Source organism: Argopecten irradians, chromosome 14, assembly GCF_041381155.1.
Source record: "Argopecten irradians isolate NY chromosome 14, Ai_NY, whole genome shotgun sequence".
Classification (NCBI taxonomy): domain Eukaryota; kingdom Metazoa; phylum Mollusca; class Bivalvia; order Pectinida; family Pectinidae; genus Argopecten; species Argopecten irradians.
The window spans coordinates 13708513-13780601 of record NC_091147.1 but is presented as its reverse complement, the minus strand read 5'-3'; the positions used below and the strand labels follow the sequence as shown (position 1 = coordinate 13780601).

Genomic DNA, 72089 nt, shown 5'->3' with positions numbered 1-72089 from the left:
ATAAGCACAGTGGGAGGAAACTTTGCAGCATTTAGACCATGGCAGGAGCGCAAAGGTGAATTTTAATGTTACAAATTGCCATTGATATAAACTTAGAATTATCATTGCATTTATTGCTTATCTTTAGTATTGTGTCCCAGTGAAATTTTGACGTAATTAAAAGATGGACTTACAGTTTTTCGAAACCACTTAACAATGGCGTTACTTTCCATAACGCCACTTGTTATTGGCTGAATCAAAACATAAGATTTTAAGATTCAAGACCGCTTCATGGTTCAGGAACAGCGATTTTAATTAATAAAATAATCAAAGATAGAAATTCTTAAATATCTTTTTTCAATTTCAATATATTGATCCTACATATTACCTATTTTAAGTTGATGTGAATCCTGGGGTACATAATGTATGACCTGGTATAATATTCGATATTTCGACCATAGCAATAATCATGATCTGTGATATTGTTAATACGAATACTTCCATTACTCATCTCATTTTGATTTTGAAAAACCTTAAATGCCTTTTAATTTGTTTTCAATTGACCTTAGACATTTTTGGTTCCGATAGATTTATAATGATAAGATATGTGATTTGACAGCTGTATAATTACAGTATGTGCTTAAAGCGATCCTAAGTAGACATAAATACCGCCTAACCCCCTTCATAGAATAGTTTCTGATAGCCAATGTATCTCAAGACACGCTTTCATGCGAAACAGGTGTTTCTTTAATTTCCCGAGCCGGTATTTACTTAACAACGAAAGGGACATCCCACTTTCTTTTGTAAGCAGAGTCATTCTAACCTCAAGTACCGAGCAAGTAGTCTGATGAGACAAGGCATACTTTCAATTATTGTAATAAAAAGTCTTTTTTTCTTCCCACTTTCTATCAAATTTAGTCGTGTACATAACAATACAAATTTTCAATTATAACAAGAACGGATTTGCTTTTTCACCATCACTTGCAATCAAACCCAGTCTGGTGTACAGATTGAGTGGACAATGCTACCTTTCAATTACAATGTAAACAAAATGCTATATTTGTTTACTTCGGGCACATTTAATATGCCATGCCTAAGGATTGTTCGCTCTTCTACAGTAATACAACAACACTTTCGCCCAATCAAATTCATAGGCTAGAGTCCAGATATCTATGGCCATTTGTCCAGTGGATTATATTGATATATTTTGATACTTTCTTCTTATTATTATTATTTATGATTTACACTTTTTCTGTTTCATATTTCTTTTTTCTCCCACCACAACCAGTCACATTCATATGTAAGAATCGCATACCATTAAACTTATTCATTAGACTTTCATGGACGGCAAAATCAATGTGCTATTAAATTTTTCACCGTAAGTGTTTAGGAGGTTAAAGCAATTAGGGAACACAAGCAAACCAAATGACTAAAATCGCCTGTTCGTGATTTGTTCGTTACCACCGTTACATGAATATAAATTTTTCAGGTTTATAGTTCTTAGTTTGCCTTTGTAAAACCGTCAAAGCTATAATGTATTAGTAATAGTAAACGAACCCATTTACGTAAATGCTGGCTTTAATCAGGTTTGAAGTTTTCATAACATTTCACTATTTTAATCATGTTTTCATAACTATGGGACTATGTCAAAATATCATTTTTATTGCATGTAGAGTTGCTAAATGAGGAAATTAACACCCACTTTGATTTCAACACATTTTTCTTCAAAATAAAAAAAGTACATTTTATAAATAAATTTTACATTTCATCTTAATGGCATGTTCATGATTTTGATATTATGTTTAGATGTTAGGACGTCTGTATAAGGCTTTGTCAATTGACAAACTATCACGTAAGCCGTGATAGTCAACACATTTTCTACTAAGATAAGTCAGTATCAATTAGCAGGTAGTATACATTTCACAGTTTAAATAATGTCGACATAACTATCATGTCATGCCTATCATGTCATACCATACCTAAATGTCAAGAATATTGCACTTGTATCGGTTTGACATAATATTACACTCACGCGGAGAATCTCGCGGTCGCGATATTTGGAGATTTAGCATTAAGATTTAATGTTACAATTGGGCGAGTTAAAATTTGACGATTAGTCCCAAACCGCGGTGTTTTAATTTGGTGACTTAAAACCACACCCATGTCTTAAGTTATGCTAATGAATATGAATGTATCATTATTCTTAACAACCCTTGATCATGAATAAATATATCCGCCAATTTATTGAAATAAATGAAGACGCGAAATATAGTATACGCGACAATAAAGTCATTTACAGTATTATGATGAAAATATTTTTGAGTCTATATACACGTAAACGGTATCAAACCATGTCATTATCAGGAACAAAGTCTTTGCTTAATAAAATAGTCTTTTCACTGGTTTAAACATCCTAGTAAGTTTTTATTACACAATTAGCAAGACATATATGGTTCATTTTAAAATAACCATCAGGTTTGAGTTATCGTCCAAATAAAGCGCAATAACTGTTTCGAGAGCCATTCTCTGTAAGCATCAAAATATCATGGAAAGTCATAGTCATAGATTTTGATAAGACTTTTACATAATAAAATGTCACGATGAAATAAATATTTTACTCGCGTTTATCACGATGAATCTGAAAAACAAATATGAGAATATGAATAGGATATTTTTTCAGTAAAAACAAATCGGCCTGTTTGTAGATGACATATCATTTTATAAACATTAGGATTTGTTTGTTAGGAAATATGGAAATTAAAGAAAATTGAAAATGATAAAGAGTTTTTGAATGAAAGTTGAAAAATGAAAACGAACGTCTTCCTGTTAAACTGAAAAGCAAGGTTTGTTCACACATTTGCCACAATTTTAAACGTTATTTTCATGGAAAGGTACTTCCAGGTGTTGAAATTGACATCATTGTATCATGGATACCTCATCTTTTAGATCATTTACAGTAATTGGAGCATTTACATATCATTGCGATGAAAATCATTATGGCATTATTTTGAAGATATAAAATGAAATTGATAATACAATGTATCCTCATTATATTTTCTGCAATACAATAGCACTTGAAAGACTTGTAAGACTTTGTTGATACAGTGAATGCTATTAGGTCTCCAAAAGAACAATGAATAACATTACTTGATAATTAGATGTTCAATATGTTGATTCCAATATGTAAATATACAATATTTAAGCAAAGAAATAATATCTAAAATGATGTTTTGTTAGGAAATATTATGACGGATTGATTTTCCATTTAAAATCACATTAAATCTTAGTTAAAAAATCGATAGTGTATTGAATTCTGGTCGTAGATATATTTTTTCATCAATCTTGTTCACTCTCTTGCACACACCTAATATCAAATCTAAATTTATAAACTAGCTATTGTTTCGAGACGTTGAAAAATAAGTTATGTCTTTCTCTTTGTAGAATCCTCCGAATTCATGCCGATGCACCTGTTACCTTTCATGTATGGCGGTTGGACTGGGAGCCTTGGAATGGACACACGGTATCTTCTACAGAACTTCTTGTTATCGTACAACTATTTTGGTGGATACCCTTTTCGTTACCCGTATCTTCCGGATAACGCTCGCGAAAAGGAGACTTGCAATGAAGACCAAGAGAGCATACAGGAAGAGCTGTCACCGAGAATGTGCGAAAGCACATACGAATGCGCCAAATGCAACAAACTTTTCAGTACGTCACATGGCCTTGAGGTGCACGTGCGGCGTTCTCACAGCGGCACAAGACCTTACGCCTGTGAAATATGCAACAAGACTTTTGGTCACGCGGTCAGTCTTGACCAGCACAAGCTTGTCCACACTCACGAGAGGACATTTGAGTGTAAACAATGTGGAAAGGGATTCAAGCGTTCCTCAACACTGTCCACACACTTACTCATCCACAGTGATACTAGACCGTACCCCTGTCCCTACTGCGGCAAGCGATTTCACCAGAAATCTGATATGAAGAAACATACCTACATTCACACAGGTATGTCTCATCTCGAACAGAATGCGTCTGATTTTCTGTTGATCTTCTTCTTCTGTTCATCTTCCTCTTCCTCTTTTTCCTCTTCCTTTTTAACTTCTTCTTCTTCTTCTTCTTTCTCTTCTTCTTTTTTATCTTCTTTTTCTTTCTTCAGCCTCTTCTTCTTCTCTGCTCTCCTTGACGTTCACATTTAGATCAACTGTCAAATATAACGGAACATTTTAAAATAATATTTGTAAACCAAAGCAAGGTTATATCAGTTTAACCTTAAACTAAAAGTCAAAATGATTTATGTAGTTTTTATCCAACAATTATTTAAAGACTGACAACTTTGTTTTAACTAGTTGATATCAGATGTTGGGTTTTTTGGGGTTTTTTTATTTTTATTTATCATAGCGACCTTCTACATTTTCCGTCATTGTATCATAATGGTATTGACCTCGAGGTCAACTGTATGCTAAATTCAATTGTATGAGGGTTTAGGGCTAAGAGGACATGTCTGTGCTCTCTTAATATTTTTTAATTTCTTTTATTTCTATTTTTAGTTATCGTTTTGTTGTATTGTTATGTAATCATCACATCAAACACCTATTCATCAAAAAAGGACATTTCAAAAATAAATATCCCATATTATGATAGCTTAATACTGCGGAAATACACTTTGGGCACGTTCGGTGTATCGGATATATGTACCGAAAATTTCCATCAAATCTATTTTACATAAAGCTGTTCGGCACATGACGTCCTGTGGGGGCCCTTGCAGTCACACTAATTGATTGGAGTACTTTGCATGCAATCTCGCACAAACGCTTGTAAAGGTCAAAATCATCAGCACATGATTTGGTACAGAGATCGACGGAACTCTACACTACACATCATATTACTAGTTAGATCAATGTATAGTGTACAATATATCAGAAGCATTTAATCTTGCATGTAACGAACATTTTGATTGGCTTATAAAATCCCTTTATCATCCCATATCGTAAATAATGACACGTCGTTTATAATATTATTCCATACATTGGTGAGCGTAACGCTTTCTTCTACATATGGATTAATTGAAATACTATATTTTTTATATTATGAATCCTAACAAAAACAAAGCAAGATAATTTTTTAATCCTAATAGACTCTATATCAACCTATATTTACATTCTGAGTGTTTCGTCACTATATGAATCAACCAACTGACGAAAACAAACATTTGCCTATGAAAACACTAAGAATACGCTACATGAATACAACGATTCTCGTGCATCGATTAGCTGATTTCAAACAATGCGCCAGTTTCATATCAATAAAAATAGTCCCCTACAATATGTTAATGTATAATATCTAATGCGTTATTTCTTTATATAGAATCAACTTGGGTTTACTGTAATAAGTCAATCAAATCTTATTTTAACTATATTTCTTGTTTATCGTTTGCCATTTGCAACAACAAAAAATTCGACCGGAAGGCGGAAGCTTGAAAACGCGACGTTGCAGAACGACTTCGTCATCTAGCTGTTCCATTAATCTCATTTCTCGTCGTATATGGGTGTCATAATTTTAAATATAATATAAAAACCTTTCAATAATTTTATTTTCATAAATTATTCTAATGTAAATATATGGATTGAATGTATTTTTTTTTAATTTTCATAGCGGCTATGAATAGCAGAAGCTATCTACATATCTTCCGTGGAGCGCGTTATGTAGATAGCTTCTGCTATTCATAGCCGCTATGATAATTAGTAAAATACATTCAATCCCTATATATCTTTTTTATCGATAGAATGTGTTGATACGTTTTTTCTACTCTTTTACATTGAATATTATGATTTTTGTCATTTTATTCGTTTTGTTTTCATGTCATACCAATTAGCAATTTGAAGGTTATTTTTAAAGTTGCTATGCAAAATGTTGTACCTTTACTTACTAATGTCAGTAGAATGACTGATACACCTAATGTCAGTATAATGTGATCGTGCTGGTATGTTTCATTGAGATAGCGCTATGAAATAGGCAATAATTTCCATTATTTAAACAAACTGACACAACTCCAGTATACCGCAGCCTCCCAAAACATACAGATAAGTACACTGCAACGCACTGCATACAGTATATGTGGTTTATTATGTCCCTGGTCGAGGACGTAAAGGCCGACTAACCAAAGTTTTCTTACTTTGTATTATAAGATTGTATGGTTAAGAGATTGGTCTCGATTTATCATTTCTGCAGCGTTCAGACAATACAAAATCATTAATTTATAATGACATGGCTAGGACTGGTCCGAAATTGAGCTTAAGCTTCTAAATGTCAGTATTACTATCATGCCAGCATTTATCTAAAAATCACGCGAAGTTAGCACCGTCCAAATCCGCAAGGACAATCACTCCCTGACCTTAAAGCCACGTGACCTTTCCCGCCATTACCGCGGGGGACGTCATCAATATCAGTGCTGCAGACTAGATGACGAGTTTGAAATCAGGGAAATGAATTTCCTTTTCTCATATTACCATTGACCTTTAGGTGTCACGTGCTTTGTCGTGTGTGACGTCATACAGACAATCAGTTAGTGTTTCAAAAGCAAGATCATAATATCACAAAATTGTTTCAGTCGTCTGGGTGTTTGAAGAGGGAAACGGTGGTATTTCATCGCTTTTGATTTTGCGTTGTGAACAATAGAATAGGCCAGGGTTGAATGAATGGAATAAATTATTAATTCATCAGATGCATAATACTTGATTTGATGTGGTCTTTCCTGAAACAAATTACGCGTAGCATGGGATTGCATACTCGTTTAGACACACATGTATTAGATTATGTTTAGGTCTTGGTAGTTTTTAATCAAAGCTCAATTATACAAATGGAAAATTTTGCACTTTTGAGGTCGTTGTGAGTATAAAGTATACGGACCTGATGATCTGTGTAGGAAAATAGTTCCACTTCAGTTACTAAGATTTTAAAAATAAGCATCCAAAGCAATAAGCATCCATTTATTAACATCCAAACTGAACAAATTAAAATGCAGGTGATACTGACATTATTTCCATAGAATATTACCTCTTTTTTTAAATGTTATTCCTTTCATACAGATTTATGCATTTATGCAAATGATTTTGATTTCTTCGATGTATAAAATAATTGTATTGAAGTTGGATATTTTTTGTTTATGGTTTTATTTATTTGCTAAGGTTTATCAAGAAATTGATAATGCAAATTTGTGTTTTCAGGTGAGAAGCCTCACAAATGTCTGCAGTGTGGTAAAGCATTCAGCCAATCGTCTAACCTTATCACACATAGTCGGAAACACACAGGATTCAAACCTTTCGCGTGCGACAAATGTGGTCGAGCCTTTCAGAGGAAAGTCGACCTTCGACGTCACATTGAAACCCAACACAGCATGACAATGGACAATGGTCTACGGCAGTCTCTGATGCTGCCATTTCATATCCAGGGGCGACAGTAGGCGTCATAGTCGAGGACTTTAAACAGTCGATGTTTACGGTGTGACGTCATACCCTGTATTCCGGGATGTAGTAGGCGGCACAATCCGCGCAAGCCTTGTCAAGGTAGTTTTTTAATTCGAATTGCGGGTGACATAAGTTTTCATTCCACATTTTTCAGCTATAGTCGGCGTGGCATTTCATACCTAAGTTTTCAAAATGGCGTCAAAATCTACACAGACGCAACAATGGCGGGCGTCAAATCTGAAAGCGAAAGGCGTCCTACTTTACATTCCTGTACAACAGAAGACGTCATAGTTTACATTCCTGGGAGATTGAAGGTGTCGTAACAATATAGATTGGTGTCATCAATACCAAATGTAAGAAATACATTCTATTTAACACACTTTGATGTGCAGTAGACGCCATATTCTACATATTCCATGACATTCCAAGGTGTAGTTCTAAGTCTTCACATTTTACAATATTGTACAGACATTATGATCTACAACAGGCACACAAATCTTATTTTACATTACGTGCTATTCCATTGGGAGATAATGTTTCAATAATGTGTAAATCTTACTTAGGTTGCACTGTCAGCCAAAATCTATATTTATTGACACAGATCAACATGTTTGCCTTTTGACTTTGTGATATTAATAACATAATATTTGTGACCATGGAATGAACACTTTATATATTTATCTCATTTAACCAAACAAACTGCTTAGCGTGTTATAGTAGCAAGCAAAAAATAGCTCATTCTTTAAGATGTCTTCATGTTTAAAGCGTCAAAAAATATTAATCTTGCATCATCACTGTCATTACATTCCAACTAAATTATTTATTATGTATCAAGCTTCGTGAGTTATGATTCTAACACTATCATCACCATTACAGTTTGGTAGATAAACACTGTACTTAGATGATATTTATTAAATTAAAAATATTGATGTTTTCAATTATATCTTGATCTTAATTTGTTTTACATGAAGTGACATATTTTTATGTGTTTAATATTGTTTGTTTATTTAATGTTGAATTATGAAAATGAATAAATTACCTTCATTGTGCATCTTCTTTGTTTATATATCATCAGTTGAAAATAATACTAGTATGGAATAGATGTAGCATCGTCGACATTTCAGATGCTCGACAGTGATAGTAAACCCTGCCAGGATATCTAGGGTGGTGAATAGGTATGAATAGAAGCTCGGTATTGCTTAAGAATCCGAAATCATTAGGCCTATGCAAAATTATTTTCAAGTTGAAGCGTATCACATGGATCCAAGATGGCGGGCTCGAGATATTTTATATGTCAACGGAATGTGTTCTTTGTTAAAAACAAGACCGAGAATATTTTTATCTTATGAAATTACATGGGTTATTTATTTCAATGTATATCGAAACTATAAAGGTAAAGCGTTTCAGTCCATTTCTTGTTAACAAATATTTTGTACTCGAAGCGTGTCTTTCATATGAGTGCCGCCATCCAACTTCACTAGCCAAGGGTATTATTCCGATCCTCTCTCTACTTCTAGAGAGAGGATCGGACTAACTCTCTCTCTAGGGATCTCTCTCTACTACTAGAGAGAGGATCGGACTAATACCCTTGGCTAGCTAAGTTAGTCGCTATCCAAAAGCGTTCCATTAGGCGATGCCGTATTACTTTTAGTAAAACTGGTATGAATTCGCAAATGGAACACACGACTAGTCACACAGTAAACGTGTAAACAAACCTAAAGTATTATAAAGAAATATTGACGACCTCGTTATCGGAACATTGTTGATCTATGTAATTTTGCGAGCGCTTCAGAGTATTCGATATTGTTTTGTTTTCACCCTGATTATATGAAAGAATTTTACTTTGAGTTCAGCAGAGTTCGGGATTACGAAATCTGAAAATATGTTGATGGATTTTTTTTTTTTAAGGTTTTAGCGGATATAAACGACAGAATATAGTGTTTACTTACCCAGGGCCATCCTCGATACTCCAGGGGTTACAATAACTGACGTTATATCCACCCCTGGACTATCTCATAGTAAATCTGAAGGCAGTTCAGTAGAAAATATCTGACCAATCACAGGCCTGCAAGGATTTCCTTTGAAGACTACAGAGAAAGCGACGCCCAACTTCAAAGCCACACAGTCAACCACAGTGTACCGTTATACAGCTCTTTTGATGTATATCAAAAGGCTGAATTATCTGTTCTATTATGTTGCCTCCAGTTTTACTATGAGATAGTCCAGGGGTGTAGAGATCGTATGTGATCGTAACCCCTGGAGTATCGAGGATGACCCAGGACAGGGATATACGCAGTATTATCGGTGTGACATTTTTCTTTCTCCCATACTTGACAGGGTATCCCGTGGTTGCTAGGTAAAATATAACCTTGTCTTTTATCGGTGTAGGGAAAAGACAGCTCACGTGCGCTTGACAATCACGCCATCGAAACATGCGGAGATTATTGTCGGGGAAATACCATTGGAGAAAAATATTTCAAAAATTTGGCCGTCAGCCTTCGACAAGCCTCGGGTTAACAAGCCAAAATCTTTCACTCGGGTTGAGATATCCCTGTCCACTTGACAGACCCATATCTCACTCAATGGTAAAGATAAGCTTTGCATCTTCTCAGCAACACATGTGCATGGCAGCGATGTTATTAGAGACAAGTTGCGTACAGTGTAAGAGAAAAAGAATCATTCATCCCCTTCGGGATGAGACAGGAGAATACTCGGGATAAGATTCTTTAGCTATCAAACAATTTAATAATCGTACCCCTTGTATTGAGATTCTCCTGTCGCATCCCAAATAAGGAAAATAATTCCGTTAAGGCCTGGAATATCGAGGATGGTGGAGGACTTTGGGATTCTGTTCTAAGGGAAGGGGCATCGTCGGTGCGTTTACCCTGAATGAGCATTGATTCCACAGTGGTTTGTAGTGAGTGTGTGATTACCTGTGTATTGTGTTGAGATTGTTTACTTTGACCCGCCATAATGAATTCATTCCCTATTGGGTTAGGGCTGTGAACGGACAGGTGTTAGGGCCTCACAAGTAAGTGCAGGGGAGTTCCTCGATCAAAAGGGAAAGTCTCGACTCGATGATGTGGATTGTAACACAGGGACCTGGGTTGTTTAGTTTATTTACAAAACACAGGGACCTGGGTTGTTTTAGTTTATTTACATAACACAGGGACCTGAAAATTAGATATGTCAGTCATTGTATATAATTTCCAATCTGACTTCTCTGTCTCTTATTTATGGACATCGGGACGACATCGTTATTTTTTTTTATTACTTAGCGCCTAAAACACCTAAAATATATGCTTAAATATACACATCGTGCATAAATATGTAGGTGATTTTAAGTTTCTAAATTGATTAGTGAAAATCGATTATCGTTCGCTTCGTTATGTATTTGTATACGGAGAAGAGTATAATTAGATGCTGTAAAATTTAATTAGCGTTTTATGATAATTCAGTACTTTTATGAGAATTTTTTTTTTAATTTCAAAAACATCTCAAAATATTACCGGATTAGGCAAAATGGCCCAAGTCCCTGCGCATTGTGTAATTAACAAAATCATGCAATAAGATGGAAAACTGCATCATCTGATGTCTATCCGCAGTGTCTGTAACAGTCAGTGAGTTCCCATTGGAAAAAAACGTCAACGGAAAGTCTCATTGTTTCCAAGTTCTCAAGTTCTATTGTTTCAGCTCCTCAAACGGATCTGATCCGTCAATAAACCTAATGAAATCGGATTCTTTTTGAAAAATCAAAGCAAGCATTAATTATTAATGATATATGAAAGCGGAATAGTTTACTTAATGGAACCCTTAGGTCCGGTTTTGATTTGAGATATATTCGCAAATCTATAGAATCAATATGAACACACGACGATTTTAATTAGTCTTTAATTGGAGCGAAAAGGTCATAGTTACGTCGATATAGGTACAGCGGAACTTCAGATAGCCGCACCGGGTTGGGGGTATATATCGATAAAGTGTATTGTCGGCTGGCAATCAAAGACACATATAGGGTTTGATTTATTTGGTAGAATGTTGTATTATCGGTTGAGATTATTGAAAGTACACATATCGGGATTTTGTATGCTTAATTGGCTACACAAATCCCAGTAATTACACGTAGGGTATTTAATCTGAATCTGAAACACGAGTAAATATATAACTTCCTTCAATTAACTCATCCCTATACGGCCGTGTTTGTTTTATTATACTGGCAAATAATGCCTCAAATTCCTAAACAAAATGCTAATGAGTGCAACAACATATACTAGATATATAACCGCTGTTTGGAAATTCGAATAAAGTCCCTGTGGACTCTTGATATCTGCAAATGATTTCGCACAAAATGTTTCGATATATGCTTTACTAATAAATCACTTATTTACATATCTAAAGTCATCCACAGGGACTTGGTACAAATTTTCAAACAACGGTTATATATTTAGTATTAGTTTAGTTTAAACTAATTTTATTTGAACAAAGTCAAAAGGTATTGGGCACAAGTTATACAACTTAGGGTTGCCCTCTCCAATACAAATGTATATGATGTTACATAATGAAATATACAATAGCAGCATTAATGATTGTATATCAAATTATATGTGAAAGAAAGAAAGAAACAAAAAATATTAGCAATTTTTGGTTGTCACATTTACTACATTGTACATAACGGTTATATATTTAGTTTTATAGTATAATATAACAAAACCTACATGCACAAGTATTAGCTTCCCAAAAAGCTAAGTGGGCTACGCGGAAGCTTAATCCTGTGGTAGGAAATAATATGGAAATTAAACAATGATATGATAATATTGCTTAGCAATTCTCAAATGTTTGAAATGAAACCACGATTCGCGGGGGATTTTCCCCATAATGGTACAAAACACGCGTTCTTTGTAGTAAAACGTAGTAAAAAAAAGTCACGTGCTTACGATTTCTCTGACCTGGTGTTTAGTATATAATTTGGCCTTTTGACGGGGATCTTATTTTCTTAGTGTTATATTTATCTGTTCTGAAACCTAAAGCATGTAAATATATATATAAATTTAGAATTCTACCAATTTAGCCGGGAGTAGCCGATCTTCGCTGATCCTAGATTAGACAGTTAGACCGATTGAATATGTCAATTCGCATTGTATAATTTATAGTTAAACATGGAAATAGCAGCTTTATAAATCATTTCAGTCCATTACTTATAGTAAAACAGTACATATGTACAAGTCAAAGTGAAATGCATGCAATACATAATTACATTTTGGAGTCTAAATATTTTCAAATAAATCATTTTTTCCGAAAAAATGGCAAGCAAACTATCACTATATTTGGAAGTAAACACACGATCACGCGATAACTAGTTACCCATAATACAATTCTACATTTCGGCCATGCAGTATGCGGTCAAGCGATAGTTAAAACTCGATATAGACGAAGAAAGATAACTCTTAATCACAACACAGGTACATGTGAATTAGTCTATATGTACCACATCTTGCTCGATACTCCAGGGGTTACTATCACTGACATTATATCCAAATCTGTAATCTCATAGTAAATTGATGGCACCAGAGGGCAGTAAAGACACATGTGATTTTATTCTTAGATGTACAGTACATAAAAAAATCGTATAACGGAACGCTGTTATTGAAGTTTTGTTTCGAAGTTGGGCACCACACTCTATGTAATCTTCAAAGGAAGTTTCTACAGACCTGTGATTGGTCAGTTATTTTCTCCTGAACTGCCTTTAGTTTTGCAATGAGATTTTCCAGAGGTTGATATAACGTCAGTGACACTAACCCCTAGAGTATCATGGATGGTACCACATAGAGGTATAACTTTACTGAATTTTAATCAAGGCACTTAAAACATCTGGCAATATTTTACATACACAAAGATAAGTTTAATGTATGTAGACAATTTAATCAAAATGTTTCTGTGTATAACTGGGTAACAAATGAAAAAGTGTTCAGTAACGTTCTGGTCTGGTGTAATTCTGGGGATTTTCTATAATTAGGATTGCAACAAGGCCATGTCTTAAAATCACAATGCCTTTTATGGTGATTTTCAGCAAGTTAATAGTTGTTTGTTCCTCATCCTCAATGCTTCATGGGTTACTATCACTGACATTATATCCACCCCTGGACAATCTCATATTAAAACTGGGGGCAGCAGGAGACACAGTAAATTTGATCCTTTGATGTATGTCTATGGAATTGTATAATGGTATACGGTGAAGTCACCAAGACCTATTATTTTGATGTAATGTTGGTTTTTAAATATTGTAATTCAGCAGATTAGTCATTATCTTGATGGTAAAGATGCTCCACCACTGACAAATGGCATTTTTTTGCTATCAAAAACAGGGGCAGACGAATTAGTATTTTTCAACAGTTACAAAAGTTACTAACTTCCTTACTTTACACCATTACCACCATCGTAAAGTTTGAGCTTCTAACCTTATTTCAAGATGAAAATATAGAAAATAATGAATTACATCCTGAAAAAAAACTGTGGCACTATGTCCTATATGGAATGAAGTGTTAATTGCGCATGCACCAAAAGCAAAATAAATTATTTCATATTATTTTTTTGTGTTAATTATACATTCATGTGTATATATACATGATAAAACGTCAATTATTGTTAAATTAACCAATATCGTTTATGATCTGTCAACAGTGGAGCATCTTTAATTAAATACCAAAGCCAATATACGTCATATTAACTAATGTTAAATAGAAACACGACATCACAACATTAGGTTAGCCAAGTAAAAGAAGAACAAATGAATCCATTACATTTATCATGTTTATTTTATCTGATACTGTGGTACAGACTATCTCCTGGGCCCAGTTTCATTGACATTTCTCAACTGAAAAATTAGAAAAAACATTACAGAAGTTTAAGGAATGCTTCTTTACTTAAGAATATTTCTTTCACTTCTGTAATGCTTTTCTGTGAACTTTTTTTTAAATATTGTAACTGCAGCTTTTCTGAGAATTTTTTTAAAATATTGTAACTGCAGCTAGGTAGGTATACAGATAAATTCTCTCACTCTCTCTCTCTCTCTCTCTGTCTATCCAACTTTTCTCCCTCATCTTTTCTCTCCATATAAACATTTATTCCATCTTAGTATATCATAGAGTTATATGCTTCCGAGTGAAATCTCTGAAACGTTTTTTACAGTGATATTACTAATATCTGATACCATCCAAAAGATAGAATACACATTTATTATTGCACTCCTTTCATCTCTAAAACTATATCATATTAGTCTTCTCCATCAAGAAGTTTGCCGACTCTTACCAGATCTAGAACTTAAACCTACTAATTTTGGTGCAATCATATTTTAGGCAATCTTGAAAGTGGCTAATCTAATGATGTATTTGTGCAAACATCGTGGTAGCTATATGATATACAGAAAATACAATTGGCACAGTCTTGTTTTTGTGCAGCATTGCAAATGCAGTATATGAGTACCACGAAAATATGTATGTTTGTAGAATCTCCCCTTCTCGCTCATTTCTATTTAGTTATCCCATACTGTAAACATGAAATTATTCATGAGGTTAGATTTTAGCTGAAAAAAAAGCATAAATTGTATCCCATATTCATTTGAGATTTCATTGGTATTGGGGTTTTTTTTTTGGTTTTTTTTAGCACAATAATTGGAACTACCTCTTGTACAAATAATTGATGAGCGATCAAGTATACCACAGGGGTATTAATATCAAATTGTAATGAACAAAATAAAGCATGTTTACAGCAGCTGTTCATGTTTATTTAAACAATTCACCCCTGAAATTTCATAATGGACTGGTCTAGTCTTTGATTTAGAACAGCCTAAATATGTCTTCAGGGGTGAACAAATTAAAATCACAATGGCGCCTAAGTACAAATTTATTTAAAATTATCTGTTTACTATTATAAAAATAAATGCATCTATGTAACAACAACAACAAAGTTTTATCACAACAATTTGTTTAGAAGATTTATCTCGCATGCAAGGAAAAATTTTTTAAGTTGTCCTTACCAAAAGCTAGATATATATGTAAGTTATTTGTGAAATAAATAATGGCACAAGAAAGTCATTTACTATACATAATATCCTGATTTCGTGTTAACTGTTACTTCTTTTATATACATGTAATAATTATAAGTCATTCACATTGGCTTTTGATGACCTCTGGTTTTATTAATGAAGTCAATTTATCTGGTATATATTCAGCCAAAATGACATACCAACCAATAGTCAAATTTTATCACAAATGGTTTGAATACCATTCATTGATGGTTAAGTTTACAATAGTGTGTTATAAAATTAAGTTTATAAATTAAGTTATAAAATAATTAAGATAAACATATATGGTAGGGTCTACTATAAGTAGATTTGCTTTGTGAACAAAAAACACCTTCCCTATAGCTTGAAAATTGAAAGCTCAATGACATCAACTTTACGTATACCTTTAAAAGTTTCAAAGACAAGGAGCCAAGGCATGAAGTGAAGTGCATCATCTATTGATCATCCAGGTTTACTACAATTTTCATTAATGTTAAAAAAAAACTTCATATGAACAAAACGTATAGAAAAATTCAAACTTTCTCTTCTGTATACAAATTGACGCTTGAGGTCAAGGTCACGGAACATAACAGTAATCATAGACAATAAAAAATGCAGTAATTGTCATAAAGATCAGAGTACAAAAAGCAAATGCAATATGCACATGTTTGATGTCATACTACCCAAAGACTGTTAAAAAGCATGTTTTTGTTAAATGATTAATTGTGACATCACATAAGTCTGAAACATATTTGCCTATATTTATGTATCACATGACTTTTCTCTACCAATCCCAATTTGTCAAATATGTGTGTCCTCCTATTACCTTATTTCATACATATTAAGATATTATATTTGAAACTTCTTGTAAAATAGTCCCACGTCATCCCAACACCAAAAGCTATTTACTAAGGGCAATGATAAGTATTATAAGATATAATCTTTCACAACTTCTGCAAAACAATATAAAGAAAATAGCAGGCATGTAATCCGGACAATTCTTAGAACTAATTATGAATTATCTCCCCTTAGTGAGGCCCTTGATTCTAATGAAAGTAACCCTTGCCCTATAGTTTACGAATTTATATGTGGAATGTATTTAGATACACGAAATGAAGATGATTACATATATATACATACACTGCACAGAGCAGTCCAAACTTTCAACTATACAACGTCCATGTTTTGTCCATTTCTTGTAACAAAGTAGTTAATTGATGCATGTATTGTTTCAGAAAGATTTGAATACATTACCCTTGATATCATTAAATTTCAATAAATATCACAAATCATCATTCATGCAAATATAAATTGAAGTCATTAAATGAGAGTGTTCAAAATTTTTTTACATGCAAAACTGTTGATCAGAAATTGATGTTTGTTCATTGTTCAAACTCTCAAAGAAGATTTCTAATAATCCCATTACAATGTAATATCTATAATTCATTAAAATGTATTCCTGTCATAAGTGCCCGTCTTAATTAACTTTATTAGCAACATATCGTTAACATGTATGGTGTTTGCACTGGGTGTTTGGTCCAAATGCACAACATGCAAGGGGAGGCAACTCTTTCAGAAACGAGCCTTACTGATTTGCATTCTACTTCTAAAATATAACTTCCAGGCACTTGAATTATAGTTCTTCTGCAAGATCTTCCATCCATGAAGTGGAAGATCTTCCAAGAAGACTTCTCTTCCCAGAAAAGTACAAATCGAGTTGAGCTCTGGTCATAATTGTTTGGATTTTTCTAATATCACAATGATGATCCTAAAATCTGCATTAAATAAAATCTATTAAAAGAATACATATCAAAGGTTTTTCGTAGCCAAACTGAATTTTCTAATAAAAATTTGCTATGAAAAAGTTGATATGTATGAACATTAAAATGTCAAATGTAAATTTAACTTGCTTTGTTGTTTGCCTCTGTCCATCCATGATCTTCAGGGGTTACTATCACTTTCCTAATATCTACCCTGACTCTGTCACAGCAAACCTGAACGCTCTGTGTGCAGTAGACCAGTAGTTTGGTCCATTGATGTAATCAGAAGAATAGAATGTTGGGCTTCACTCTCTGATCTCTTATCTTCAAAGCAAGTCTCTGTGGTCATTTTTATCTCCTGAAATGCCTTCAATTTGGCTGTGGCATAGTCAAGGGTTGGATATAAGGAGAGTGATAGTAACCCATGGAGTATTAAGGATGAGTATTGCTATGAAGTCCCGACTAAGAGCTACTGTTGACATTGAATGCTCAACATTCAAATATCACTGGTGCATATCACATAGGACCTGTAACACAATCCTCACAACTCTCCTCCTAAAGGCCGAGCCTTAAACAGCGAACATCTCTCCCTGACACTTAACACAACAATTCAGAGTCAGGTTATCAAAGCGAGTAAAAGGGTGGAATCTGTCGATAACGTTGATGGATGGATCACGGAGTGTGATTGCAACCTGACCATCTTCTGGGTCAAATTTCTTGGACAATAACTGAAATAATAATGATTTAAAGTAAATATCTAAGTAAGGATATAGTTATTTCAGTATTAATTATCAGCAATCATCTACATAGTTTTGTTAGATTGCTGAAAAGTAAGTAGAAAATTACGCAAAATACTGTAATTATACCTTTAATGGCCTAAAGTAATCTTGAATAGGTTTACACAACAATGAATGCACACATAAAAGCTATCTAAAACATACACAGAAAATACAAATACCATTAGTATAACGACGTAATATTAGCAAATGTAAGATTACTGCTAAAATCTGTATGTTTATAGTATGTAATAATATCAGAAAAGAAGGACTGACATAGGAATATAGAAGAGCCAGGACAAGATAATGAAGGAGGGGACACTAAAATATGAACTACAGTCCCCTTCAATCCTGAGAATCAATAAACAAATCTAAACAACATTTCAGTGTAATACATACTTCGTTTGCACGTGACTCTGCCAGTGTCAGACTATCTGTCCAATGGTCCATGTTAACAACGGTGTCCAGGGTCACATGGCTGGGGAGAAGTCGATACCGAATGGCCTCTGTCAATCGCTGGTTTGTCCGAGCCAGATCTAAACTGTTGTTTGATGCCACACACATTGACTTCTGGGAGTTCAAGGGGTCAAATGCTGACCGGACCTGCTGTAGAGTCCTGATAAACGATAACATTACATATATATTTTCAGTGAACAATACATAATTGGATCTGTAATGAAACCAATGTATGTTATGTCTATATATAAACAAGTTTTCTTATAATTCTCTATCATGTACTCATTGAGTGAGACACAAGTCAAGTGGAATAGATTAAGAATCATTAGTAAAGACTGTTAAACGATATTTATCTCTTTATTGCTAATTGAATCATAAAACAAGTGCTCTTAACTTTCTTAGGCGATTTGATAACTACATACTTGTACGTTTCCAGGAGGTTTGAGCGTATTTCATGACGTTCATTCAGCATCTGTTGGAGAGCACTTTGTGATTCCTGACTCAGCATAGACAAGTAGGCTTTAGACGAAGCTAACTCATCAATCATCACCCTGGCAACAAAAGGTCATAAGTTAAACAACTGATATTCAGACTCAGAGTTCAAATTAAAATCTTATTATCACTGTGAATATGTGAACAAAACTTAAGTCAGTGAGCAAACCAATAAAGGTTATAGGTTAAAATGATCAAAGTATGCAAATCCAATCAAGGTTAATGGTCAAATGTCAAAGGTTACAATTCTGTGAACCAATCAAGTCAGAGCAAATGTAGCGTGATCACCATTAACATTCAGTGAACAACTAAAAGGCAGAGGTTATAAGTCTATGAATAAATCAAGTGAGAGCAAGGTCAGGGTAATCATTATTCAGATTCAAGGCATGTGTGAAGGTCCGAGCTTAAAGTATGTTTCGCTCAGAGTCTACATCCGATAAATCTCAAATCATTAGTTCAGTGATATGTTAGTATATCTAAATAAACATCTACAGGGGTTTCAATATCAGGCGGTAACCAGTACTTTTTGCCTGTTAAACCAATCAGATTTGGTCTCGATTACATTAGATAGCATACAGATAGTACAGAAAACTACCCCCTGAATTTGCAATTGCAACGCCTCCCCTGAAAGATAATGAAACCCCTGCATTTATATAAGTAAATATATGTTAATTACCTGCTTGCAAGGAACTTGCTCCTCCACATGTCAGCTTGGATGGAAACTTTGTCTATATGTTCATAGTCTTCTGTTCGTCTTTTAGCAAACGTACCTATCTCTGTTGAAAGCTGGGCTCTGTCTCTGCACCATATATCACAAATTAATATAGGTATTATTTGTTAGAGCCTTTTGAATCGGGATTTCTAAGTCATATTTCTAAGCCATTATTGTAGAAATCAGGGCCAAATACAAGCAAACAATAACGGAAGAGAAAGTGCAGATTTGTTTAATCCTGCTGAAGCAGGGCTGTCGTGATGCTCTGTAGTGATTAGCACACACAGGATTCTTAGGTTAGGTTAATACAATTTAGGTCTTATTCATAAAATTAGTTTCTCTTAAGAGCAGATATTGATTGGTGTGACATTTGTATATCATTTTCTAATAAAGCAAGATCTTCTGCAAATAATACAACAATAGGTACTTGTATCAAGTACCAGGTACCAAAAGCAGATGACTGCATTATAGAAAAAATAATACTGCTGTCATACCTGGCAAGGTTCTCTACTCTAAACTGTAAGTCATCCCCGACTGAGGCTACCAGTAGTTTCTTCAGCTCAGTATTTACCTGAAAAATCAACAAAAAAAGTCTTACAGCATTTTAAAATAGTAATCATAATGTCTAACTTAAGTATTAATTAAATGTATTTCATATGACCAATTCTAACATTGAAAAAGCAAATAACACAGACATTATACACCGTTAGATTTAACACTTAACTTACCTTTGTAAAGCTTAATTGTATTTTGAACAAGCTATATATCAGTACAGCCAAACCTGTCTATAAAAACCACTCAAGCGACAGAGGAAAATGGTCTTTATATCAAGGTGGTGTTTATATACTAGTATATATACAGTTTGAATTGTGTTGGAATTGGTCTTGCGAGACCCTAGAAAAGTAATCTTATTAACCAGATGGTCATTATATAGAGGTGGTCGCAAACGTCTACTGTATTACTCACACACATAATTTTTGTTTTGCACTTGATTTGAAAACTTATTGATCACACATACTTGAAACTGAACGTCAAGCTGTCTTTTCATGTTTTCCATTTCTTTCTTCAGTCTTTCATTCTCATCTTTTAGTTCTGTATTTTGACTTTGGAGGGAGCTTAGTTGATTCCCCAATAAATCAGGAAATGGCAGACACTCCAGAGAAGGAAACTTTTTCAGCTCTGTGGAATTGAGATTCGGACTTGAACTTGTCTGTTGGATATTGGTGGCACTATTTCCCGAAAGTGGATTGACCTTTCCAGGAAGTGGAATGACCTTTCCAGAAAGTGGATTGGCTTTTCCCGGAAGCGGCTCTACCTTACTGATAGGCTTAGGTGGACTGGCGGTGTTTCCCAGATCTGTTATGCTTGGCATACTAGGAGTTGAGACTACAACTGCTGTGGGTTTTTGGGTTAGGAAGCTGTATTTTGGCTTTGCTTCTCTCAGCAGTATTGTTCCTTTGCCATTCAAACTTGTCATAGATTGTGTTCTGGTCACCCGTTTTGACGGTGGGTTCATTGGTACAGCAGAGTCCATGTCTGCTTTCTAGTTTCTACAAGAATAAAGAAGCAGACCTGTATAAACATCAGTTAGTTTCAGTTCATTAACAATGCTTTTCCAAGGTGATCCATTTTCACACACATCATTAACTGTACACATTGATTTCTGGTTGATGTTATGTTCACAGAAAGCAATGATATCATTAATCCAGATATAATTAGATAGCAGAACGGCTTTTTATTCCTTATCATTGAAAAATGACGATAAAAGAAAGTCTGCTAGCCAGTTTTAATCTACCAAAAACACTTTTATATTTGGACACAAGTTTTGTACCATAATAAATTTCCCGTATATTATCCACACCAGGGTAAAGTCCGCAAAACGCTTAAACAAGTATTTTCTTCGATTTTGTACAATGAATTCCAATTAACCTGCAACAACAGATTGACCGCAGGACTTATCTGTCAATATATGCCCAGTGATAAATCTACGTGCGCATCGTGAGTCCTGGACTTACAGAATTTTAAAAGGACCCATGAAATTTCTGGGAATGGGTATCTATTACACTGTGGAACCCATTGTTTTCACAAAAACTATTGAAAAGGGCCCACGAAAAATAATCGTAGATTGAACACTGTATGCCTTACAAGTGTTGAGGCACAAATAATGAATACATGGGACAATGAAGTAATTCCAACTGTCATGTATATAGGAGATGTGGTAAATATGCCCTAGTTTTGGTCATCAGTATTGAGTAAATAATATTATATGGATAATGATAAGTTTGAGCTTCTTTTATTTCTTTTTCACAGCCTGACAGTTAGGGTGCACAAAAATTGATACCTCAAGGTTATAAAGAATATCTCAAACTGCAAAAGTTAAGTCAGTGTCATGATTTTTAATTTTCTATTACTCGATCTACTGACAGGTGACCAATTCTCACCAAGTACCCATTCTCGCCATCGCATGTGTACATATTATATATGTACATGTATATGTGTATATATGGTTACACCCAAATTTTCATGAATAAAGTCATCTTCTGATAGAAGACGCTACCATGCAGGTTCCTACAAAATATTGCTTGAAAATTTGTGTGTAATCATACAAATACACATGGCATGCAATGCCGAGAATTGGTACTTGGCGATAGCAAGAAATGGTCGCTGCATGATCATGACCTGTATGTACATGTTGATTTACAATAAGAAAAAAATTAATTTTTATTGCGAAATTTGGAAATTTTTGAAATTTCCCATAAGTTATATAATTACAGCAAAATTTGAATTAACTTTTTCAGCTAAACAGCATACTACTGTACCAGCCAGTCCCCAGTTTTTGAGGTATTAAGCTAAGATATTAGCACGTAATATTCCGAAATAAGAACAAAACCTGGAAGAAAAAACATTAGTGTATGACTTAAGTGGATTTCCCTGCTATATTTTATCTAAATTAGTTATTGTTGTTTACCTCAGGTTGTATATCAGGGTCAACTCTCTTATGTGTACGTGACGTCACCAGTTTTTGTGGTATTGTGTCAGTGAAAAACATGTACAGAATCCCATATGCGTCATACTTTCGATTCTGTTCACACAAAAATCCAAGACGTCAAATAGGATTATCGGATATACTTAAAATGTTAAAATTTCAAATGAAATTATTTATATACAGACATGTTTTTAGTGAGAACATCATTTCTGGGATTAGCGAATATAAGTTACTTAAATTCTAAGATTGCAAACTTATTTTGTATCGTTGTTGGTGAGACCTACCTATATCTAAGAACTGAAAACATATCTTATCCATAATCCAGTATAATAAGTACAAATCAATTTCTGAATTTGTATTTATTAGAAACTTTGGTGTTGGCATTTCCGCACATGCCAAAAAAGTACATAACGGACGGCACTTCAATGCTACCACATACAATGTATGTAAAATTTTGCTGGCAACTTTGCTTTGTGATTGGTTAAATCTGATAAGGTAAAGGTCAGACTACATGTGTTGTCGGTTCATCTTCTGTGTTTTCGATGATTTTACATTATCTGGGTGTTTGAACTACAGCAAAATTAAGTATTAGTTAACACGGGTAAATTTACATTTGCGAATGATTTTCATACTAAATAGATACTTATGTGGCCAAGAGTAACTCTTTTCATTTACTCGATTTACCTTCGGCAACTAGCAGATGTATTTAACCATGGAAGTATGATGTAACGAGTATGCCTGTGCGCTTGCGAAAGTTAAACAAAAAAAAACCTAGGTGTTTCTATACAGTACATATTAAGTTATTCTGATAAAAAATCTATATTATTAATTTTGATTTGTTTACATACTAAATCTGACTTTCCTATTGGTAGATTCTTTTTCTTCATATACTATGAAGAAAAGGTTTGAGATTGGCGCGAAAAGCAGACATTATCATGAAGTCACAATAGAGACGTTGACGTTGCGTATTGATTTAGAAATAATAATCCTTTGGAAAATCAATGGAATTGTACGTTTAAACATATCTTGTGATATCAAGTAGTCTGAAAAATTCATTGTTAGCATTGATGTAACTACGTGGATTCACACAGTTTGCAAACCAAATTTCTGTCATACCCCGATGAAGTTAAAAAATATTGACATCAATGCTTAAATAAATAACATATATTGTACATTAAGTAAGTATCTCTATCCACATGTACACTTGATGGTCAGAAATGACAATTGCCGTAGGGTGATTGACATCATTCACATATCATAAGGTCGTCACGGTTCGCTGCACTAAGACAAATGGTGATAAAAAATGTTTTATTTGGAGGTCTTGTTTTCTGAACAGCTCAAGAGTATTAGGCAGGGTTCAAGTAACAATTATCAAACAGTTAAATTGTACTTATGAACTTCATGTTAAGATAAAAAAAAAAAGTCATATTTTAGAACCTAATGTCATACTAAAGTGATGACCATACCTATTTCCCTCTGTTTCTACAGACAATGATGAGTGATATGCTAGCTGAGGTGCGACAGACAAATAGATGAATGACAGATCGACTCTAATAAGAGACCTCAAAAACGGACATCATGTTAAAAAAAGTGGGGCTGTTTTGTCCCTATCTGCTGATCATTATAAATGATGATATTATTGGAAACTTACATTAAAATACGGATCAGAGCGCAAGTTATCCCGGTAAATTCACAATTTTCATCATTCGCCGAAGTTGGAAATTATGGACTCACTTCCTGTTGATTTATTACCTCCCTTGATCTAGAAAGGAAGTAGACTGGTCAGCCAATCAAAATCATTGTTACGTCCTAACAGTGGACAGACTGTTGCCAACAACAACACCGGGCTTTGGAGGGACATTGATGAGATCGAATTTGAGCGATTGTTCTTTGGATTACAACAGTGAATGAAACAAAAATGGTAAGATGAAACACTTACGTTGACATATATGTTAATAACTAGGATGAAACATGTTACTAGTGGCATGATTTTGAATGGAAAATGCAAGCTGTTTTCTGACTTTGTCAGCGAAGTTTGAACATGTTTTGAATCACAGATTTACTTTTCATCACATGGTGATTATTTTTAACATAAATTCACACATTGGTATCACATTATTAACATTACTGACGCAGACAATATCGCCAAACTGATAAGAAGCAACATTAACGAAACCAAAAATGTGTGTTTTGTTTATCTTGTACAGCAATATATAGCTGATAGAGTTTATGCACAGATATTGATGATCACTAATAATATCATGGTTAATATGGTAATTGAATGATATGTACAAAAGCTCAACTGTATGCTAACGATTAAGATTCCTTATAAGAAACAAGTAATTACCAGTAGCAAGACTGTCCGACATCATGTGAGTTTTATGTGAAGATGTATATATAAATTTAATTTACTTGGTAACTGGATATCTGACAATCTGCAACTGCTTAGATGAACGGTGTTTCTTCAGTTATCTGCATATAGTGCATAGCTAAGCAAATGCTTTCATTACACGCGATCATTATTTTTGTTAATTTTTTTTTTAATTAATGAAAAAAAGTACATATCTGAGTATGCATCGATCACATCCTGGGGTTGACACCTTCCTCAAAGAAAAACTGCTGAGGAAATCCCCCTAAATTTAGGCATTGTGACTAGCTATATAGCTACTGTACATGTATAATGAAACTGAATACGTGTATTTACATCAAATCACATTTAGTAAAAGATGCACATTATGACCTGTAATAGAATTTTAGTGACGTTGAACCTAACTTCCACCATACACTACATACTTAGTCAGTTCAGTTGACCATAGGAATTGTCCATTATATATATAAAGGAGCAGAAACTTTATATTCCTTTTTGTTTTGAGAAAATATTTTTAGAGTACAATACATGTATACTCATTAGTGCTACTCTGCATTTACAACATGAACACAAATTGTCTGTTCTGACATGCATGTACATTTATATTGTATGGGTATTCATATTAACTGGAACTTTGAGGTGATTCTTTATCATAGATATAGAAAGGCTTTCACGATTTTTATATACTTTTAGATTCAAAGAATGATGGTAACATTGATAAACATTGGAAACAAAATGAGATAACAAAATTGTACTTTTCGAAATTGTTCTTCAGAAACTTGAATTACCTCCGTTGTTTCCTTTCAGAGTGAGGGCTGTGAAGACAGATACTGCTTTATTGCAGAGTGGTATGATCCCCATGCTGCCTTCAAACGCAGATACCAGTTCATGTACTATGTGAAGGACAAAACTGTGGAGATGGTATGCTATTCAGTGATTTTTCTCCTTCTATAACTGGGGTCGGTAAACGACCCCATTCCCAATGCCAAACCCCCCTATATTTTTCCCAATTACAATGAAAAATTCCCTAATTGAATTGCTGAGGGAAAAAAAAGATAAAAGATTGTTTTGTTGATGATATACAGGTCAATGTAAAAACAAGTATATATCATAAAATAAAACAGTTCTACAATAATAAATTACCTATTGGGTATAACACCATGTTCAGTATTGGTTAACTTTTCCCTTAAACCACTACAGTGTATTTGCAATTAAAAATTCCCAATTTGTGTCAAAAACTTTTTTCACAAAATATCCTGAAAAATCACTGCTATCTAAAACTCCATACTTGTTTACACACTGTATCATTGGAAAATATTATAACTAATCTGTTTTAAGATATCCTAAAAACTTAATACTACATGTTCAGACTATAATTAGTGACATCATTCATAAATATGTTTCAGATTAATAAGTTTGTGGCTTTGAATGTTTTTCTGTTGAAAACTAGGGAAAATACTAATCTTAGTGATAATCATTCAAGCTGAAGAGACAGATCATATTTAATATTTTTAAATCGTTAATTTTCAGTTTGATGTCAAAAACCACAGAGTGTTTTTGAAAAGAACGAAGATGGATGATCTGCGACTTGAGGACCTTTACATCAACAGCACTCTAAATGTATTCTCTAGACAGCTTAATTTTGTAGACTACGGTGATGAGTTTACAAGAAGGCGACTAGCAAACAAAAAAGAGAGGTATGCAACTGGTTTCAAAATAAATATGAATGAATTTGGTTTCGTCAAAATGGTTCACATAATACGTAGATAACTGTACAATGCATTCATTTAGTATCAAATCTCCATCAATAAAGACATTACATGTTAATAAGTTAAAGAAATTCCTTTAACACAAATGAAAAAAATTATATTGTAATATAGTTACCTCCCTTCACTTCAGTAATAAACTTTATAATTAGTTTACATAGAATGGCAATTTTCCTAAAAAAATACACAGAATATAAGACAAAAATGAGATTGATAAAACTTTTGTGTTCTTTGAGGTGTTTTTCTGCTCTTTATTCTTCTTTTTTTTACTGATTTACCTTTTTATTATCCAATTTTTCATCGATTGAATAAAATGATAAATTGTTAAAAGAGATTGATCAGTACACTGCTATAACTGACATGATGTAATTATTTGTAATCTTCAGAAACTGAATAATTGCTTTAATCACCTTTAAAAACTTTTATTTCAGGACGCTTGGCTTAATAAAACCAGATGCTGTTCCCAAAATGGGCCAGGTCCTCGATCTACTGTTTAAGAACCGTTTCCTGATTGCCAACATGAAGATGTGCCAATTGACTCGTAACGAAGCCTATGAGTTCTATCAGGAGCATCAAGGGAAAACATATTTTGAGTAAGTGTATTGTAGCAATGTAGGGTTGAGATGGGAGAGAGGGTGTCAATGGGGGTCCATTGGAAGACCAGGATATGATATTAAAATTGGAGTGGTAGGGCTCCATACAGAAGATAGACCTAACTTATCCTTGGTAAAAATAATTCTAAATTTCTTGTCTTTGACTTTTCTCACAGTAATCTCTTGAGCTACATGACTAGTGGTCCACTAATAGCGATAGAACTGATGGGACCAGATTGTGTCTCCCAGTGGGCGGACCTCCTAGGACCGACTGACCCAGCTGCGGCACGAGAACAGGCACCTAACTCCATTAGGGCTCGATTTGGGACAGGTAAGTCACATTCTATCTCTGTAACGCAGGACAAATCTTGATAGATTCAGTTGTATCTTCTGATTTTCATATTTCTATCAAATAGAAACATTATTGCTCTTAGTAGATGCTCAGAAATTTATTTTGTGCTTATATTAAATCTAATTTGTCAGTATTTGTATAAAAAGAAACCACTCGATATTAAATATGTACCGGTATATGCTGCATTTTGAAAAAGAATATAAACATAGTATTGGAAATTGAAATAATTAAGGGAGATAACTCATAACTCCCGTAAGAGTTTTCTGAACTGGGAGATAATGTAAGCCAAATCATTGTCTCATCCAAATTGAATTCATGAACATAAGTTTGCTATAAAAAAATCAACTACTAGTGCAATTGAACTTTTTACCTGTAAATCATGAAATTAAATGAAATGTCACTTGGCATGAAAACAAAATACACAACAAAAATATGTTGTATTTTCAGTACATATTTTGGGTCATTTTCACATATCAGATCCATATAAGGTTATATGTGTTATTTTCATTGTTACAGATGCTATCAGGAATGCCTGTCATGGCTCAGATAGTATTGGTTCAGCAGCAAGAGAAATTGAATTCTTTTTCCCATCCAATGGAAGCCAAGTACAACGTAGCACAGCCAAATTCAGCGAGTGCACATGCTGTGTTATCAAGCCTCATGCAGTCAAATCAGGTAAAATAATAATGAGAGTTTTATTTTTAGTTATCTAAGTTAACATTTAATAATGAACTTTACAGAAAATGACATGTGTTTTAGCTGTTGATAATACATCATGTTTTATAGAAGAGGCAATCCCTAACTCATTCCCACCTAAATTCATAATGAACTGGTCTAGTCTTTGACTTAGAAGAGTCTAACTGTGTCTTCAGGGGTGAATGAGTTTAGGGCAGCAGGGTTATCGCAATAGGAGATTATACAGGGAAGATATTTAAATAAAACATTATACAGAGGAAGAGATGCTTCTATCATCTTTACTGCTTTTATAATGTAGAATATTGGACAAAAAATGTCAAACTTGAACCAATTTAACTAACTAGCAATCTATTTCCCAACAGGAAATGCAGGTGAAATCATCAGCCAAATCATGGAGACAGGCTTTGAGATCTCCATGCTACAGGTGTTCCACATGGAGAAGGCCAACGCCGAGGAGTTTTTCGAGGTGTACAAGGGTGTCGTCCAGGAATATGGTGCCATGGTTAACGAACTGACATCTGGACCATGTATAGCATTAGAGGTTCGTGCCAAGGATGCGCCCGTCACCTTCCGACAAATGGTTGGCCCAACAGACCCTGTAAGTACTAGAATCCCTAAGGGGTATATGATCAGTAATATCACTGGTGGAATCATAGGGGTATACACAAATACAGATTTCAAAAGATGCAAATGAAAACTTTTACTGGTATTCTGTTTTTGTATGTCACAGAGTTATCTCCTTGTGGGAAGGTATCAGTTTTGACATCATCATTTAGTTTACGTCATTTTCGTTTAAAAATTTGACAATACACCTACAGGCTCATGATATTACAATCAATACCTAAACACAAGGGCAGATAACTCTGTAATATTGAATATATAATACACATATCATAGAAAACCAATTTATAGGTTGTCAAATTTCAAACTTAATAAAAGTTTTGCTTTCATTAGTTTTCAAACGACATACACAAGTGGTTCAGTTTTCAACACTCTTTGTTAGTTGAAATTTTCGTCTGTTTGTTGATAGGAAATTGCTCGTCACTTGAGGCCCAGGACGTTACGAGCTAAGTTTGGAACTGACAAGATACAGAACGCTGTACACTGCACAGACTTACCAGAGGATGGAGTACTAGAGGTACAATATTTACCTGTTCTCTCCTGAAAACACATTTAGACTTCCCTAAATCAAGGAGTGGAACAGTCCATTATGAAACTTCGGGGGGGGGGGGGGGGGGCGCATAATAAATTATAAAATTATACATTTGGAATATGTATAAAAATAATTAATTGCATCCCGAAAAAATACACTGATTGTGCAATGCACACAAAAGGGAAGATAAATTATTTTATAGTATTTTTGTGTTAATTAGACAGATATATACACAATTAAACACCAATTATTGTTTAAATCATGAATATCATTTAAGCTCTGTCGGCAATGGAGCATCTTTAATAATGTCCAGATGATCATTAAAGATAATTTATACATGATTTTGTGAGTAATGTGGTATCTTACTTGTTTTCCAGGTTGAATATTTCTTCAGAATCCTCAATCGCTGATCTGGTGTGGACAGATAGAATTCCCAAAATATTTCCAACCATTCATTGGACTTATAAAAAAAAATTCAAAAAAAATATTAAGAGAGGTCGAAACAATGTTACAGAAGTATGAATGCAGGAGATTTTTAGACTGTGATAGACCTGTTGTCCTTAAGCTTATGTCCAGATCGTACGGCGGAGCCAAATACTCCAGTGCTGGTATCATGATGGAGATGAACTATTGCAGAATTTGTTATATGAACATACGCTCTTTTGATACTGAAGATGTATGTATTTTAAAAAAGCATAGATTGAAGAATATCTATGTCATCATCACAATATAGACTATTTCATTTACATCATTAATGTATTTATCTGTGTAAATATCTTTTTAAAACGATTCATCAATACATCATTATCTATCAATTTGTTTGTTGATTTTTATTTCCACAACAGACAAATAGAATTTTTGAAGAATAGTCCGGTTACAATGCTGATATTAAAAGCATCATAAAATTGTAAAACATCATTAAATCTATGGGATGAGTGTGCTTATATAACTTAAGTCCTCCAGAGGCCTAGGGGAGGAAGTACAGCGAATATGGTATATCTATTTGGCTGTTTATCCATGTTGTATTTTGTAAACTATTTCTTGTGACAGCAATATGTCACATAAACTGTCTATGCACTGATAAAACGGACCATGATTGCAGGGTATTCTAAGGTACAAGTATTCAAATATTTATAGTGAATATGAGCTTCACCTTTTTTCATTCTGATCTATTCGAGTTACTTTCCTTTGTCTGACTGTGAAAGGAATGGAAGAAAGTTTGATAGATCAGAATGGTACCTTTATACACTCCTAAAGGATTAACAAAGGAAAACATTACTACAATAACAGTTACATTTACTGTGTTTTCCATTGTACAAATCACTACTTGTTTACATGGAAAAAGGGCATACGGCTTATATATTATAGTGAAAGGAATTACCGATACATGTTGTACCGGCAATGATAACATCTCTGTAAATATCTTAACCATTGGCCTTCATATTGATCTCACAAAATTGATTTTACACAGATGCCAAGGCCCATGTTTCATCATGAGTTGGAGTTTGTGATGCTGAACTGATGTTCTGAGTCAAATCTTTTTCGTAAGATAAGGCCACAGAAGCCACATGGTTAATGTGTGGTTTTTCTCAGGGTACTCAAGCATTCCTCCATCTTACAAACTTGGCACAACCTAGCTTGTTTTTAAGACAAAACCAAAACAACAAATTCATTTTTGCTATACCATATACAGTCTAACTTGCTATAAAAGATACCTTTATATTAAAGTCACCTGTCTATAAAGGACAGACTCTCATTTGGTGCAATATACTTTACTGTTTAGACACCTATCTATAAAGGACACTTTTCTGTGACCCTTTGGTGCCCCTTTTACCTGGTTTGACTGAACATCATAGCAAATTTAAGAAATGTCAATAGTACACGAGTTGTATAATGTTCATATAATGTCCTAGTTTCTGTTATAACTGGAACAAGGTTGCGGGTCATAAATCTTTTTAAAATTTCTGGTTAATCATTGGTGGTTCTGATTATCTTTAACTAATCAATAATGCAGATTTTTATGGCTTTTTCAGACACTTACAAGCACTGGCTTAACCTTCAGATGTATGACATGACTCTAAGCCTAGATAATGAAGTGTTGTTAGACAAGGCATACCTGCGATAATGAGCATTTTTTTTTGTCTGAAGGACTGTCTAAGTTATACATATGTAGAACAAGGTATACATTTCATACAACAGTGAGAGTGCGCAGTGATTTAATGCCATGGCATCATTTCCTGAAAAGTCATCTAGTGCATACCACGTTTCCTAGTAGGTAGTTTTTGAGATTGAAGAACGAGTGTTTATACCGTCTGGTCCTAATTTCTAGTAATCCGAGTCTTTAACTGAAAAGGCAAATCAAAATAGTTTCAGATTTAAGACCTCATCCTTGAGAAAATGGCTGGAACATAGTTGCTCTGACTTTACCCTTAACAGAATATGATAGACAGAAAGTTAAGATAACTACATCGAAGATGGCCACCACTGCCTCCGATTGGTTGATACCTTTTTCCTTATTATGACTACTGGCAGGTAACCAATTCTCATCATCGCATTTGTGTATCTGTATGGTTACACATAAATTTCCATATATAAAGTCACATTTTAATATAAGATGCTGCCATGAATGTGTTCACAAAAAATGGCTTGAAAAATCATGTGTAATCATGCATGTGAGAATTGACAAGAATTGGTCGCTGACCAGTATAGCTATTCACCAATCTTGCTCAAATAAGACAGAGTGGGAGTTCTAGATGTTCACAAGTCAATTAGTGCCTATTGGTTGATAGTGTCTGCTTTTAAAGACGGTTCTTCATGCGACTGTTGTGTTTGAATGGTTAAGACATCAAGACACATTATGTTCCTCCTACAAATCCTTCACCTCTCGGTCACAAGTTTTAATCCTGTGTGTGGGGCAATTGCTGACAGTACTGACAGCAGGTCTGTATTTTCTAGTACTCCTGCTTTCTCCATGTCTTTAAACCGTGCCCATCCTAAAATGACCTTGGTTATTCATAGACAACACAATCAAACCAAACCATTCAATTACAACAAACAAATTACTTCTTTTTGCTTATTTTTATTTACATTTTTTTCTCTTTAATTTTCTTTTTTACCCATAACTGGGATACAAATATAATGAACAAACATCTCACCACTGAATATAATGTAAAATCTATGATAGGTGAAATTTGGTTGAGATCGTATTTACATTTCAGTGCTAACAGAGTTTTACTATTGACCCCTAGGGTCAATGTTTTTTTTATAGACAAAAGATATATATTTTCTATAATATTTATATATGTATTTAAATGTCATTTTCACTGATGGACAAAAAAAAAACTGATAAAAAAATGACTATGGGGAGAAAAAATATCATAATGTACTACGGGTATGAGGTGATTTCAAATGGAGTTTATACTGCAAATGAAAAATTGTAGGAAAAAAAGTGGCAATAATTGGAAGCTATTCACACAAGATCAATTAATTACAGGAGCAGCATTAAAATATCCTGCTATGAATACAAAAATTTTGGAATGTATATTTGCTTATGACTAAAAGCAAGTGTTGCTGACGGAAGGATAAACTGCTGATTGTTTTGTATAAAGACATTTTGATACAAGAATTCATTGGTTTTTTAATCATTTTTCCTGCAGGCTTTGCCAGCCCAGCTGACGTGCACTCGAGTGGTCTCCCTTAGTTTCCTACAATTTCTTTGCCTCCATTCAATGTCAATATCGAGGACGGTAACCATGGGGATGGGGTACTACAAAGGGGTACATGGAAAAAATGAAAATGGGCAGGGTAGAAATTAATGGGGTCAAGGACAAAATATGTACGAGGTTAAAATGACTACAGGGCAAAGTGCAGAATACATTTGTGCATAAAAGTTGGGTTTAAATCGCCAGGTTTTTCAGAAACATTTAAAACACAAACCATTTTCCTATACTCTTACACCAATTCAACTATGACTTGTGTTAAAAGTTCAAATACCTCCGATTCGGAATTAGCACCAACACGATGACAATTTTATATGAAATATCACCAGTATCATTGTCATCTGTTGAAGTTACAAAGTAAAAAAAACTTTTTTTTGATTTTCTTTTACCTTTTATGCACAAAAACATTCAAACATGTATCAATTTCTATGGTATAAATCATAGCACTTAATAAAAACAAACAATAAGGGCATAAAGGAATTGTGACATCAGTTCATATTAACAGAAATCTTTATATCTTAAAAAGTTAATTTGCTATTCAGAACTGTCCATACTAATAATCATGAGAAACAATTAAATCAACCCTCACTATCCCCAAGACAGATTAAATCTCCATCTCAGAAATAATTCTTAATGTACATTTGTACAAATATTAGGATTATGTAAATCCAAAATGGGTGAGAAGTGTTAAACCCTTTCACGTCCTTTCCTTCACTGGCTGACCCCAGTTACAATTGAGTCAGATCAGTGAAGCGAAGGACAAGTTACAAGTTTTTGAGATGAAAGGATTTGTGTTAACGAAACGTAATAATCTTCATTCCCATAGCAGTCAAAAACACCTGTTTTATTAAACAATATCGTGTTTTAGCCTTTTTGTTTCAGACTTTTTCCGTCTGTGGTAGTTGTGCTCAACAAAGACATTTTGTTGGCATCATAAATTCATTAATTAACTACCATTTAATTAATCAGTACGACTTTCCCTAGCATCACATCTCTCGAGAATCGTCTGGAGAATTTCTTCAGCGAGAAAGGAGCCATCAAAATAACATGGACATTTGGAATGTATACTGTTTTATGTAACGGCCTATCCCAGACTGCCTTTCTCATAAAAAATATGTGCTACCAAAGCACAGGTATCAAAAGTCTCCACAGTGTACCAAAATAAAATCTTTTTAAAACATTTCAACAGTCGTGAACTTTGGAATCATTGTAATATACATGACATGAAAACAATACGTATGATATTGTTTCCAAGCATCATGTAATGAAAAAGTTAATGCAGACAATATTTGCATTTAACTTTTTAACAGGTACCTACAACAATTGTAAATGGACAATTCTTGTGGGTCTGGTATTTTTAAAAAAAATATCGATAAAAATATAAAAATGCTGAATAACATTTATTTCTGAATGCCCCGAAATACACGAAAAATAACTATTAATACCCAGTCAGATTGGACGGTTTGACATTAAGGAACCAACATATTGTTTATGGTCTTGGTCCAGGTTAATTTCAACGGACACAAGTTTCAATGACCACAGGCTCCAGATGTAAATAGTATTAACTGGGTATGGCACTTTTTGAATGCACTTGTAAGTGTGAATTATCATCAGCATTCAGAAACAAATCTTTCATGCGGGTGCTCTCTGCGTATCAAAAGACTACTTATACAATACCACCACAACAACGAAATCACGTACTTAGTCGTCAATGCTACAGCACTCTGGAGGGGAGACAACTCTTTATCACAAATGTTGGCCTTACTTATATCCTCAATACTTGGCGGTCACAACAATAGATAGTTTCTTTACCTCCAGTATTCAGGAGACAAATCTCTACAAAGTTATTGTACAACCTTAACACCAAAATTCACAGTAGAAAAGTCATCTATATATAGGTGTCTATAACAACCGCTTAAAATAATTAGTTATCAATGGGATTTGTTGCGACCTCCTAATCAAGACTCCTAAAGATACCTAAACAATCGGCCCAATGAAACATACACTGAAAATAGTCATAAACAGTCACCTATCACTTTTTTCATTGATTTTTGATTTTGAAAGATTTTTTTTAACCTTTTTTCCCCAAAAAAGGAAAGAAGGAAATGAAAGAAAACATATCACCACGTCCCATTTATTGAACAACTATACACAAGGACTATATTCCCTTAACTCTAAGTGAACATTCGTTAGTAAATAAAACTATGTCCGAAATGAATAAAAGTTCTGGGGTTAATATTTAATTAAAGATATTTAAAACTGTTATATACTGCCTGTTAACATCTAATTCTACATCAATCATGCTTAATGTCAAAAAATATCAGATAAAATCTTAAACTTCTACTAGATAATTAATAAAATTGTTATTCTCATCATATCATCATCAACACAAGTGATAAACTGTATAGAGGTACGGACCCTAGTAGTTTAATATATTGGGATTATATGTATATATACACTCTTCCATACCAAAATCTAATTCTTCTTTTTTTGTTGTATACAAATATTGCAATTTGAATATAAAAAAGAATTAACAATTTTTTCAACAAAGAGAAAAAAACTTCTAAAACCCCCATTTTTCCAATAAATAACCGACAACTTTGCATAGTCGAACATCTAATACAAAAAGCTGGACAAATTCGGACACCTAACACGAAAAGCTTGACGATACTATCGAATCTAAAAGTTACACCAGCGAATGATTGATGACAACATTCATACCAGCCAAAACTGCTAAACAGAACTTCGATGTAATTCCTATAGCAGCATAAGAAAAAAATTCACGAACAAACTTCAGTCCGTATTGGCTGCTGACTGTTGGTCAATAGGAAAAAAGAAACTTCTTTATCCCTCGCTGTGAGGGATTGTCAAAATAAACATATAACACTGATATAACTTTTAGTAGAGAATACACTGATGTCTCCATTGAAATACAAGGTTTGTACAGATTTTACTGAATTGAAACATTCTTTTTATGAATGACAACATAAAGTATTTGATACAAGACTCTTTTTTTTTTCCACTTCCTTTAAATCGATTGGGGAGCCTGCCCCAGTTTTAAAGAATCCTAGAGATATGAAAAACAACATTCCTTTTTTTAAATAGTATACAACAATTGAAAAAGTTCATAAAAAGTCTGAAATGCATATTGTTATATTGAAATTACTAGATGTAAAATAATTGAAAGGCATTAAATTAATTACATATATTCATTAAGATGAAAATGCTTTAAAAAATCAGCAGTTTTTAAGAGTTACACAGTTTCGAAGAAAGAAATGTATAACTTCGTTTGAACAATAATATCACCAAGTTAGGGGACCACCACATCAAATGTCATTCCATAACTCAAACCAAATGATTTTATGGAGGGTGGCTTATTCAATTATTATCTTTATAGCATTTTTGTTTCTCCCCAATGAATCTGAATGTTCCTCCTTGAAGAATACATGTATATTAATGATGCTATAAGTTGTCATTGACGTTTGATGATGTTGTTGTTCAAGTTTGTATATATTTTAATCCATTACTAAATACCAACAGAGAAGTGATCGGCCAAATTACACACAAGTACGCTATAGCAAAATGCTCGAAAAATCTCTAAACACGAAATAAATATACATAACTTGTACTTCAGAGCACCGCTTGAACCACATATGATACGAAAAAAACACTTACATATCATGCTTTAGATACAATTCTTTTTATAGGGGCAACAAAATACAAGATTGGAAAACCTTGTTATATTACGACCAACCACACTGATGGATATATCCATCAACCGTGTAGAAACAACAAGAATTCAATGGTACTGTCATACACGAGTGAAATACTCTATCATACACTTGAATACAAAATATATTTTTTTAAATTGTTTTCATATTTTTCCCTGATATTCTATAAAAAAAGTCTATTGGAAAAATAATTCATATTGAAAAAAAAGAAAACATTATTTAACAATGATTCCATCAGTTATTTCAAGTGAATACTCTCACCAGAAATAATTTCAACTGGCAACATGGAACAGTGATATAAAACAAGAAGACTGACAGAGGGAGTTCCAATCTCCTGAAATCATGATTGACAGGGCTTAGCTCCGCCTCTCATCAATGCCCTTCCAATCATGACTTTACAAAAGATGACTCTGCCCTCTGCCAAAATGATTGGCAGGATATGGCTCCGCCCCCTGCCGACCCTGTGATGGTTTCCAATGTAATAATGAACTTTTGACCTCTTAATTTCTCACAACCAGGTCAGTAGATTGTCCTCCAGCTTGTTCGAATTTAACACATTCTCCATGTCATTTAACAGTTCATTACTAATATCTTCCTGCAAAGAAAAAAACCCAAAGAATTAATAAGAATCTTAAAAAGGAATAATTTTATCATATAATGGTGTCTATACTCTATACCCTCTATGTTATAAAAAGAATACAGTATCTAAAAGTTGAACATTTGAAGACATCAAACCAAAATATTCCAACCAGAATCAAAAGAAAAGAAATATGCATTCTACATCAATGTGTCATTTTCTCAAGATATATCAAGCCAATATTACACTGACGTGTCATAAAAGATATTTCATTTTGAAAGACTAAGAGGTCAGCTTATAAGGCTTTATTGGAACAGTGATAGATCAGGTTGAACATTAAGTTTTGGGATCAAATCCCAGTTTAGCTGTGCATTTTTCCCCTCCTACTACATTATGAAGAAAGTTCTGTATACAAATGTGAAGTCAAGAGGAAAGTGTAGTCTTTTTTTAATGTTGTCTTTTTCAAATGTAAACTCATCTGTTTCTGTCTTACCTGTAAACTAGGTACCAAGTCTTCACTATCCATGTTGCTTGGCTCTCCACTTTCTCCTATGTTACCTCCAATGTCCATGTTATTAAAATCCCCCTGTCTGTGTCCTGTAATTGACAAGTTAAATGTTAATACATGTATCTATATTTCAGACACTAGAATACATTAGATGTAACTTTATCATTTGTACAGAGATGGACACAAGCTCTTGGCCATTTGGTCACTACAAAAGTGTGCATGTCCTACTGCAGTGCGGGACCATCAAGGCAAGTAATATTCTTGTTACAGAATACAAAATCTGGGATTTTAAGTTGTGGGTCACTGTCACTAGCTCAGCATTTAAGATCATCCCAGATATTCTTGTTCCAGGAAACAATCATGTCCATGCTAGGATGTGAACCTTAAAATTTAGCTCAAGTTGTGCTTGAAGCTACATCATAATACTCAACCTGGGATTTGAACTGATGTTACTTCAACAACATGCCAATAACTTTATATCAGAACAAAATTAACGTAATTCTTTTTCCATATTTTCCGTACAGAGATTTGAAGTCACAATAGCCGATTAGATTCATCTTCTATTAACAACCAGTGTCATTTAAGAACGGTCTCCCTTGCAACAACCAGGGTCATTCAAGGATGACCTCCTGTGTACGTTGTGTGTTGCAGCCAAGTTGTGACCATGTGGTCAATAGCCAAGCGTGCTATAATAAGGTTAACATCTTGTGACAGCTGAGGCTATATATATTACATGTACAGCTGTGACAAGATCTAGAGATATACTAAACATCACCTGCACTTTGATAGACCTACCTCCTTCTTGGGTGTCCATTTCGTCTACGTTGCTCAGGAAATCTTCAGGAGTTCTAGGCATGCTATAGTTGGTCCCAGTTCCCATTCCACCTTCAACACAACCCAATGACACCATATGATACCAGCTAGACACTACATCACTTCCCTACGTTGATGTTACACAATCTGGGCCCAGTTTCACGAATTTTCCTTAAGTTTTAAGGAATCCATTAACTTAAAATTCTCCAGAGGAAAGCATTGCAGATTTTAAGGAAGGCTCCTTAACTGAAGATTTTTCCTTTACTGTTGTAATGCTTTTCTATGGGGAAATCTAAATTAAGAAATTCCTTAAAGTTGAGGAATGTTCATGAAACTGGGCCCTGTTAACCACGACATAATTTCTATGGTATTCAAGTGAGTTGATGTTTCCCTAGCAACCAGTAATTATTTATTTAGGTAATTATTTGATATATTCAAGCAATCAAAATGTTGCCATATTATATATAAGAAGGTTAACTATGTGTTTGTACTTTGTATTTCCATGCATTCTTTTTATCTGGTTTTTACTTCATATAATTTACTAGTCATGTGCAATGAAACTGGTCTGATAGTCAACATAATTTAAAGAGAAACTTAAAAGAACACCTGGTTCTCAAGTAGACGGGTCCATATACACAACATACACACATATAACTACGCCTCTGTATACATACCTCCATTACTGCGTTCCCCTTACAATCAGAGTATATGTACAGCTTTATAGCATTTGATATTACTAGTAATTATTGCCATTTAGCTTTTGTAACAGATACAGAAGACTCAATTTACAGAAGAAAACTATAACATCCAATCATCAATTTTTTATGCATTGTGAACATTTATTTTAGTGTAGCTTCGCGAACATTTATTTTAGTGTAGCTTCGTAAGATATAGCTTTTGGACCAGAACTATTCCACAGTTAATATCTGGAACACATTTCAGTCATATCCTATATCATAATTCACACTAAATCACTTTCATGCAAAATGATAATTTATAAGTCTTCCAAAAGAGCTTCATTCCAAGATAATTGTACAAACATCCAATTATCTAAAAGGAAATTGCTATTTTCCTTGATGAATCGCTGAAATCTGAATTAGTTCCCTTTACCTATTGCTCATGTTTTAACAGAGAATTTGCTCCCCTTTCCTTCTTCTGTACTATTTTTTTTACTGTTACTGTTGCCTCCATAAGCTAAAATGAACATTGTGTAATTTTCAGTCAGGAATTAAATCAAAACTGAAGTAGCTCAGCCATATATACCTAAAATTTCAACTAGTATAAAACTGATTTTTTTGTGGGAAGCAAACAATGAAAATTCAGCCTACAAAGATGCAACATACCAACTCCACTATCTGTGCTTTCTTGCCGCGAGTGATCTGATGAGTTTGTTTGTCCCAGGAACGGGTCGGTGACAGATGTCATTTCGTTGGCTTGAGATATGTTAATACTTTGTGATACAGGTATCGCGTCCTGTTGTTGCTGCTGCTGCTGTAGTTGTTGCTGTGCTTGCATTTGTGCCCGCAGGAGCATCTCCTAGAGGTAAAACAACAATGCTAAGCTCAGGCTCTCTATTTATCTATCTAATCTATCTTCCTTTAACTAAAGTTACTCTGCTTTACTCTTCACTTAATAAAATGCATCAATCTATCAAAAGATTCTTCAAAATGTTCAATCAAAAACAGTTTCACATGTATGAATTAAATGACAAAACGTTATGTAACACATGGAAGTTTAACTTACATTGATTTACATAACACAAGAGAATTAATAACAAAACAGTTCCTTTACATAACAGTTTAACTCATTCACCCCTGAAATTCCATGATGGACTGTTCTAGCCTTTGATTTAGAAGAGTCTAAATGTGTCTTCAGGGGTGAATAAGTAATAAGCTAACAATAAGTTAATTAACTTCCTTTTCTGTGAATAAGCTTCACTCTATCCTAGTAATGCATACTGATTAATGCCTTCTTTTAGAAATATCTTAAAACTTCAATTTTCATAATGACCCTTTGGCATCTATAACCAATGTGAAATTCTCATCATAATACCTGTCAATTTCTACTAGATGAAGGCTATATTCGTCTTTGGTTATATACATAAAACTTAAAACAGATGTCATCTTGAGAATGAGTTTTCCTTTACAGAAAAGTTGTATGAACCATAGTAATCATGATATCACAGCATATTTGTGTTTAATATTTCCTGAAGTACCTCTCCAAGAATGAAAATATAATACTAGCTCTCCAAAACATTACAATATTTGCATTAATTACAATATTTCTAGTAAAACCTCCCCAACCAATAATTACAAAATTTGTGTTAATTACAAACATTTGCGTGAATTACAATATTTCTTGTAATACCTCCCCAATAGCTACCTGTCGGGCTATTTCTTCCTGTCTCTTGCGCAGCCGTTCTTTCTCCATTTGAAGTTTAGAGAATTGCAGGTTTGCCTGCTGTGAACGTTGTGTGCCGCCTCCCCCATTCTGTTGTTGTTGTTGCTGTTGTTGTTGTGGGTGTTGGGGAGGCGGAGCCAACTGTTGGCCCATCTGTCGCTGCTGACCAGGGCCAGGACCTACTGAGTTTATTCTAGCTTGTTGACGCATTCTTTCAGCTGTAACGATACAAGATTTAAGGAATGAGGTGATGAAATTGAATTTCAACTGCATGGAATTTTTACATTTTTCTGTCTCTGAACAATCTGTTGATCTTTGTAGTGAACTATCGATAATAGCAATGCGTATTTCCAAGAAATAACTGTTTGTGGTAACTAAACTTTGTCAAGATAAAGCTTTATTGATAACACACTATTACGGATTGCCGCCGATACTTTGCAAAATTCACCAGTGAAAGATCTAACCGACAATAAGCCAGAGAAACCACTCAGGTATGAGATAAACAATAGTATAGTTATAAGACCTTAGTTGTCAAATAAACTTCTATTCAATGATCGGTTAGGGATGTTAGGGTGATCGAGTGGTTTAGTGGTTAAGCTGCTTGTCTTTCACCTAGCCGGCCAGGGGTCGATACCCAGCACAGACGTGAAAAGGACAGAGGTCACCTGCCGGATCATGTGGGTTTTCTCCAGGCACACAGGTTTCACTCTAAGACTCCTCACACGCTTACATACCGACCATCGAAAGTTATTTGCGTAAGTTTCCAATTGATGTAAAATCAACAAAGTTTATTTTCTATTCAATGATCAAAGGACATATATCTCTCTGAAGAAATCACTTTTATCAATAGCCCACTTCCACCAGGAATTATGACACAAGACATTGAACCCAGACAGGACCGGAAAGGATATTGATGCTAAACAACCCCCATTCTTCCCAATTTCGTTTCATGGCAAGAGCATGAAAATTTCCATTGAACATTTGTACTTTCAACAAAGTATAAAGAATGATAACATTGATTAAATGAACATCAATTCAGTAGCCTGGATACTGTCCAATATTAAGTAACGCAGCATGCCAAACTGGATGTAAATCGGAGTGGAGCTTGGTAGTGCAAGCTATGACCAATTTGTCTGATGAATTTAGACTGATGTATGGGTCTGTCAAACAAATTTAACTCTAACAGCGTCAAGTACATTGTATGTGATGTCAGTCGGTCAAAAAAGATCAAAATCAAACCGAAGCTGTTGAGATATCTGGGCTGGATATTTTGAAATTAATTACCCAATTTTGCATCATGGAGGAGTTCCTTACCTTTCTCTATATATTAGTCTATAACACCTATGCTTAAACTTTTAAAAGAGAGAGACCTTCAATACTTACGTATTCTTGGATCGTACCAACTTGTGGTGCGTTCATGATGATTTATGTAGTAGATGTCTCCTTCAGGTGTGCTTGCTTGTTCCCAGCCCTGGGGCAGGGCGTCGAGGTTAAGGTTCTGCATCGATACATTGGGAGACTGCTGAGAAGACGGTGGGCTTTGTTGACTATTGAGGGCAGTTGTGCTGACGGCTTTGCGAGGGTCTTGCCAGGTTGTTGTCTGTGTGAGATGACTGAAACAAGCAAAAGGATGCCATATAAAATAAAATGTGAAATACACTTATCATAAATGACACCAATATTTTCTGCAACATGCACAATAACCGTCAATGGTAGATAATGTTGGGTTAGAGTTAAGTTAGTTTAACATCCCATAAACAGCCAGGGTCATGTAAGGAAGTGCAAGATTGTTTTGGTGGAGGAAAGCCGGAGTCCCCGGAGGAAAACCACCGACTAGCCGCTAGTATCTGGAAACTGCCCCCTTTGGGATTTAGCTGGGCTACAAAACGAAATAGATTGTTTTTCTACATCACAGCAAGTGTTAACTTACAATATACATTTCATTCCAGCAGAGTAAGCTTACCGTTCAGAAGCACATGGTTCCATTTCCTTTGTATATAGATTCTCCAAAATATGCATCACTTGAACAAACATTTTCCCATTCATTAATTTTGCACCATTGGATTTGAAGTCAGAATATATGTTTATTGACAAAAAACTGATATTTTATAAAAAAAAATTATATATATATACTATCTGTTTTTACGGTAATCAAAAACATTGAATTTTGTTTGTAACACAAATTTGGATTTTGCCTGGTTTTAAATATGCTTAATGATAAATGATAAATTTCACCTTAAATTTGTTTTCTCATAATTCACATATTACAATTGCATATAATCAATCATCACATACCGGGTATTCAAATTTTTTTTCGGTAACATTGGCAATATAGAGCCTGTGTAATTCAAGGCCATACAAACACTTCCAAAATTCCAAAATTTACATATTAGTTAAATTTCCCCATTCTTTGCAAAACAGTGTAGACAAGATTATAATAGAACTGACCAATTCATTAGAACTTTAAAATTCTATAGTAACAACAGCAACACTTTTAATTTGAAACCGATAAATAAAATGTTAATTGGGTAGAACTCAAGGATGAAAACATATCAATGGAGACCATATAACAAACACACACATATACCACAACATAATTCAAATACTGGAATTCAGAATTTGAACTGTGTATAAGAAGAGTTTATTTTCATAATCATACATGGGCAAAATAGGAAAGTGGTAATGACAAAATATATAAAGTAGATGAATTATTCTTATTGATTCTAAATCATTATAACATGTTACTAAATCAAAGAATTCACACAACCAGACAAAAGGTTTATAAATAGGTTATGTGCTTACCATAGAATTATTATTATTAAACATGGGGCACGTTTTTTTCATGTAACCCTGGGAAAGGAAATGGCAGAAACCACCGGGTGTTAAACTCATAATTGCTAATGTCGGTAACAGTTCCGGTTTTGAAAGTTAAAAAAACATCTTCCCATAATTTCTTCACAGCAGATTTCAGGAAGAAAAGCAGCGTTTATAATTGATGATAAAACAGGTTGCTAATTCAAACCAGGAGCTGGTAGTGGTATGGCCACTTCACGATGTACAGACCATAGTGAACTATATGAAGAGAACCAGTTTCTGCAGACTCCACTTTTATACACACATAATATGCTACAGAATATGTACTACTGATGAAAATCGGTCAACTTTCATTTTTTTTTAATTTTGACATTTCATAACATGCAGCCATTGTTAGGACATCAAACATATTAAGACACCTTTTTAGAACAGTTGTCATTGTCTTTGTAAAATTACACTCAACCATAAAATAAACGAATCACAGGATAGCATGATGGAATGAAAGATTTAATACATTGGTTTATTTGTTCAATTTTATCACCCATCGACATCTGATTAGATCATCAAGACCAAGCTATATTGCAAGATCAAAATGACATTGATTGTTATCGGCCACACAGGAAACACTGAAAATTATAGCTAGTAAAATAAGCTGATGGCAATTTTTCAGTTATTGTTAATTTCTTTTCTGTCGCTAAATTTCAGTTAAAAAAAGTAAAGTGTTAAATGATGGTGTTTAATCCAAAAGATATATCCAGAATGGTCTCGGACACCTGACAAATACCTCAGGTGGGATTCTTAACCATTTGCATTGTGTTTTCATACATTATTGTTAAAATCGTTTCGGAATAAAACAAGACTTTTTCAACTGACATTCAAAATCCAAAACAATTCTGTTTGGGAAAATCTGAAGAAAAATGATAATCATTTTGTAGATTGACAGCTAAACATGACCAAGACCGGATATAAGTTGTCCATAGTCCATACAACCCCCCACCGCTATAACTTGAGACCAATAAGAACAGGATCTCTGCATTGGTCGTTTTGTCCCCCACAAATCGTTAACATGGTACACATTTCATGTTCTTGTTTGTTCAGGCATCTGATAACACCTAATCTTTGTAAGTGTTCAACAACACATTAGAAGTGGAAAAAAATTCTAAACAAATTTTTTTTTTCTCTATTGCACATAATTATATAGTACCTGTATAACAAACAAGAAAATATTCTGAAAACAATGCTCCAAAAAGTGAAGCTAATTGCATTACACTAATGTTGTTCATTGTACGATTCAAAATCTGTATCCAAAAACCAAAACACTTTTCTACTTTTCTACATAACTGTGAATGGAAGAAGTCATAAAAATTCTCCCAACGCCAAACATAAAAGCACTCTCACGGTACTTTAACATGATAATTTTCAATGGAGCTAATTATACTCACTCCCACGCACACACATATTCAGACTGACCCAATAAAATTTTTCCACATGTCAGAAAAAAGATGTACTTGGAACATGGCATTTTTGAGAGTTGACTCAATAGTTATTTTGTCTGGGAATTGAGATGACCTTTTGACCCTAGAACTATGACCACTCAGCCACAGTTGTCTCCCCTTGATCTCAAATCCTTTGTTTTAAGTGGTCCTTTATTGTTTCTATTCATGTTGATATGTCCAATTCCCTTCAATTTCCTCGCTGTAGAACCCCATTGAGATTTTTACTCTATCTGTAACCCCATTGAGAATTTTACTCTATCTGTACCAGAAACAACATTTTAAGCCTTGCATGAGCATAATTGCATGTAAAAATGCAAATAGGGTGGCCCATATACACTTTGTGAAATCACAAAACCACAGTCAAAGAAAAAGATCAAAGGAATTAAAACTGTTTCTAAGTTTAATTTCAAAAGAGAAATTTACAAGCTTTTGCTTTTCTTATCTATAAACCTTCAAAATTTCAACTTCATTTGGATGTGGTTTATAACAAATATGTTTAATAAGTAAAGCAATGCAAAGTTGAAACTTTTCAAAATTTATCACAAGTGACCATAGATGTATGTGGTCCTATTGGTCCATTACTGAAGATTTGTTTCCATAAAGCTCTTGTGCTTTCAAGATATGGAGAATTTTCCTTGTTTGATTAAGATGTGTTGATGCTATAATTCTGAATATGGAAAGTCTCCCACCTGCATGCATCTGAGGCTTATATGTATGGTAACTTAAAATTGTCTCCTTTCAAGTTTTGTAAAGTTTTGTAAATCTGAATCCAACGTACCTTCTAGATCTGTCTCACTGCCAAAACACTGTCAAAAACAACAGCAATTTACCTGAAAATCTAGTGATGATCAAGAAAATGAAAATATATTGTTACATGTTCTAATACATTCGGGGAACACAATTTTGTTTTATTCCAACGAGCTGGTGCCATAATGGGAGATAACTCCTGTCAGATACCGTTATAGAACCTGTACGTTTATTTATAGCTGTATCCTGCCTAGATTTAGACATTTTGCGGCTACTTACAATCCAAACTTTAGTTTTGATAATATTTTAGCAGATGCTTGAGGTTATTTTGAGGATGCTTATCTCCTAAGTTCTGCGAGGTGATTTGGATTTTCGCCAAATGATATGACAACAGTGCGGTTTTTATCCATGATATTCAAACATGAAGAACCATCACATACAAATGCATTCAGCCAAATTGAAAATTGACGTATGCTATACTCTTAAACCCCAACTGTACCTCAAAAATATCAAAAGCTTCATGCCCGACACTGAATATGAAAATCTTTAGATTATATCACGTTGCAGAATCTATTTTTGGAACAAGCCGGAGATGTACATCTTTACATTTAGGTACATTGCCATCCTGCACTGGCTCACTTAACGATATTTAAATTGAACGATTTACCTGCTTAAGTTTTGGTTATTAACTCCAAAGAGTATGATCTTTACTTAATGATAGAAAAGTTTTCAATGAATTGAAACAAATATTACCAACTTAAAACTACTGCTATACATAAATCTCTCTGCAGGTTTTTGAAGAACATTCAAACTGCTTTTTTATTCTGGGGTTTGATGGGAAAACTATTTAGTTCAGCATCCAAGAGATTTTTCATTCTCTATGAAGTGCTGTGCGTAAGAAGCTTTCTATGAATATTATCATACATTTCTGGCTTTGGGAAAAACATAATTGCCACTATTGGCTTCTATGGAGCGGTTTCTTTTACGAATAACCTTCAGTGAGGAAATCAATGGATTGTTCAAGGTCTACTTCTGGTTTATGTTTTCTTTTCAGAGATTCACTCTCATGCCTCCGATCCATAATATACATCCATAATATATGCTGGAAACCTGTATTAACGACTACCCCTGTATAAAGATCACCTGCTTCCACTTCCAGAGGGTCATAAATGGCTATTTATAACACAATTTGACCTGTGCATAAAGACCACTCGAGTATGGAGACCACTTCTCCCTTGTCCCTTGGGTGGTCTTTATAGATAGGTTTTACCCATATCCCCATCTCTATATATAGCAGTCTGCATAACCTCTCAATTGTCCGAATCCTAATTATAACCCTTGATCAACCTCACAATTGCCTTCTATCCTCAAACTGCCTCTGCCCAAAAACTCCCAACTTTCTCCCTATACATTGAAGGTGGCCAGACTTATCTAAGCTGCACCATCCATCCCTACCCCCACAACTGCCCCCACCAGCAGGTACTGCCCATCCCCCTCCTCCCACCCCCAACACACATATCTGAGGTGCACACATGTACAGCTGCCCCAGCCTCCTGCTGTGTCGGGCTCACACAGGTCAGAAGGCTGGGAGAAACCTAGATAATACAATCAGTCCAGAACAACATCTGGCAGGACAGACAACCTTGTTCTACCAGCTTTATCTCCAAAAACACTCCATCAGCTGACATCTCTTCACTTCCAGTTTCCATGGTGAAATAAATCTCCTGAAATCGCTATGAGTAAACACCAATATCTTTTACAATGCATTATCATAAGATAGTGATTTTGTTTGTCATCCTATCCCTGACCTGCTTTCTCAAACAAATTAACACTTATCACTGTGAACTTGTAGCTGGATATAAACAATATCTTTGGGGACACTCAGTGTGGTAATGATGAATAAAAGTTTTCAGCAATTTCAGTTTTAATCTTCAGATGAAAATTTATCCAACAACCATTTACAAATAATATCAATAGCCAGGTTTTATATCTTCATTTTTTATCTTTAACATTATTTCAGTATTACAAAGTCAAAAGAATTCATACACAATTCTATTGCATTTTAATGTATTTTGTATTATGTTTACATCCCCTGGGCCAATCTTTGTAGCTTGTTTATTTACCTGTGAAAATCCCCTGGGCCCATAGATTGTAGATCTACATCATACCTCCCAGGGGCATATAGATTGTTGTACCTGTTAACACCTGAACTGTACCACTGATGTACATCATCCCCCACCCCCTGCTCCCCAGACTATTAACGATACACACCAACCCTAACAGCCAGTGATTATCTTAGTGTACTATAGTTATCCCCAATAATACACAACATTCAAAAATACATTTTTCACACTCAGTCACCTATGAATAGGATCAATGACCCAATGTGTATCAACAAGCTACACTACAAATCCCTAAATATCTCACAGCTGTGAACTGTACTTTGTCTATCCAGGTCACCATGCATGAAATTACACAATCGACGTACCATGAAATATCAGCTTAAATATAAATATATTTTATTACTTTCTTCAAAGCTATAAAGGTTTAAAACATACATTATTATATATCGATGGAGTCTGTAATTTTCGCGCATCATAGAAATCAGTTTTAATAGATAAGACTTTATAACATAATCAATTTGTAAATATATTTCAGAATATCAAGGTAACCTTGACGCAGACATTTCAGTACTTTACATTCTGACCGTACCAGACCAGGTAAAACAAAGGGAAGCCACTCTGGCAGGTCAGAATGAGTACTCTGGTGATGCCCCATCACAGGCCTGAGAGGTTACGCCCAGAACTACAATGACACTATTTATATCACGGATCACTTGACACCATTATAAAACCTCCCCCACAGCCACTATAAACTTCACTTTGTGTATTTACCAAAGAGGGACTTCACAGTCATCTTTATGTACAATAAACTTAAACAATCTTGTCTCATCTTTTTATAATATCAAATTTTTTCGTTTTATCCTTTGACTTCAAACCGATATCAATAACAAAATGAAAGAGTGAAACTTCAAGAATTGATCATGATCAATCAAAATCACTTTTAGATATTTAGGTTTAAAATTCATTTATGACAGTTTAGATTGTACTTCTAAATATTATTTGATAGTTGATAGTAATGTGATGATGGACACACCCTGTCCTTCTTGATCACTCTTTCCACCCTACTTTATAAACTTTTAAGTGTTTTTACACATATTCTCTTTGGTAAATTAATATTGACACTCATCATATATGACAGTCCTTGCATGTAACGTCACTAGCATAATGTGTCATCTACATGTGGTGTTTCTCTTATGTTATCATAAATCAAAGATGGCATCAAGTGTTTTGAAATTAATCCTTTTACATCAAAATCGGTACAAGACCACCCTAAATCAAATACATGTATTCAGAGATGTGTACACGCACACACACCTCTGTATGTTTAATTTTTCCCCCTGAATATTTAGGATGACCAAAAAATATTAGTTTTAAACAAGCATTATCTCATATAGCTCCATGAGCTCCAGGTTCATACCATTACTGTAATACAGAAGTTATTACTATGCAGATATTCTGCCTATTAACTCTGATAATAGGTGAAATTATGAAGACACATTTTAAGCAAGAGTCTGCTGGAATTCATTCTAAAATAATTACGAAACCAGAAAACAGGCCAGGATACTTTTCATCCCTACACTTGTAAGTCTGTATAAAGCTCAGAGTGGGAAAAGATCTGGATGGTCTAACAACCAAACGACCCTGAAACATCAAATGACCCTGAGACAGTGTCATAGTGACAATTACTTTGGATATAAGTTGTAATGAACCTCAAAAGAACAGAGGTAACATACAACCTAATGTCTCAAATTTTGTGTGTAAATGTGAAACTGTACTCCGCTGGCAGAAAAAGTAGGTTAGAGGGACATTGATTTATAATTTATCACTGACAGTCTGAGTCACACAGAAGCTTGACTTGCTACATTGGTATGCAGAATGTTGTAAAGATTTGTACCCGCTTCCTGCGTAACCCACATCAACTATATGATATGTTATGCACAGAGATTTGCTCATTCAAGGCTGCCATTCAATTGAGATTGTTTACTATACCGGTATGTGTCAGTCGGGAAACCAGGAAATTGTAAAAACTTAACAATTCCAATACACAATATTACATAGTTTCTTTATATATAAGACACACATGAATATACATTACATAGTTTCTTTATATATAAGACACACATGAATATACAGGAAGTTCAATAAGTGATCATTTTATATGAGATTTTATGAAACAAGTCTAAACAATTTTTGTTTTTGGGAGTCAATGAAAATCACTCCAGGTTATGTACATGTATACACTAGTGACAAATATGCTGAAATATTAATTACATGCTTAAATATCAGGTGGGTTATGTGTTTTTAATACAATTTAAATAATATGATCTTCAAAATTTCAACTAAAAAATACAGAAATGTCAATGACTTTCATATGAATCTGCACTCTTGCAATTTCAAACAGAAATACTTTTAAAGCTTACATCATTCTTTCTACAATTGAAATTTCAAGTATTTCCTTCCCTTAAAACTTCATGTAGTCAATTACATCGGTGACATACAAAATATTTGTGGTTACATATCTGTGTGTGGAAATGAATTGTTTCACACTGAAAAGAAACACATGTTTTTGCACCTTTACTCCAATTGATACCTCTGCAATCTGATATACCTATGTGATTTAAATTTGTGTCGTTATAAAAACTATGTCATTAACTTTTTTAATTGGGGAAACAAATAACAATTTATGAGATGCAATCCAAACATTGTTAACTTAAATGACTTAATTCAAATTTAAAGGCCAAGCATTTTGTTACTTAAAACATACTATCACTTATATATATTTAGATACACTTCTAACTTTAAAAAATACTTTTCCACAGTCACCTCTTCAGATGATACATAAATAGTTTGCCTGTACTTATTACCATGAATAAGGATTTTAGCAGGGTAATTTCTAGCAAAGCTATTAACTTCCTCAATGCAAACACATGTCTAAATGAACAGGATCACAAAGAACATTTGTACAATTTCATTCACAAATTATTAACAACATTCCTTTTGATATAATGATATGGCTTATTAATTTAATTTATCATTGTAATTAGCTATTCTTACCAGGTATATATATATATATGGCTATGTAAGGGTTAGACTAATTTCCTGTCATATGAATAGTTTACAAATAAAACTCTGTAAGATAGCATGCACTTGAGTTGAGTGCAGACAAGATTTGAAGACCCCAATCTTTTAGATAAAGACAGACCGGCAGGCAACACAACTGTCAACAATACAAAACTCTGATAGTTATGTTACAAATTTTCATGCAGTTTTTTACGTCATCACACATGAAATCATTGATGTGATCAGATTTCTGAAGATAAAGCCCTCAAAGATCAGGTTCCAGTCCTGTTCTAGAAGCTTACCACGGTTCACTCCCCAGTAGATAGGGGCTGCTGTGCATCAGCAACAATGAAAGCCATACCCTTATTTTGCTGAAACCTGATTCTTCAGTGTAGTACTGTTTTTGTTGAGGGTATGTGAAACTAGGATTTGTTTTTTCCTCTCTCAAACTTCTGGTTTTACAGCAGTTACAAAATACGAATACTATTTCTGATTCATCAAATCCTTGGTGTTTTTATTTATTTACAATCAGTTAAAATTAACAATCATGACCAAATATGGACGTGTCATGTTACACAAAGAAAAATCACACAGTTCCCAAGAAAAATCACCAATCCATATGGTTCAGACATTTCCAGACATTGACATCAAAACTTTCATCAGAGGTGAAGCAAAAATGTATTATATAAACCATTAGGAAAATTTAGTGCTTATTGGTAGCAATCTTATATTGGCTACAACAAAGAGCAACTAAATTTTAAGCAGCAACTAGACATTTCTAACAAATCGTCAGATAACTGAATACTTCAATAAGAAAAAACGGTGGCACATATACAATTAAAAGCTGAATAATATCAGATATAAAGATATAATAATTATAGGAAAGCTATGGAAAGGGAAAGCTTCTCAAAATGTTCATGTTTTTAAAAAGTTCCATCTTTTCAAAAGTAGGAAATAATAAATATCAATACATAATTAATCAATAATCTAGTTTGGTTAAGATAAATATTTTTGAATATAAGTTTCCAGTACAGTTAATTTTAGAAATGTTATATATGCAATCTTTTGACAACACTATAGTTATCTCCTCTTTTTAAGAGTTACTTCCCTTTATATAAGTTCTCTCCCTTTTCTGAGTGATTTTTTTTACAAGTATTAACTGTTTTGTCATTAGTCTGTGAGAAACCCGACATAAAATAGAGCAAAAATAATCTTCCCGCATAAACCAATGACACAACATCAATACCTGCAATCAAGGGCAGATAACTCCTGCTGTCAAAGGGCAGGTAACTCTATGTTATGAAAAGACTGCGGACTGGCTATAAACACAAGCTGTACACGATGCCTGGGGTATGGACAACACTGATCCTGGAGGTTGCTACTATACATACTTGCTATTAGGTGATGAGGCTTTGTTGAAAATGTCTGGAGGTGGATTTTGCCTAAAATGAAAATTGAACTGAATCATGATCATTTTAGTGTCATACAAACTTCACATTTTCCTTACAAATCTGCACTGATTATATATCTGTATCTAAATGATTCAGTTAACAAAGTCAACCTTAATTAAAGATATTGAATTTTAATTTTAACATTTATCCACAAATGGTTTGAATTGTGAAGAATTCATAACTGATATCCTTGATTGGCATATACATGACAAAGTTGTAACTAATTTACATGGTTGATGATTATCAAGATTATATAAAAAAAATTTTTTTTTTTAGATAGTTGGTCATCACCATACAAGAATGCATGCATTACCATAGACTTGTAACAGATAAATATTTCTTTTGATCTGAAAACGTTAGTAACACATATATCATCAATACATGCAACCATGAAGGACTCTGAAGATCTTTTAAGATGATCTACTGCGCTGATAAGATGATCTATACGTATTCTAGTGAACTATATATTATTGCTGTCAATGTCCGTTTCATAACTGGGTCAAAGTCATAATGGTAAAAGGCTTTAAGAAATCTTTACTTTCCTACAACAAACAGTTTTCGTCTTGAAAAATGCTTATTTCATTCACCTGAACGGAACTAAACTCTGGATGAAAGGGTCAAGTTTTCCATTGTAGCTGTGCTGATAAATGGTTATGGGTGCTTGCCTTTGGTATATTTGAAGGGGATCCTGTTTTATGGGGAAGGGGAGATGTAAATACTGTAACAAAATACATAACTATCAGTTGTACAGATGTTTACTCTATCTTGTTACTTATAGATAATCTGTGTGTCAGTGTCCTCTCAAGCTCAGATCACTAAAACTCTTTAGTAAGTACTAAAGCAACAATGATCTGCAAAGCTTCACCTTGACAATGAACTATCAAACGGATCCACATGTACATGACCCTGAAAGGATCTGAACCAGAGGATGTAAATTCTTCATCATAAAATTTTGCAAACAAAAACCTTATAAATATATTCATCATTTAATTTAACTCATTTACCCTGAAGACACATTTTGATTCAACAGATTCAAAGGAAGGAAGAGTTCATTATACCTTTTCAGGGGTAAATGAGTAATTAATGATTTTTATACCAATAAGGGGTGGGAGCGGCCTAGGTATTAGGTGAAATTTGCCTTGTAATAATTCATATTTGAGACTCTGAAACACTTCGGTTTTTTTCTTTACAACTATTCAGCATTATCAATCTCTTGAAAAATAACAAACGATATTGAAATGATTCCTCTGAACTTCCACAAAAGTAACTCTCCACTTTCAGATATTACCATATAATTTCCCTCCAGTCCATATATATTTACCAAATGTATAGTGTTGCCTTATATCCTAGCTGCCTTCAACAGATCACCATAATTATTCATGTATATATAGCTACACAATTTGTAACATTAGGCAATCTGTAACATCACACATTATGAGTCATAGGTTGGACTGGAAATTCAGAATGAATTCTCAACTCTATGTATATATTTCTGTAAAGCAATGAATACTGAACCAGGTCCAGGTGCTGGATGGACTGTGTGTGCAGCAGGACTCGACTGGTGCTGGAGAGAAAGATGGATTTAGATAGCAATGGGTGTTTTCGCTCACTTACTCATATCACCATATCAATCAAAACAGTGAATCCAACGCTTTTTCTAACAATTTAAAAAAAAATATCCTAGTTTTGGTATCTGCAGACATTCTACTACTACTCTCTCCATCTTCAGGATCTGTCCACATTTAATATAACCCTTTGTTTCTACCGTTGAATTTTGTCAACATAATATACCATCAGTTCATTCCTTCATTTTGGAAAGTAAATGTAATGTATACTTTTTATCTATCTGGATGAACAGTCCTTTTTGGACTATACAACTCTGCAAAAAGATACTTAAAGTGTATTACTGTATAATGTATATGTGTATCAAATCAATATATGTGTAATAGATTCCCCATTTAAACATGAGATTATAGATCCAGATGTAGTGTACTAGGTTCTGTATAAAAGCCTATTTCATAAATAGGACGTGTAGGTCGCCCTAGTACTGTACTCACAAAAACACAGCTGTTTTCGCTGGCCCACTGCCAATCTATTGGTAAACAACACAGGTACTTTGCCAAGTCATAGCTAGATATATGGAAGACCAATTTACCAGGGCAAGAGTATACACTGAATGCACACACACCGCACAGCTAAACACCTCTGTACAGATGAACTGTTGAGTTTGGCAGGCGCTTTACCCGAAGGTGAAATAATATCAGTTTTATAATTCACTATTTACCTTCTCAAAAATTAATTATCTGCTTTTCATTTGTTAACCAATTGCAAGCATTCTTTTTTTTCAATCATCCGGTTAAACGAGTGCATCAACCAAGCTTAGGTTTCCATTGGATGGCCAAGATATTTTATTCATAGAACAATAAACTGTTCATCATTTTGTAGCCAGCAAAATAATCCACTGAAACAGTTTTATCTAATGTTTCATTCAGCTTAATTTGCTATATATATATACGATTACTATATATTCATGTTTTCTACCTGTATTTATGTTTGCAATTCATAAATTGGAAGTTTCCAGAAATTAAAGTCATATATCTTTTTTTCCAATTTACCTTTTTTTTCAACTGTTATAACAGTATAAACAAGAAACTAGGTCAAAAGTAATGTCATATAATTATGTTGTATGTCTCTGTCACCATAATGACAATTTTATCTATTTTGTGACAGAGTTATCTCCCCTTACACTGGTCAGTGACCTTCTATAGTAATGGATAGCCATACATATCTTATTGCTTTCTTTAGAGGTAATCAACACCATTAATTCTGACAAGATCTGGGTCAAATAATACACCTTTATATAATTATGAATAATGGTACTAAAATTAGCATCACATCTTTTTATAACATTCACAAACAAAAGAGTTTGGGAAAAATTAACTTTCGTCAAATAATATAGTTAGAATTGTTTCAAAATTCCTTGAAATATTTTCACATCAAATATCTTATTTTTAGTGTAAAAAAAAAAGTAGATCAATGAAATAATTAATAAATTATTTCCCTTTGAATAAATCTATAGTATTTATTTCAAATTTCCTAAAACTACGATTTCATATATTTTTAGATATATTTTTATTTACAGTAAAAGGCAAAGTTATATGACATGCCCTGTAATTTGATCCCCTGAAATTGTTTTGCCTGCCATTTCTAACATACAAATGCTAAAGTATTAAAACCAGGCACAGAATTTGAAGAGTAAATAGAATCATGTTCAGACTGAATATAAACTTCAGACACTAGAGATTCCTATTTATAATGCACTGAAAATCTTCCGTGACCTCTAAACCACAAAGATAAGACCTTGTATCTGATTCCATGGTTTTCATGGTAAGTGAAGAAACCAGAAAGGATGAGCAATATTATTTGGTAAACTTGTATGAGCACCACCCTTTCCTGAGAGGCCTACAATGGCTACCACAGGGTGGTCTCTCTTGTAGATAATCTTTATTTACACTAGTTCTCTTTAAAAACCTCTCCAAAGAAAATTAATCACGTTGTTGTTTGGATGGAAAAGTTCAAATATTTTTGCAGGTTATTGGTGCAATGGGATAAATCTGATAAATTGTACAAGAGACAAAACAAAATTTAAACCAAGAGCATTTTTGACCTTGACCTTTCAAAGCTTAAACTGTAACTCTATGAAGAAAACAACAAAAACACAAAGTGATCCATTTCAATTTCCCTGTCCCAATTGCATTTTTTTAATGAATTCATCATTGCAGTTTGAATATTATTTTACCTAGGAAGGACTGTTAGCTAAGTACAAGTAAGGGTTAAGATAATAAAGCCTTCAAATAAAAGGAGATTTCAATAAACCAAAGGTAATCATGGTTTATACTTGTATAGATCATTGAATAGACTCACCAGCTGTCTCTTTGATAATTCTAGAAGGTGACCAAAGTTTCAAATTAGGGGAGATAATCTTTAATTCCGCTGAGAAAATCTTGGGGTCTGGTCACCAGTCTACATTAGTGGAATGAATCAATGTATCCATCCTGATTGAACATGGTAATATATATAAGTATGCTGCATGTACCCCCCCCCCCCCTCTTTCTCTCCCATATTATGACAAGGGCATACAAATAAAACAAATTCTCCATCACTAGAAGCTAGAAGAGGAGATAAAGTGATACAGGACTGCTGGGCCTTTTGTTTGTTGTTGCATTGGTGTATCTTCTTTAGATGATAAATTGATGCAAATTTGATGGTCCAAACTTTGACTTTCTCATAAGTTAAGTGCCATGAAATTACTAGCTCAAGTTTCCCCAAACTACACAGCCAAAATGATATAAAGGTATCAGCAACGCATCAAAACAAGCTCCCTGACGCAAACGAGGAAAGACGTTGGGGCAGACCGAGCCAAGCACCTGCATAGTCAGGTAGAAGGCCTTTGATGTTCGTTGTTAGAGCTTGTATAATGATGTGGGACATTAAACATGCACTCAAAATTCTTAAGGATCTAAATAACATGTTCTACATACTAGTTTGTAACTTTTAAACTTTCAACTCGGTAACATCATGTTCCTTGTAATGCTAAAAAATTTTGAATGAAAGCTGCTAAAAGTTTAAGAGCTACTCTGAGAACATTTTAAGGGCTTGTATAAAACAATTTAACTTCAAGAAAAATTTATGTGCCGGAAAATTACACAAACATTTTTGGTGAAAATATTAAACTTTCGTTAGCTGACGAAAAAGAAATATATAATTCATTAAAAATTTCGAACTAAAAAGGTTTTAAGTTTATGTTTACTTTTAATGACCATGGCCACCCACAGAGAATATAATAGCATAATATATAAATGTTAAAACAACATTTTGAAACTATTTTCCCAATCATTTCAAAGAAATCTGTTTGATAAGACCTCACACTATATCATGATTATGATAAAACAAAAGTTACAACTAAGCCAACATTTTGAAACTATTTTCCCAATCATTTCGAAGAAATCTGTTTGATAAGACCTCACACTATATCATGATTATGATAAAACAAAAGTTACAACTAAGCCAACATATTTCCTCTGACTTTCAACAAATTTCCTCTGACTTTCAACAAGTGTGTCCGCTCAGGACATGCTATAGAAACAGAGATCGGAGTTATTTTCAGTGCATAGAAATTATGTCTAAAATCATGACAATAATTTTATACTTAAAAATTTACATCTAGATACATTAAATATAAATACATTTGACCTTCGCCAAATTCCCAGGTATACCCTATCAAAATGGTCAGACACATATCTATCCTATTTATACCAGTGTTTTTCCTGGGTATTTTGGGAGATTGCCATTGGTGAAAATTGGGAAATTTTGTGCGATAAAAGTAGGAAATGAAAAATTTTAACGGTGTTAATGGAAATTTTGGAAAAGGTAAACAATTATCCTTCTCTAAGAATCAAGTATAAGAATGTATACTAAAATACTACCTTTAAACTTGCATTGGGATTTCCGGACTTTTTGTTGTTTCGTCACACAAATTAGGCGTCAGCTCATGATCACTGATTTGGGAAATTTGGACATAGATTTGGGAAAAAATAACAAGAAATACAATTGGGAATGGGGCCTTATTTCGGCCCCAAATATGTAGGCAGGAAAACCACTGTATACTGACCATCACAGACAGGTAGAAAACTGACAGGTGTGTTTATTACCTGGCCCAACATGTAGCGCTATATCTTATGATGTCCAGACTTAGGGGAACAGTAAACAAGGCCTAATGATGTTTGATCTGAGGTGGCCAGTACATAGTCAACCTGTAAATAACATGTTAACACCAGGGGGTGCAGACTGGTCAGATCTAGTCTACCTGTACAGGTGTATTGTCATCAATGGACACAAGGGGTGTGGGGGTCAACAGTGTACTGGTCATCTGTCTTGAGTCAAAGATACTAGTTTATCTGTACAGGTGTAAATAACAACAAACACCAGGGGACGTAACCCTGATGGCTGGTCAAATCTATAGCATACCTGTACAGGTGTATACCAAAGGTGTGTATCACTATATGATGGGGGGGGGGGGGGGGGGGAATGCAACTGTGTACTGACCATCAAACATGCCAGTCTATCTGTACAGGTGTAAATAACAAACACAAGGGGTCCTCCACTGGTCAGTCTCTTGGGCAAAAGACATTTGTCAGAGAGTATATACTAGTTATAACGAGGATGAGGGGACGTGTGGGACCAATCAATACCAGGTAAAGTGTAACTGTGACTGAAATGTGCGAGGAAGCAGATAGAATTGCAATATATGGATCGAGAAGCTAGGTGCTGTAGGTCCTGGACAACAGAGGCGTAGGGTGCAAATGTATAAAATTGTGATGGAAGAAAAGATTGTTTAAAGTGGTCTTGGGGGAAATGTTTTGGCAGTTGTGGGAGGCGATCCGATAAATATAAGGGTGTGTGTAATCAGTTAATGTGACTTTTTGTCCAGCACTGGATCATCTATTTATGATCAGGTCAAGGTCAAAAATATATCACATAGAGAAGAAACTATATGTAGACTATAAATTTAACAAGTGTCTGGGTCAAGCTCTCATCAAACATGTAATTAGGGAGATCTATCAGATCATCACCTAATCATAAACGAGTTCTGCAGGTACATCACACTGTCATGTGTTAAATAAGGTGGATGTGTTCCAATCTGGACCTTACCTATTCAGTCAATATGGACTGTTTAGGAGGACACCATTGCACCTGTGTTGAGCAGGGACTGATGACACCTACAATTAGTCTGACCTATTGATCCCTGAGCACTGGTAAGGTAAATATTAGCCTGTCACTGTTGGTCATGGCTAGAGGGTCAGGGATTAAGGGACAGTTCACACCTCCTGGACAGTACTGGGCAGGCATGACCACATCAAAGGTCATTGATAACATCAACCTGTGTAAATTAATATGATTAGTCATACAGACAAGTGCTTGTCTGATTAGTATGGAGATATAGTCTTTCAGAATATTCAAACTTCCTTCATCACAAAAAATAAACATCAAGTCATGTCTGTCTATCAACATAATATTGTTCGTTAAAATTTATGTTTCCTGAAATACAGATCTATGTAAAAATGAAGTTTTCAGAGCTAATAACTTTACAGCGTCTATAAATGTGCATAACTTAAAACTTACACGTACATAAGTAACAATGTTTAGATTTGCTGCAAAAACCACAAAATAAACCATTTTCTTTTCATCATATTTGCGCGAGTATGTCAAATTGGAATGCAGAAAACAGTTGACAGACAGACCTATATATATTATATTTTTTTCAGATACAATTGCAAGAAAACAGTTGATTTACAAGTGCCTAGTGCAGTGTATGCATAAGATGAAAAAATACAATTGAACAGGAAACTTGATTTGATGTTGATATATATTGTGCACACCTGTACAGGTAAACATTGCAATCACATCTGGAAATACCTGAACACTCCTGGTATTTGACTAAAAGGGACTAAATCAAGTGTAAAGCAAACAAGAGTTTAGAGAGGTTGTGTTTATCTTTAAGACACTGGATGATGTTGTCCCCATAAAAATTACAAAATATTTTACATCTCTGTAGATGGTTATTCAGCACTTTTTGGATCACAATATCACACGTTTCTAAGACTTAGCATCACAAAGTTTATATGTTTAAATCATGAAATTAGAACATTGAAGTTAATTGTTGTATTAAGAATTTTCTTGAACAATTTAAAATTCAAGTTGCTATTTTTATATCCTCTTGTTTATTATTTGTTCAAAAACAAGGTTTGTCCCATTCTTTCTAAGCACAACAAATGACAAATATCAATATCTCTTATTAAAATCCCTTTCAAATTCATTTTTTCACAAAGGGACCAATATTAATGCATCCAAGAAAACCCCAATAGTGAAACACCTGACAAAAATATACTGTAAGTTTATCTAAACATATTGCTAACTATGTGAAAGGTTTTAGTTCCTTGATCCATTGTTCTAACTAACAAGTTAAAGGTATAGCTTCTCTGATCTCAATAAATTAGAATCAGGGGAGCCAAAAGCATCGTGATATGAACGTTAAAAGTGAAGACTTTTATAACATTTGATCACAAGCTTATCCTCTAGTTAACCCGTTCACTGCCACCTGTAAACAATCAAATGTACCATTATAAGCAGGACTCCATCATCAGTGGGAACCTTATTAACGGGAAAAACAAACTAAACAGGTATTATATAACCCTGTACAGCTATTCACCTTTAACTTAAAACTAGGTTTTCATGAGAACAAAGACATCAAAGAAATGTTTTCTTTCATCTGCTCTCTGTGAAATAATTATGGAATAATAAAATTACTACATCATGAGGAGATCATTAGAAACAAAGTGATGCCAAATTTATTAATTTCAGACAAAATCCAATTTGTATATCTTCCAACAGTTTTGCTTGTAAAAACATATATATAGTCTGCTGTTGCTCCCTACTGGGCATATTCATAACAGTGATTTTTCTTCTTATATAACTGGGGTCGGTAAAAAGATTCCTAACAGGGCTCGAATTTTACATTTTTTGCACTAAATTTGTACTTGCTAAAATAATTTAACTTGCAATTAAATATCAGATTCAAATCACAGTTTTGTTAAATATAAAATCATTTATTTATGCATGATGATATGAGGTGTATGGGTACATTATGTATATCAACAACATTATTGTAAGAACTGTGTCTTCATATTTTCCATTAGAACAATATTTCACAATCGATATGTCATTTTTACAGTTGTCCATGAAAAAAACTACTTGCTAAAATAAGCAAGTGCATATTTGTTTCACTTGCTTTTCTGGTATATCTACTTGCAAAGAGCAAGTAAAACAGTCTGAAATTTGAGCCCTGCCCAATGCCAAACCCCAAACCTCCCTTTATTTTCCCAATTACCATGAAAAATTCCAAAATCGAATTGCTGAGAAAAAAAGCTGTCCTGATAAAAGATTATTTTGTTGATTCAATACAGGTACATAATAAAACAGTTATACAATATTCAATTCCATATAACAGCCATGTTCAGTAATGAGTAACTTTTCCCTAAAACTGCTCTTTTCGCGATTAAAAATTCCTAAATTCGTTTCAAAAACTTTTTCCAAAAATAGCCTGAAAAATCACCGCATAAACCTTCAAGTTTCTTTTACAGGTGTTTTCCAAGAGAAGTCCTGATCATGCTGCAAGACTCAAGAAAACATTTTCTTTTTAATTTTACAAATTGATTGAAGACTAATCACAGCTGTCAATAAGAAATTTATAAAATTTTAATACTGGTATATATATACTATATAGATCTAGATAGATTTACCAACCAGATATTTTTGTCATTTTAAGAAAAAAATTAATAGATTAAATTTACTACATCAGTTTTCAGGATTGAATGACATTAATTTGAAAATAAATATCTGATGGTCCATAAGAAAACATTAGTACATATAACATAAAGTTTGTATACATGTTAGTGCAAGGCATGATTCGACTGTCATTGTGTGTTCATACAAGGAAACAATCATTACAGCTTATGGGAACTCAAGAGTCAAGACAAAAACAATCTTCCTCATGCCATATGTATTTTAGATGTGTGCATGTGTTGTAAAATTAGGTCTGTGATGCAGTCATCCCCCCCCTCGGGGCTCCTCCCATTTACTCACCACCCCTAACTCCAGTATGGTACCACTGATAAGCCTCACCATCTCTTATCTAGTCCTGCATTAACACAATTTGATGACTCAAACTACCTATCTGGTGCATTCAGTGATGCATGGCTGCTGAAACTCCCAACATGCACCACATACTTCCAAAACAATGTACTTCAAGCAACTTCAATTTTGAATTAAATCGGTATTGATTCAATAAGATGATTCCTCCCACCCCCATCATTACCAAACTTGTTTTAATATGTTAAAATTGATTACAATACTTTCAAATTATATACCTGCTTATCATTTTTATGTAACAGAAAGTTTGGGATAGTATATTTTATATAATCAGTTTATATTTAAATAAATTACTAACAGTCATTTTTTGTAAAAACTATTATTTCAACTTTTAAATTGCTTTGTTTCACTTATTCCAATACACTTTCAAAACATATACTATGAAAACTATAAAACAGAAACTTTAAATTTAAGATTCATTTTGCAGTGTTTCGTCAAGAGTTTTTGTTGATCTACTTACTCCATGTAACATCTGATGTTAACTTAATATAATGTATATTATTATCATTTTTTGTAATGTTCAAAATTACCAATGATTGCAAAAGTACAAGTTTAGTAATTCATGAATTATATAGATCACCAGGAACTTTAATATTTTGGGAAATGTTCAGATTTATAAAATAGTTTAATAGACAATGATAGACAACTATGCAAAAGAACACTTTTGACAAGACTTTTTGTACTCAGCTTAAAAGGTCTCTATTTTTACATGTTCATTAGAAATTAAAGATTATAATTCAATGAGTTCATTGAGAAATTAAAGAATATAATTCAATGAATGTCTGTTTTAGAACATATACCTCACACATATTCAGGGGACACTGAACTGCTGGAGGGATATGAGATCCCATTCATTCAGTGTACAGTAACTACTAATTCACCATGGTTGACAATGCCTTAAAATGACAGACCAGAAGTTATTTGATATGGGGACTACAGCAAGGGCATTGTCCTAGCTGTGTGACCTTGTCGGGCTAACTTTCGGGGTCACTGCGGTCAACTTCAAAGTTTTTTTAAAGCTCATCTGTGGACAAATTAATCAGGTACAGGGGTTCAGTATTGAACATCGTTTTGAGCATTTCTTTCGCTTTATTTGTTGTAAATGTATACATACAGTAGATATCCATGGCCAATTAATAACATACACAAATGTGGCCCATACAATGATTCATGGAAATGTAATCTGAAATGGTGACTATATCAATGCACTGTGATATATTATATATAACAACTCCCTCAATAAAAGCACCTGTATTCAAATAGAATGTGTTATTTCAAATATTAAAGTCAGTGTGTAATAAATATGTTATGCAAGTGTGTTAAAGAGAGACACATTTAAGCGAGTCACAATGAATACCATTATAAATTAAAAGTGCATAATTATACCATTTGCATTTTGTAGATGTATAGAAATTGTAGATTTCCATTCAGAATATGAAAACTTTAAGAGAATGACAATTTATTGTTGTACATGTAGAAAGTATATATTCCATTGGATGTCATGGTATAAAAAATTAAATTTCGACAAAGCACTCATTGAATTCTTAATTATATATGCATATTTTTTTTAAATTAAAAGTATGTTCAACATTTGAATATACTTTAAAAAAGTTATAATTTTCCTACATTAATCAATATTTGTGATAGCTATATTTTCAGCATTAAGATAATTTTCATTAGACTTATAATTAACATTTTTTACAATTTTTTATTGTAATTTGTTATCTTTTTCTTAATGCATAATAAACATAGCTTATTTTTCAACAGAACGTCATGTGAAATGATCCATTCAAACTTCATTATAATGCAAGGCTTAGCACAAATGAAGATTGAACAGTGGCAGTACATTTTTTCTATCGTCTACACAAATATGCGACACATTCCAAAAGATATTGAAATGGACAAAGTTATTTTACCCACTACAGCACACCTTGATCATTTGCATTATGCATTTACGGAATGTTTTGTCAACATAATCCATTAATGTTTGTTCAATTATAATACTTCTACACTTACGGCAGTGTAGACTCGTACATGTATCAAAACACTAATCTATGTTTTACAAGGGATTTTAAAGGTACATTGGTCAAAGAAAAAATTATTTTAATGTCTTTTGTAAATTATAAATATCTGACCTGTTGACAAAGAATGTATGAATAAGGACTATTATATGTGCTGGATAACATTAAATGCCTTTTGTAAATAATTTAATTAAGTGAATTATTAAATTGGTTATCAATATAATAATATATTGTAATGTGTTGGAATATATCCAATTGCCAATTATAAACTTCTTGAAATATTTACACTAATTACAGATTGCTGTATTGTTTATATATAGTGATTGACTTTAAAAGTTCAACAATACAATTATTGTCTTGTTACATAGACACTGATAATTTATGACCCTATAATTTTCATTTTTCAATATCTTCAAATGATTTTACCACTGAGGTACCGTAATATTGATAAATGGTCCAACAATATTGATATAATTTTAATCATAAACCCAAATCTGATGCAGTGTTCCTTTTCTAAATATACAAAAAAATGCAGGGTACATATATCATTACTGTAATATCAGTAAACATTTTAACTTTAGTCCAATCAGCCAATATACACACTGCCACACATTCATTGATTTAACATTATCACGAGTTCCATTAAAACACAATTTCTAACACATTAACATTCAGTTACACGTGTGTACATAACACATTCCAATACACACACATGTGCAGACTTACTTTAGATAATATCGTTGACCGTCAGGCATCTTCGCCATTTCCCATCCCGGGGGGAGGGGCTCGTTGTCAAGGAGGGCGTCACATGAATGCTGTCGGGCGTGGTGTGGCGAGGGTTGGGGAGGGCCCTGGGGGACTGTAGAAAGTGTCTGTTGTAAACTGGCTGGGGACGAGTGTGCTCTCATGTGAGCTATTTGAAGATTGCCCTGTGACTGTCCTGGATGACCAGGATATCCCCCCGTAGAATCATTACTGCCCTGTTTCATATGCTGAACCGGCCTTTGGGGCTGGTCAGGGGGTTTCCAAAAAGAAGCCGGCAGATTCCTCATACGGAGAGGAATCTGTCCACTCTGTCCAGATTTTGGGTTCATAACGGCATTGAATAATGCGTCAAGTTCGCTTCCACTATCCTCACGAACGTGAACAACCTGGGTCCCTTTCCGCTCAGCCTGGTCCTGCGACATTTTGTCGGCGGGCAAGCACAACACAACAAGGAAAGGAAATGTCAATATGACCTACTGCAGCAATATAATCCCACCATAAGCGAAAACACTACGTAAATCCTGAAGTTTTCCTGGGGAACTTCACAGTAATGGAGGACACCATTAACTCCAAGTCGAAAATTTTGCCTTGATGACCGTACAACTCCTAAATTTGACAAGTTCCCTTCTTGCGCGGGACAAAATAGTTCGGAGAAAAACTGTGTTTAAGCTACAATAGAAAATTATTCGCTATCGAGGTACTACATGTATTCTATTTAATATGTTTTCCGTCGATAAAGTAAACAAGTGGTACATATTGTGACTTATTTTAATATGTTTATGAACATACACTGGACCGGGACTTGTTTTGCCTCAAATGTGATAAGACCGGCGTAGAGATCCGTGTTTTGACGTCACTCGGAAACGTTTACTCAACCTTGTTAATTTGCTACACTTGTGTGTAAAACTACGGCAAAGAAAACTTTTCCGAGGATACTAAAGCTTTATATCTTTAAGTATACAACTGAATACTAGCCCTGCATATATACAAGTTTACAAACAGGCAAAATAACTTGACGAAAAAGTTTTACCTAAAGGTATACAAACACGCCTATTAAGCCCCTTGCCATATTAGGAAATTTCCGTATCTGCCGACCTGCCAATCAATGGCAGTGCACCTCTGTTTACCTGCGTAGGTGGGCCTTCGGCAAAGTCCGGTGTGGTCTTTCCCAGTGAATCATTACTATCTTTGTATTGTAGTAAGCTAATATTTCTCAATCAATTCATGTTAGTTATCCATTCATAGATTACGCGAGTTGTATAGATCTCAGCTAGACCATTCCTTGAATTTATTGTACAATGTACAGGTGCTCATTATTTGTATTTTTATTTTAATAACTAAATAAAGCATTATTTTGATTGAATTATTTGTTAATTTGTGTCGTATTAGAATACGGAGTAGAGTCTAAATCCTCAAATGCAGGTAATTCGGACTAAAAAAGTCCTACAAAATTAAAAAATCGTGGTGCTTGACCATGACCGAGCGATGTTGTCACGGGTTTCAGCATTGTAACATAACTTAGGTTATTGTCAATGCCATGATATCTAACTGATTATTGCAGTTAGATATAATATCCTGACTGACCTTGATGAGTTCAACTGGTCAACTTACACCAGCAGTTATATAATAGACTGATTAAATTGAAATAACCCATATTGATCAGAATGACATGTATAATATGTCGGTATTAAAAATAAATTCAACTTAATTTTACGAAATTTTCTACGAATACGAGTTTCTAAACTCATATAATAATCAGCATGTTTTCTTTTTGTGGATATTTTGTTAAGTTTTTGTGTCGTCTTCCCTTGACGAAACAAAAAAAAACTAATATGGAAATTCTTTCCATGAAGACAGTGATATCAAACATTGAAAAAAAGCTGGAAATTCCTAATCATTTCAGAGTCCTAGAACGTTAATTATACATGTACTGTACATGGTATTCCGATGACTCACAAAGTGGGTGAGGATCGATGTTCATTAAGAGAAAAATGTAAACTCTATCAATATTCATGGCGATGGATGACTGTACCCGGTTACTGAAATCTATCACACTTGCTCACAATGCCAGTATGCTTGGGCGTGGCCCAGTACTTGCACATAAGTTTATGTTTTTGTTTCTAGAATTTATAGTTTACAAGTTTTAATGTCATCCAAATGCATAAAAAAACATATATATAGGGAAGAGTAAAAACGGTTCCGTTATTATGATGATGTAAGCAATTACTTATGAGATACAAAAGACTATTTTTAAGTTTGGGGATTTGTGATAAGGTATTTTATAGGTTCGAAATATCTTTAAAATGTTTAATATCTATTTTTCTGCATTTTGTTTATATCGAACCGGCGAAATTGGCAAATGTTTCGCCATTCTCGATGTATATTCCGGGCTTTCTACGTAAATAAGGTGATAGTTACCCCTAGGATAATGAGGACGATGTTTAGCCGAATTGTTAGCCACGTCCCTGACACGTTTTCGGTTCGAATGTTGTAATCAATAAAGACATACGTTAATTACTAATAATCGTTTTTCCCCCGTTAATTTTTTTTACGATGTTAAGTTGACATTGCGTCACATTTTGAAACCATTGGGTAACTGGAATCAAAACAAAACATCTAAATCTAGTCATGTATATTTATTTCATGAAGAGTTTGATATAAGACGGCTGGTATTTGCTTCTTTTTTTTTATTTCAATCTGCTATTCGATTGAAAGAAGAAAATGTCTTTTTCGCGCGCCGGCTATAAAACATGCAAATCGTCTTTTTGAAGCAAAAATACGACTGGAGCAAAAAGTCAACATGCCAAAAAAGCAGTAATCTTTTTGAGACAGAAAGAATTTTCTTTCTTTTTTCCCAAGCGCTTACCTCTCGCGTAAAAACAATTCATAAGTTATTTTTCCACGTTCGTAAAAAAAAAAAAAAAACCTAAGAATGTCGTCATTTTAAAGTTCGAGACCCGATCAGTCTATAGTCTCCCAGACCCTTCCATGGCCCGGACACACGTGACCGGTTAGACTGTGATTGGTGATAAAAATTTCCCCAGCCCCCGAAACCACAGAGAAGGGATTTATCGGAAGATACTCACTTAGGCTACTTAGTTTTGTCCGGATCGCTACTACACTTGTATAGCTGTGCAGATGTGATATTATAATTACTTCAAGTGGATGGTGTAAAAACACTTGTTAATAGCCTTGAATACACACTGTTTGAAACAATTGCACAGAGATTCATGTTTTCATATTAATTTATTATATTTTTTTGTTCGAGTTAACACGTTCCTTTCCGTTCTGTCATTCCAAATCAACAGGAGCAGTTTCATGAGCATTCCCTAACTTTACTTTAGGAATTCATTTGTTTAAAATTCTAAATATTTTTAAATAAATAAACGAATAAAGACATATCCCTACCGTCGATGTTAATTTTCCTATGAGAAATAGTTTATGAATCTCTTTAGGTTCTGTATTAATTACTTTCCTATGGGAAAATGCGGATTTTTAATGTTCGTGATGCTGGGCCCAGGAGCTACTAAGACGAAAAAAGAATTGTTTAGTCGGCGAGACCAAGCCTAGGAAAAGGCGGAGTCAAGTAGGCGTTCAGCCATGTCATAGATATAGTAAGACACGTGTTATTACACTATTGTGACGTCACGGGTAATAGTGACGTTATAATGAAAATATGACGTCACACGATTGTCTCGGTGGACGGGAACGTCAAATCCGGGACTGATTTCGCCACTCTCTTATATAGAAACGAAATTGAAAGTTTCGTCTATATTTACATAAATACTAGAAATGTGATAAGTAGAAAGGCTCTTGGCATATCAAATTATTGAATTCGATTGATAATTTTCATATTTCATAGCTACTCATGTAAGATCCTCTATATTTCAGTCACCACATCGATGAATGGGCTCTCCAAAACTGCATTATACGTGTTTTCTACCACTATAACTGCTAAATTGTGAAACTCTTTTTCAACATCGACACAATCGTCTGACTTGCAGACGCGTGGACACCGTAAATTAACATTGGTACAGACATTTCTGAACACTTCGCGTCTTCTACATTATTTTCAGTACTCTGGTATAACACGATTATACCGCAGCCTCCCAAAAATATACAAACATTCACACAAATACATTTCATACAGGGGAGGTCGTTCTTAAATGACTGGTTGTATAGGATAGGTGGAAAAATGTTCACTCCGACAGAAATGACGGAGTCAAGCGAAGGAAAGTAACTCTAAGTGATGATAGCCGATACAGAAATTACACACGTGCATGCCGTTGTACAAAGGGGTTACTAAAGAAATAACGTATCTGACTGTACACGGTAATTCAAATCACCATTTAACTTTTTCCTACTGACCATTTCCGAAAAAATATTGTTTTCTGAGATTTTACATTAGCAGAGTAGAAAATACTAACTGCTCGTTTTTTTCTTCATTTTTTCATGTGATTAATTAAAGAATCTGGACTCAAAATATTAAAAGTGGAATGTTGAATATCTGTATAGTCTAGGTTTATTTCGTGCCGTGATCTTTATCAAATGGGAATCGGAACATTTATTAAGATACTATACTATATAAGAAGATATATATCGTAAGATATTTTAATGAAGTTTTCCGAATATACAACGTGTCACTCTTTCCCACGAAACACTTGATCGATCCAAACGAGCATCGGAAAGACAGCGTACTTCAGAGTACTTCGGATCTGTACGATCGTAATCTTATAGGAGCACAGGGACCTGAGAATATACCATAGGGTGTGCGCAGTTTCACAAACATGTATAGAACTATTTCTTCGTATCGCATAATTTTTATCCTCCTCGATACTCCAGGGGTTACTTTCACTGCCATTATATCCACCCCAGTGAAAGTAACCCCTGGAGAATCGTGGATACATTTTAATCAAATTTCTGACATAACGCTCAAAACCAAATATGTGTTTCGTTTAATTAATTTCTTGTACTTCAACGCCTGCATATAAGTTAGTAATACTGATCCTGTAGATGGCTGTACACAAATTCGACAATACTTTGGTGTTAATAGTCCAAGGCCCATGTCTTATGGAAACATGACATCAGAAGCTATACTAATAATTTAGTATTTATTTTCAGGTACCGGCCCTTCATAAATGTAGTCCAGTAATAGTTTATCGCCATATATTTTTGGTAACAATCGTTCATTTTATACAATGATATTGTCCAAAGTATTGTGATTTCCTGAATAGGATTTATTGGCATTTTAGAATATGGTAATCGGAGCCAGTACAGTCGACGGCAGAAAACACTCCGAATAGAATTGACTTTCCAGAAATTCGGGTTCGAGTTAAAACATTTGACGCCACTAAGTTGGTTATCCAATGGTAACCTATATTTTTGCTGAAGTTGTTCTCACCAAAACTGTAAACCGTTTCCATGGGAACACTATACGTTTTACATATCACATAGAAACAGATTGACAATTGAAAATTACATTCGTCAAGTACAGCCACTTGAGTTAAGTGGACCTCTTCAAACGTATCCTGAGTAAGGCGATAGTGGCAGATTGGGTGTGCTCAAAGTCCGCCTGTAGAGTGTAGAAAAGACAATACGATGTTTACCAAAACAACAATACTTGAATATGACGCAAATCCGCGCATTTGACGTAATACTAGAAGACAGGTAGCATTGGAAAATAATTACATCATAGGCATGACGTCAATGGTGCACATGCATTGTTTTAAAAACAAAAAGAACACAATCTAAATTACAGATATAAAGATAAAAAATAAAAATATCGCGAACAATATGTAACACAATTTTCACTCCAAATAACTGGGGCGCTTATATGATATACGTATAAATATTCCCGATTAATATGGTACACTCCCCATTACCATGGTACACTCCCCATTACTATTGTACACTCCCTATTACTATGGTTTACTCCCCCTTACCATGGTACACTCCCCATTACTATGGTACACTTTCCATTACTATGGTACACTCCCCATTACCATGGTACACTCCCCATTACTATGGTACACTCCCCATTACTATTGTACACCCCCTATTACTATGGTACACTCCCCATTACTATCATGGTATACTCCCATTACCATGGTACACTCCCCATTACTATTGTACACCCCCTATTACTATGGTATACTCCCCATTATAATGGTACACTTCCCATTACTATGGTACACTCCCCATTACTATGGTACACTCCTCATTACTATGGTACACTCCCCATTACTATGGTACACTCCCCATTACTATGGTACACTCCCCATTACCATGGTACACTCCCCATTACTATGGTACACTCCCCATTACTATGGTACACTCCCCATTACTATGGTACACTCCCCATTACTATGGTACACTCCCCATTACTATGGTACACTCCCCATTACTATGGTACACTCCCCATTACTATGGTACACTCCCCATTACTATGGTACACTCCCCATTACTATGGTACACTCCCTCTTACT

The 72089-nt window shown here is 34.1% G+C and overlaps 4 protein-coding genes across 8 annotated transcripts in view; 2 read left to right on the top strand and 2 right to left on the bottom strand.

The window, feature by feature from the left end:
• The window catches only part of LOC138308046 (zinc finger protein 177-like), a 10141-nt gene extending 1650 nt beyond the window's left edge, over nt 1-8491 (top strand). The window contains exons 2-4 of the mRNA XM_069248991.1: nt 1-55; nt 3421-3984; nt 7203-8491. The exon at nt 1-55 is cut by the window's left edge and continues 101 nt beyond it. Coding sequence (XP_069105092.1) covers nt 1-55; nt 3421-3984; nt 7203-7438 — 855 coding nt within the window. The 3' untranslated portion in view covers nt 7439-8491. The remainder of the gene's footprint in view (nt 56-3420; nt 3985-7202) is intronic.
• Nucleotides 8492-14231: 5740 nt separating this feature from the next.
• On the bottom strand, nt 14232-24451 carry LOC138307963 (golgin-45-like). 2 transcript variants are annotated; one of them, XM_069248913.1, is made up of 7 exons: nt 24335-24451; nt 20716-21247; nt 20192-20268; nt 19662-19784; nt 18916-19044; nt 18437-18653; nt 14232-17989 (listed from the first exon to the last, which is right to left on the bottom strand). In XM_069248913.1, exons 2-7 carry the CDS (start codon nt 21229-21231, stop codon nt 17831-17833), a joined length of 1221 nt encoding a protein of 406 aa, XP_069105014.1. In that variant the 5' UTR covers nt 21232-21247; nt 24335-24451; the 3' UTR covers nt 14232-17830. The 2 variants fall into 2 exon arrangements, with proteins under 2 accessions (XP_069105014.1, XP_069105015.1); XM_069248914.1 differs by lacking the exon at nt 24335-24451 and adding an exon at nt 22666-22818.
• Nucleotides 24452-24458: 7 nt separating this feature from the next.
• Nucleotides 24459-30426, top strand: LOC138307964 (nucleoside diphosphate kinase homolog 7-like). Its single transcript, XM_069248916.1, has 9 exons — nt 24459-24604; nt 25859-25972; nt 26582-26748; nt 27249-27410; nt 27587-27741; nt 28279-28437; nt 28821-29056; nt 29489-29596; nt 29989-30426. The coding sequence occupies exons 1-9, from the start codon at nt 24602-24604 to the stop codon at nt 30019-30021; spliced, it is 1137 nt and encodes a 378-aa protein (XP_069105017.1). The 5' UTR covers nt 24459-24601; the 3' UTR covers nt 30022-30426.
• Nucleotides 30427-32674: 2248 nt separating this feature from the next.
• On the bottom strand, nt 32675-66527 carry LOC138307961 (transcriptional coactivator YAP1-like). 4 transcript variants are annotated; one of them, XM_069248909.1, is made up of 8 exons: nt 65566-66527; nt 52991-53041; nt 42743-42972; nt 41342-41577; nt 40307-40495; nt 38942-39038; nt 38132-38235; nt 32675-37656 (listed from the first exon to the last, which is right to left on the bottom strand). In XM_069248909.1, exons 1-8 carry the CDS (start codon nt 66024-66026, stop codon nt 37570-37572), a joined length of 1455 nt encoding a protein of 484 aa, XP_069105010.1. In that variant the 5' UTR covers nt 66027-66527; the 3' UTR covers nt 32675-37569. The 4 variants fall into 4 exon arrangements, with proteins under 4 accessions (XP_069105010.1, XP_069105011.1, XP_069105012.1 ...); XM_069248910.1 differs by having other exon boundaries at nt 38942-39031; nt 40303-40495; nt 65566-66491; XM_069248911.1 differs by lacking the exon at nt 52991-53041 and having other exon boundaries at nt 65566-66507.
• Between the last annotated feature and the right edge of the window lie 5562 nt (nt 66528-72089).

Bases quoted from the DNA above. Each gene is read 5' to 3' on its own strand.
- LOC138307963 (XM_069248913.1), bottom strand. From the start codon at position 21,231: ATGGACTCTGCTGTACCAATGAACCCACCGTCAAAACGGGTGACCAGA. The intron at 19,045-19,661 runs GTAATTAACATA...TTTTGTTGCCAG, and splicing joins AGCAAGTTCCTTGCAAGCAG to GGTGATGATTGATGAGTTAG. The intron at 18,654-18,915 runs GTATGTAGTTAT...ATCGTTTATCAG, and splicing joins AACCTCCTGGAAACGTACAA to GACTCTACAGCAGGTCCGGT.
- LOC138307964 (XM_069248916.1), top strand. The intron at 26,749-27,248 runs GTATGCAACTGG...CTTTTATTTCAG, and splicing joins CTAGCAAACAAAAAAGAGAG to GACGCTTGGCTTAATAAAAC. The intron at 29,057-29,488 runs GTAAGTACTAGA...GTTTGTTGATAG, and splicing joins TGGTTGGCCCAACAGACCCT to GAAATTGCTCGTCACTTGAG.
- LOC138307961 (XM_069248909.1), bottom strand. From the start codon at position 66,026: ATGTCGCAGGACCAGGCTGAGCGGAAAGGGACCCAGGTTGTTCACGTT. The intron at 53,042-65,565 runs GTAAGTCTGCAC...TTTTCATTTTAG, and splicing joins GGTCAACGATATTATCTAAA to GCAAAATCCACCTCCAGACA. The intron at 39,039-40,306 runs GTTGGTATGTTG...TCATTGGGTTGT, and splicing joins AAGAAAGCACAGATAGTGGA to GTTGAAGGTGGAATGGGAAC.